General features: G+C 43.3%; 2 protein-coding genes and 1 long non-coding RNA gene across 4 annotated transcripts; 2 read left to right on the forward strand and 1 right to left on the reverse strand.

The window, feature by feature from the left end:
* The first annotated feature begins 5,121 nt into the window (after positions 1-5,121).
* Positions 5,122-18,045, forward strand: LOC121544987 (cytosolic 5'-nucleotidase 1A-like). Its single transcript, XM_041855286.2, has 6 exons — positions 5,122-5,674; positions 7,859-8,026; positions 9,962-10,091; positions 11,394-11,516; positions 16,877-17,064; positions 17,299-18,045. The coding sequence occupies exons 1-6, from the start codon at positions 5,546-5,548 to the stop codon at positions 17,683-17,685; spliced, it is 1,125 nt and encodes a 374-aa protein (XP_041711220.2). The 5' UTR covers positions 5,122-5,545; the 3' UTR covers positions 17,686-18,045.
* Positions 18,046-32,215: 14,170 nt separating this feature from the next.
* LOC121544988 (lysozyme g) lies at positions 32,216-48,437 on the forward strand. 2 transcript variants are annotated; one of them, XM_041855288.2, is made up of 8 exons: positions 32,216-32,500; positions 33,235-33,288; positions 33,406-33,605; positions 46,713-46,863; positions 46,957-47,097; positions 47,340-47,384; positions 47,544-47,705; positions 47,937-48,437. In XM_041855288.2, exons 1-8 carry the CDS (start codon positions 32,497-32,499, stop codon positions 48,032-48,034), a joined length of 855 nt encoding a protein of 284 aa, XP_041711222.1. In that variant the 5' UTR covers positions 32,216-32,496; the 3' UTR covers positions 48,035-48,437. The 2 variants fall into 2 exon arrangements, with proteins under 2 accessions (XP_041711222.1, XP_041711221.1); XM_041855287.2 differs by having other exon boundaries at positions 32,217-32,500; positions 33,205-33,288.
* LOC123482224 lies at positions 35,868-39,328 on the reverse strand. The gene is made up of 3 exons (XR_006657610.1): positions 38,963-39,328; positions 37,125-37,182; positions 35,868-35,912 (listed from the first exon to the last, which is right to left on the reverse strand). It is a non-coding gene; the product is annotated as an uncharacterized LOC123482224 (long non-coding RNA).
* Positions 48,438-72,089: the final 23,652 nt, after the last annotated feature.

Here is a 72,089-nt window from a genome sequence, read left to right on the forward strand (position 1 = left end):
CTGGGGGTAATACCCCTTAGCCACAGAGGAGGTGTAGTAGGACCCAAATGAAACACCCAAGGCAATACTCCAGGCCAGTAGATTTAATGTAAAAACAAAGGTTCTTCGCCATTCACAAATAGTCCAACAAAAGTTCTTCTCAGAAAGAGGTATGTTAACAAAACAGGAGGCAAAACAAAAATAACTCCACGAGGGGAGAAAAACAAACTAAAGATAACTTAGAAAACCTTACTTGGAAAGACACGGTGGAACAAAGCAGGAGACACATAGCCAGGACTCAATAACCAAGTGAGAAACAAGGGGAAAACACACAGCTAAAATACACAAGGGGAAACAAGGCACAGGTGACCTGGATCAAGCTAATTAGGACACACGAGGAAGAACTAAGGCAGAGGGGAACACAGATGACCTCTAGAGGCCCGGAGACAAACAGGAGGCAGGAAGCTGACAGGACCCCCTCCTCTAGGAACGACTCCTGACGTTCCTTCCAGAACACCCCGGCCCCCAGGGTGCGAAAATCTCGGATCAAACCTGGGTCCAGGATGTCCCTGGCTGGAACCCAGGAGCGCTCCTCTGGCCCGTAGCCCTCCCAGTCCACCAGATACTGCAGAGAGTTCTGGACCCTCCGGGAGTCCAGTATCCGGCGGACTGTGTAGGCTGGCTGGCCGTCAATGATCCTGGGAGGTGGCGGGGGTCTGCGTGGGGGGGCAAAAGGAGAAGACAAGACAGGTTTAAGGAGTGAAACATGGAAAGTGGGGTTAACTCTAAGGGAGCGAGGCAGAACCAAACGATACGAAACAGGGTTAACCTTTCTAGCAATGCGGAAAGGGCCGATGTATCTCTGGGAAAGCTTCTTGGATTCGACCCGGAGGGGCAGGTTCTTAGTGGCCAACCAAACTCTCTGACCAGCTCGGAAACTAGGGGCCGTCCGGCGGTGTCGATTAGCCTGACTTTGGTATCTCTGGGAGGTCCGAAGGAGGATACACCTGGCCTTCTTCCAGGTCCGCCTACAGCGTTGGACAAAGCGCTGGGCCGAGGGAACACCAACTTGCGCCTCTTCCTCTGGAAATAATGGAGGGTTGTAACCGGACTGGCATTTGAAGGGGGACAATCCGGTGGCTGAAGACTGGAGGGTGTTGTGGGCATATTCAGCCCAAATGATATAGGTGGCCCAAGACGTGGGATTACTGGCCGCCATACACCGCAGGGTGGTCTCCAGATCCTGATTAATCCGTTCCGTTTGGCCATTAGACTCTGGATGGAACCCTGACGATAGGCTGGCTGTGGCCCCAATAAGCCTGCAGAAGGCCCCCAAAACCGGGACGAGAATTGGGGACCTCGGTCAGAGACCACGTCCAGGGGGAATGCCAAATATCCGGAAGACATGGTTCATGAGGAGCTCAGCAGTCTCCTTAGCCGAGGGCAGCTTGGGCAGGGGAATAAACCGGGCAGCCTTAGAGAACCGGTCAACGATCACTAGGATGACGGTGTTGCCCTGGGATGGAGGAAGTCCCGTAACAAAGTCCAGAGAAAGGTGTGACCATGGCCTTCGAGGAATAGGTAAGGGATGGAGCAGTCCCTGGGGTCGCTGGCGCGTCGACTTTCCCTGGTTGCACACCGCTCAACATAGACCTGCACGTCCTTCTTGATGGACGGCCACCAAAACCGCCCGTCGGAGGAATTCCAGTGTGCGAGCACTGCCTGGATGGCATGTCAAGGGCGACTCATGACCCCACTGCAAGACGCGGGCCCCGAACAGAGAGAGGAACGTACAGGCGACCGGGCAGGACCACCGCCTGGATCGGGCTCATGGACAAGGGCTTCTCGTACCCCTCTTTCTAGTTCCCACTGAAGAGGTGCGACGATCCTAGACCTCGGAATAATCGATGCCAAGGGCTTCTCTTGTACCTCGGGAGAATAGGCTCGAGACAGGGCATCCGGCTTGACGTTCTTGGTGCCAGGTCGGTAAGACAGGAGGAACTGGAATCGATTAAAGAAAAGGGACCATCGTGCTTGCCGAGGGTTCATCCGCTTAGCCTGTTGGAGATATTCCAGGTTCTTGTGGTCTGTGAGAACCTGGAACGGGTGCTGAGCCCCCTCAAGCCAATGGCGCCACTCTTCCAAGGCCAGTTTTACTGCAAGCAACTCTAGATCCCCCACGTGGTAGTTGCGCTCGGCCTCAGACAGGCGGCGAGACATGAAGGCACAAGGGTGTAATCTCCCATCCTCACCCCTCTGTGACAGGACGGCTCCCACCCCCCACCTCTGAGGCGTCCACCTCCACCACGAAAGGTCTTTCTGGGTCAGGAGTCACCAGAATCGGAGCAGACGTGAAGCGGCGCTTGAGATCCTCGAAGGCCCCTGCTGCTTCCGGACCCCAGTGAACCTTGGTCCCTCCTCCCTTGGTAAGCGTCGTCAAGGGGGCTACCACTGAGCTGAAATTCTTGATGAACTTCCGATAGAAGTTAGAAAAGCCAATGAACCGTTGAACCTCCTTGACCGTGGCAGGTGTGGGCCAGCTGCGGACCGCTTCGACCTTCTTGGGATCCATCTCTAGGTGCCCGGGAGTGACAATAAACCCGAGAAACTGAGTCTGAGAAACATGAAATTCACACTTCTCAGGTTTAACATAGAGGTGATTGTCAAGGAGCCTCTGGAGAACCCGGCTAACATGCCCCTCATGCTCCTTCAGTGACCTCGAGAAGATGAGGATATCGTCCAGGTACACGAAGACGAACAGATTAAGCATATCCCGGAGAACATCATTAATCAGGGCTTGGAATACTGCGGGGGGCATTGGTGAGCCCGAACGGCATCACCCGATATTCATAGTGCCCCGTGGGCGTGTTGAACGCCGTCTTCCATTCGTCACCTTGCCGGATCCGCACGAGATGGTAAGCATTGCGGAGATCCAGTTTAGAAAAAATGGAAGCCCCTTGAAGCAGCTCAAAAGCAGTGGCCATGAGAGGAAGAGGATATCGATTCCGAACCGTGATCTTGTTGAGTCCCCGGTAATCAATACAAGGCCTAAGACCCCCGTCCTTCTTTTCAACAAAAAAGCCCGCCCCAGCCGGGGAAGTAGAGGCATGGATGAGGCCGGCTGCCAAGGACTCCTTAATGTAGGTGTCCATAGCTGCGTGCTCGGGGGAGGACAAGGAAAAGATCCGACCTCTAGGAGGGCAGCACCCAGGGAGTAGATCAATGGCACAGTCATACGTGCGATGAGGCGGTAAGGAAGTAGCCCGGGCCTTGCTGAACACAGCCTTGAACCGATGGTAAACACTGGGGACTAGGGAGACGTCAACAGACTCTTGAAACTGGGTACTAGGGGCTGAGGGACTCTGAAGCATGCAGGTGAGTTGGCAAGTGGGACCCCAGCTTAGAATGGTGCCAGTAGGCCAGTCGATCTGGGGATTATGTCTGCATAGCCAAGGGTGACCCAGGATAATAGGATACTCGGGAGAGTCAATGAGATAGAAGGTTTCCTCCTGCTGGTGTTGAGAGATGGTAAGTCGCAGGGACTGAGTCGCCTCTGTAACCTTACCTGGTTCCAGAGGTCTGCCATCTAAGGCTGTAACTGCCTGGGGATGAGGAAGTAGTTGGGTAGGGATCTCATCATTTCGGCCAGGAGTTGAGAATGTCTAGCCATCAGCTCCTCTTGTCGGCTGAGAACGGCTTCATGGCGCTGGAAAGAAGCCTCATGTCGAGTGATCACCGCCAACAGGTCCTGGGAACTGAGTGTTTCTGGGTCCATGATTGACTTGGTTATTCTGTCACAAGCCGTGCTAGAACTCCGGTCTCAGATGTGGAGAGCTGGGGGTAATACCCCTTAGCCACAGAGGAGGTGTAGTAGGACCCAAATGAAACACCCAAGGCAATACTCCAGGCCAGTAGATTTAATGTAAAAACAAAGGTTCTTCGCCATTCACAAATAGTCCAACAAAAGTTCTTCTCAGAAAGAGGTATGTTAACAAAACAGGAGGTAAAACAAAAATAACTCCACGAGGGGAGAAAAACAAACTAAAGATAACTTAGAAAACCTTACTTGGAAAGACACGGTGGAACAAAGCAGGAGACACATAGCCAGGACTCAATAACCAAGTGAGAAACAAGGGGAAAACACACAGCTAAAATACACAAGGGGAAACAAGGCACAGGTGACCTGGATCAAGCTAATTAGGACACACGAGGAAGAACTAAGGCAGAGGGGAACACAGATGACCTCTAGAGGCCCGGAGACAAACAGGAGGCAGGAAGCTGACAAACCAGAAGAATATTCAGCAGTAACAATTGTTGAAAATGTCTTGAATTGTTTCAAAGGCTTTTGTGCCTTAACAGTAACATTAAACAGCATCTTAGGAGGTGAAGCATTTGTTTGAAGTCAGGTTTAGAGCTATGATTTAGGAATGTGATTGGGTGTTTAGTCAGCTATTACTGAAGCATGACACTTTATATTCTCAAGAGAATAAAAAAAAGAGAGTGAATGTAGTTTTTAGTAAGTTTTTACGTTATTGGTTAAAGTTATAGCCAATACACTATTCCTTTTTTTTTTACCCACTTCATAATGTAACAATCAACGCATAATGTCATACATATTACATTATGCACAAAAGTGTTATTATGTTATGCATTCAGCATATTCATTACATTATTGGCAATTTATTACATTATCAGCATTTATTACATTACAGATGAAAAAGTTGTTATTATTAGCATCTATTAGATTATTGTAAGTTATTACATTATCAGTTGCTACACACCCTCAGAGATGTGGGGTCATAGCCAGGGTCAGCCATTATCAACGGCGACCCTGGAGCAATTAGGGTTAAGGGCCTTGCTCAAGGGCACATTGACAATGTTGGGGAAGCTACTCTGAACATATACACTAACGTTACCCTTAAGAAAAATATAGTTCACTACATCCAGACTACTTCATGAAAAATTATTATATGTAAATCTGAAATGTCATAAACTACAAATTGCAAGAACACACAGTTGTCACATGCATTAAATCAAATTAACGGAGTGATGCAGAATTCATATCCAGCAAAGGGTTAAGAAAGGGAGGAGGATGTAGGATGTCTAATAAAAACATTAGAGTGGGAGAGAGGGAGAGGGAGAGCACAACATCTATACGAATGATGCATGCCAAAAACAAGAAGGACAGTTTCAACAGCTAGCATTCTGCCTCTCTCCATCCATACAATATCTGTATTTTCTTCCTCCTCTGCTCTGAGCATTCAGCTGAGTGGTTGCACTGCCGGTCAGTCAGCTGCTCTCATCTCTGAGTGCACCGGGGATGATGGTGTAAATGAGTATAAGGCTACATGAGGACTCCGTAAGGACTGCCTGAGAGAGGGAGAGAGGTAAAGAGAAAGAGGGAGAGAAAGAGACAGCAAGAGAGGCAGTGAGGTACTCAGTGAGGACTGCCTGAGAGAGATAGAGGGAGAGAAAGAGACAGCAAGAGAGGCAGTAAGGTACTCAGTGAGGACTGCCTGAGAGAGATAGAGGGAAGAAGTGTGGGTGAAGCAATAAGAAAGGCAGAATGATGAGTGTAAACAATGGTGGGACGCTGACCGGCCAGGACACGGCACCCAACGGCACAGCAAGAGCATCCTGGGAAAGAACCAACACTCTGTCTAACCCATCCACCCCCACCAAGCATCTCAAATCGGTGAGTGTCAATGTGTCATGAGATGAGGAGAAAAATAATGAGAATCTCTCTCCCTCTCACACACACTTTCTCTATCTCTGTCTGTATTGTGAGGAGTTTGCATGCCTTGCTTTAGTGGGAAAAACTATTTAATATGCTAAGGGTACATGTTCAATGTTTGATATGTATCTGTTACCTGTCAATTAGTTCATTGAATGTAGGCTACTGTATATCCTTTCATGTGGCAATTACACTGACATTTAGAGCAAATAAGGAATCAGTTCCTTCATTTTTAAAACGTTTGTTAGATAATAGATAAGGATTTCATAATGCATTTGGGCAACTGTAGAAGAGAGTCCATCTGTTAACATGTCTGTCTGTAATGACACAAGTAGCCTACAGTCACCTGCTGCACTGAGTGATAGAAGACAGACACACTCATAACCTTATCTATGAGCCTGCCTGTGGGGGATGGGGGGGTTATTTCAAGCAGCCTAGCTGGCCAAATGATCAAATATGTCTCCATGTCCAATGGTTTGAAAGAATATATTGGTAGTAGAATTTAACTCTACATTTTGTCATAAAAGTGTACCAAAATAAAAGACAACAATTCCGTCTCTTTGAAGGGTCTGAGGGTTCAGTTGGTGGGGTCAGTTTTGCTTACCGTATGCTCGCTGTCAATGAAACAGGATGAAGTCTTTACAGACAAACACATTGTGACAACATCAAATGGGTCAACAAGGGACTGAATAATAGTTGAGTCCAGTTGTTCAGTATCGCAGACAGCACTCTGACAGGGTACCAGCAACGGCGGCGATATCTAACCTGCCAAATTTCAGAGAGGACAATGCATCGAAACGATACCGCTCCCACCACATGCAAGGGGCAGGGAGGGATCTTCTTTGTAAGTGAACTTATTTATTATCTCGAAAATCATTCAAAACTTTAGGTGACAGTAATTTAAAGAATATGTTTAACTCCACAATCTGCTTTCGGCCTTCTTGATATGAAGAAGTCTTTATTATTTTATCTCAGCGAAGTTGTCATAGGCTAGTAAATTGATTGATTATATGACAGATTATATCAGGTTACCACTTGGCTCTATCTGTCTTCAGGGCTGAGTTTTATAACAGAGACCTGTACAGAAGCTATTTGAAGCTGCAATAATGGCAATGTGCCTTATTGACTATAAAAGGCATGCTTACAAATTTGCCAGAGACAATTATTTTAGAAACTATTTAATAAAACAAGGCACAGAAATGTTAAACTGATGCAATACTAACACATCCATAAAACTGATTTTAGTGTTCAAATAAACTAAATGGAGAGAGAAAGTCAAGAACCAGTTAAAGGTGGTATTTTACTCGGGTTTGAACCACTAGAAAGGCAGTCAAAGGGTTAACAAGTGGCCGCCAATCTGGAATGTAGCTCTGCTTCATGTGTTATCAATATGGCTGGGGAATGTATGTAGTCATGTCACACTGTCACCTCAGCTCTTGTCACACAGCTCTCTCACTGTGACTGGTCTGAAACCAGTGTGGGGCGACTGACCAGCACGTTACAGTGGGACCTACCCATGAAATGAGTCTGTAATGTGCTCTTCAAATCTGCTTTGTACAGTTATGTTTACAGTAAACTAGATCTCTCCAGCCCACCACCATAGCCTTTGCCAGTGGTTGAGATACACCTACATGATATGTAAATACAGCAGGTTCTATCCTCGTAAACATGGTTGGTTCAACCACTGAGGTAAAGCATCTCCTTTGCTGTGAAATTTGATTTAATCAAAACTGAGCAAGCCAATACTGTCAAAGAGAACAAAAAAAGTATGTCCCTTCTTAGTTTATTCTCACAGCTTTCATGTTGCTTATATTAAATACCCTTTAATCAGCTGCTGTACAGTATTTCACTTTGAGACTGTCTACCACTCAGCTATAAAACAAGTAGAGCCGTGGACACCAGTAGACCTTTTGTCTCCCTCTGGCGCCACATTACCCTGTCCCTGTCTGTGGGCCACTAAACCTACGTACACTCCAACTCCATCATCACTACCAAGGAAGTCTCAGACTGTAGCAGACTGATCCACAAGGCTTCTTACCCACAATGTGACTTGTGTGTGTGTGTGTTTTGGAGTATTTTTGTGTGTTAACGTGTGTGTTGTATTGTGTGTTCAAATATGAAGCTTTGTTTCCCCTCATCCAACAGCCTAAGCCTCAGAATGCCATCACCATTGCGGTGTCATCGCGGGTCCTCTTCAACATGGATACGGAGCAGCAGATCTACCAACAGAAAGGCATGGAGGACTACCTCAAGTACCAGATAGAGCACGAGACAGAGCCCTTCGGCCCCGGTCCTGCTTTTCCTTTCGTTAAGGTCAGGGAAATGAAGGCAGACAGACAGACACACACACACACACACACACACACACACACACAGAGACATTGGTGGAGATTGGTGGTCATGTTCGTCACTGTACAGTTGAAGTCGGAAGTTTACATACACCTTAGCCAAATACATTTAAACTCAGTTTTTCACAATTCCTGACATTTAATCCTAGTAAAAATTCCCTGTCTTAGGTCAGTTAGGATCACCACTTTATTTTTAAAATGTGAAATGTCAGAATAATAGTAGAGAGAATGATTTATTTCAGCTTTTATTTCTTTCATCACATTTTACATTTTAGTCATTTAGCAGACGCGACTTACAGTTAGTGAGTGCATACATTTTTCATACTGGCCCCCCTGTGGGAAACAAACCCACAACCCTGGCGTTGCAAGCGCCATGCTCTACCAAGTGAGCTACAGGGGACCAGTGGGTCCATGACATTCCCAGTGGGTCAGAAGTTTACATACACTCAATTAGTATTTGGTAGCATTGCCTTTAAATTGTTTAACTTGGGTCAAACGTTTCGGGTAGCCTTCCACAAGCTTCCCACAATAAGTTGGGTGAATTTTGGCCCATTCCTCCTGACAGAGCTGGTGTAACTGAGTCAGGTTTGTAGGCCTCCTTGCTCGCACACCCTTTTTCAGTTCTGCCCACAAATGTTCTATAGGATTGAGGTCAGGGCTTTGTGATGGCCACTCCAATACCTTGACTTTGTTGTCCTTAAGCCATTTTGCTACAACTTTGGAAGTATGCTTGGGGTCATTGTCCATTTGGAAGACCCATTTGCGACCAAGCTTTAACTTCCTGACTGATGTCTTGAGATGTTGCTTCAATATATCCACATAATTTTCCTTCCTCATGATGTCATCTTTTTTGTGAAGTGCACCAGTCCCTCCTGCAGCAAAGCACTCCCACAACATGATGCTGCCACCCCCGTGCTTCATGGTTGGGATGGTGTTCTTCTGCTTGCAAGCACCCCCCTTTTTCCTCCAAACATAACAATGGTAATTATGGCCAAACAGTTCTATTTTTGTTTCATCAGACCAGAGGACCAAAAAGTACGATCTTTGTCCCCATGTGCAGTTGCAAACCGTAGTCTGGCTTTTTTATGGCGGTTTTGGAGAAGTGGCTTCTTCCTTGCTGAGCGGCCTTTCAGGTTATGTCGATATAGGACTCATTTTACTGTAGATACTTTTGTACCTGTTTCCTCCACCATATTCACAAGGTCCTTTGCTGTTGTTCTGGGATTGATTTGCACTTTTCGCACCAAAGTACGTTCATCTCTAGGAGACAGAACGCGTCTCCTTCCTGAGCGGTATGACGGCTGCGTGGTCCCATGGTGTTTATACTTGCGTACTATTGTTTGTACAGATGAATGTGGTACCTTCAGGCATTTGTAAATTGCTCCCAAGGATGAACCAGACTTGTGGAGGTCTACAATGTTTTTTCTGAGGTCTTGGCTGATTTCTTTTGATTTTCCCATGATGTCAAGCAAAGAGGCACTGAGTTTGAAGGTAGGCCTTGAAATACATCCACAGGTACACCTCCAATTGACTCAAATTATGTCAATTAGCCTATCAGAAGCTTCTAAAGCCATGACATCATTTTCTGTAATTTTCCAAGCTGTTTAAAGGCACAGTCAACTTATTGTATGTAAACATCTGACCCACTGGAATTGTGATACAGTGAATTATAAGTGAAATAATCTGTCTGTAAACAATTGTTGGTAAAATTACTTGTGTCATGCACAAAGTAGATGTCCTAACCGACTTGCCAAAACGATAGTTTGTTAACAAGAAATTTGCGGAGTGGTTGAAAAACTAGTTTTAATGACTCCAACCTAAGCGTATGTAAACTTCCGACTTCAACTGTATGTTGTATGATAGATTATATGTTAAGAGCTTCTGTTTGACATGACCCCAGGCTCTGGAGGCAGTGAATACTCGGCTGAGGGAGCTGTACCCTGAGAGTGAGGAGCTATTTGACGTTGTGCTCATGACTAATAACCACGCACACGTCGGCCTCCGACTCATCAACACCATCAACCACCACCGTGAGTGCCTAATCACACACACAGACACACACATAAACACATGCACACATGGGCACCACCTGGCTATTGTGCTGTGAATGAGGACACTTTTCATTCAGATTCAGTGTGATGTCCTGAGAGTGGTCTAAGTGCCCGGGGCTGGGTTTCTACTAAGCTAATATATGGAATTGTTTTAAGATGGTCATATCAAGGATCATTTAGCTATTTGATTTTGAATTTTAGGATATACTGTAAGAAAGCTCAGGAAATAATTATATATATATTTTTACCCATATTTACCCCCTTTTTTTAACACTAAAGTCCTTCCATATATACTTCCATTCAGTCCCACCTTTTGATGGTGGGGTCATATTATTATTATTAAACAGATGGATTTTATTTTGTATTATGCTAATTACATTTCAGTGCGGACATCGACTCTAGGGGGTTAAGGGCACCAGGAGAGGAGGCTGTTCTGATGCACTGATGATGACGGTGCTCTGGGTGCTCCACACAGCTGGTCCTCCCCTTTCCCACACAGTCTGTATGACCCTATGGCCCTGTGTCCCTCCTCAGAACACACACCTGCTCAAAACATCACAGAACAACTTCAGCTGTGTGGGTCCTTAAGTCCTTAAACTCAAATGTGTGTGTGTGTGTGTGTGTGTGTGTGTGAGCGAGCGAGCGAGCGAGCGAGCGAGAGAGAGAGAGAGAGAGAGAGAGAGAGAGAGAGAGAGAGAGAGAGAGAGAGAGAGAGAGAGAGAGAGAGAGAGAGAGAGAGAGAGAGAGAGAGAGAGAGAGAGGGTTGGGGAGGTTAAAGGCTAAATGTTGTTTAGTACGTTACATTCCCTTGTAAACTGTGGTTGTGTAAGCGTGTCATAATGCTTTAATAAAAGGACTTATAGATTACTATGAAATTAGGAAATAACTAGACACAGCTCTGGCCGCTGGTTGGACTAGGATGGTGTTGGGGCGATCTCTCTCACGCTCGACACTCCACACGTCCTTTGGGATGAGGGGAGTTGGGAGATTTGGTTCTGGGCCCTGGGGGTGTGGGGGTTTGGGTAATGAGGGGTTCAGTCCTACCCTCACTAAAATAGCCTGACCAAGTGGAAACATCTGTCCTGACTGAAACACTTTCTCAGGCTCTTTCCTTCCAGCTCACCCCTCAATCCACTATTTTCTCTCTTTACTCCTCTCTGGGCATTTTTCTCTCTTTGCATCTTTGGATCTCCCAAGCCATTGGTAACTGTTATCTAATCCCCTGAATTACAGTCAGGAATCAGTACATTGACTCTATGTCCTTCTCTCTTTCCTCTGCAGGGCTGTTCATTGAGCGTTTCTGTATGACGGGTGGGAACAGTCCCATTGGGTACCTGAAGGCTTACCACACTAACCTGTACTTGTCCGCTGACCCCATGAAGGTCCGAGAGGCCCTGGAGGAGGGTAAGTGGGGAGAGCCAGATCTGGCGCCAGGATAAAGTGACTAAGGGGGCTGTTGAAATCACAGAGGGGGCTACATTTTTTGGAGTTCTTGCATTGGAATTATATTGAATTCTGCTTATATAATCACGCTATACCATAATAAACAAAAAGTTCAAATGCTGAGACTCCGAGATCACTGAGTGCTTTTGAAATCTGTAGCCTATCTCTGCTGCACTGTATCAGCAAAATGGACAGCCCCCTACAGCAGATGGGCAATTACCGTATTATAAACAGCCTATGTAAATGCAACGTACACACAGCTGTCTTACCAAAATAATGCAGACTAAATGCTCAAAGTAGTAGCCTAGTTATTCATGCATGCAAACAAAAATGCTGAATAGCAGTTTGGCTTAGAATATTGACACAATATGTGAACGAATGTGAACAGAACAAAACAGTGGTAGTAGTAGGCCTAGTAAACAAAATATTCCATCGATAAAGGCATGAAACAATCCATATTTAGGCTAGTTACATTAACAGTAAACAAAAGCGAATGGAGATCCAAACAGCCTACAGCCTACTACAGTGAGATGCAGCCATGCACAGCTGTCTTGCCAAATAAATAGGCCTATACAGGCCCACTTCAAACATGGAAAATCATGCCACTCCCCTCATGAGTTCAGCAACACGTTGGGATATGGCACAATACACTTCTGTGAATCAAATTCGACTCACGTAATCAATTAAGCAATACCAGCCTACATAAACACATTTCCAATAAGTACAGTTCCATTTACAGCAATGAAAACCAACAGGCTACCAAGAAAACCATAATAGAATAATGCGTATCTATTTCTATGATGAAAAAATACTGATATGTAGCGTCATTTGGGTTCTTGCATTGGAATTATATTCAAAAAATGCTTTTCACCAAGAAGTGACAGGTTCAATGGCACGAAATCTTGCTGCGCTCTATCAGCTCCATGGACAGCACCCTATACAAAGGAAGATTTTGATAAAAACCAACCAGCTAGATTGTTTCAATCTTACCTTTTCAAAAGAGTTGCAGCTTCCTTGATGCTCTGTGAAATTTCCTGAGTAATCGATCATTCCATTCTCCCCGAAATCTTCTTGTAAGATCCCCCTCAAAATGCCAGTTGGATTAGTTCAGCTTTCTTCAGGTGTTGCATGCTTCTAATGTGCTGACTGAACATGTTTGTCAAAGTGGAAAATTTGTTCTCGTATGTTGCTGTGGATGCCACAAAAGGAACTCAATAATGTCCACAATCGCAGACAAATACAGTACCAGTCAAAAGTTTGGACACACCTACTCATTCAAGGGTTTTTCTTTATATTTACTATTTTCTACATTGTTGAATAATAGTGAAGACATCAAAACTATGAAATAACACATGTGGAATCATGTAGTAACCAAAAAAGTGTTAAACAAATCAAAATATGTTTTATATTTGACATTCTTCAAAGTAGCCACCCTTTGCCTTGATGACAGCTTTGCACAGTCTTGGCATTCTCTCAACCAGCTTCATGAGGAATGCTTTTCCAACAGTCTTGAAGGAGTTCCCACATATGCTGAGCACTTGTTGGCTGCTTTTCCTTCACTCTGTGGTCCAACTCATCCCAAACCATCTTAATTGGGTTGTGGTCGGTGATTGTGTTAGCCAGGTCATCTGATGCAGCACTCCATCACTCTCCTTCTTGGTCAAATAGCCTTTACACAGCCTGGAGGTGTGTTTTGGATCATTGTCCTGTTGAAAAATAAATTATAGTCCCACTAAGCACAAACCAGATGGGATGGCATATCGCTGCAGAATGCTGTGGTAGCCATGCTGGTTAAGTGTGCCTTGAATTCTAAATAAATCACAGACAGTGTCACAAGCAAAGCACCCCCACACCATCACACCTCCTCCATGCTTCATGGTGGGAACCACACATGTGGAGATCATCCGTTCACCTACTCTGCGTCTCACAAAGACTCATCCGTCCAGGAATGGCTAAAGGATTGCAATATTTACCTGGAGCTAACCTTGCAGATAGCATTACTGGGTGATCTGAAAAGTCATAGTCAATCAATCAATAATATAATAATACTTTTAGCAAAAATGTTTATTTTTAATTCACAATCTGTAGAAGCAATGAGAATAGAAAGGTTCAGAACTTTTGTAAAACATCACAGTACGGTTGAAATATATATGGCAAATAGAAATCCTATATGGATGGTGTTAAGAGATAGATGGGAGGTATTGAATAGAGTTGAAGGATGGGACTAATAACAAATAACAACAAATAATAACAAAGATAGCTAATAATGTAAGCATACTGTGTCCATAATAAGTATATAGGTTGTATGTTGGGAGCTTTTGGGAAAGAGCACAGTTAGAAAGATATGGCATATAGAAGCAAACCAGATGGACATCATGAAAATGATCGGAGAGGTTGAGAGTAGAAGAATATATATATATATAATATAATTATTGTAAAATTAACTCTGTCCATAAGGTGTAGATAGTAAGTATAGACCGGAAGTAGAGGCCTGGACATTGTTGTTCACTAATTTACTCCAAGTAGGGAAAGGATGGTGGGGTTGAAAAGTAATAAAGGGGAGTATATATATATTTTAAAAAAACATAATAATAATAATAATAATATGCCATTTAGCAGATGCTTTTATCCAAAGCGACTTACAGTCATGCATGGGGGATTGGAAGTGATGCAGACAATTACATTGATAGAAGATACAATCTATCTGCAATATTAAGCTGATCCATTCCCCCCCCCAATTAAAAAAATAAATAATAATAATAATAATAATAATAAATACAATTATTTTAAAAAATAAAATGAAAAAAATATAAATAAAGAAAATAAAATTACAAAATGAATAAAAATATTGAAAAAAACAAATAAAAAGACTCATCAGACCAAAGGACAGATTTCCACCGGTCTAATGTCCATTGCTCGTGTTTCTTGGCCCAAGCAAGTCTCTTCTTCTAATTGGTGTCCTTTAGTAGTGGTTTCTTTGCAGGAATTCGACCATGAAGGCCTGATTCACACAATCTCATCTGAACAGTTGATGTTGAGATGTGTCTGTTACTTGAACTCTGTGAAGCATTTATTTGGGCTGCAATCTGAGGTGCAGTTAACTCTAATTAATGTATTGTCTGCAGCAGAGGTAACTCTGGGTCTTCCTTTCCTGTGGCGGTCCTCATGAGAGCCAGTTTCATCATAGTGCTTGATGGTTTTTGCGACTGCACTTTAAGAAACTTTCAAAGTTCTTGAAATTTTCCGGATTGACTGACCTTCATGCCTTAAAGTAATGATGGACTGTCGTTTCTCTTTGCTTATCTAAGCTGTTCTTGCCATAATATGGACTTGGTCTTTTACCAAATAGGGCTATCTTCTGTATACCATCCCTACCTTGTCACAACACAACTGACTGGCTCAAACGCATTATGAAGGAAAGAAATTCCACAAATTAACTTTTAACAAGGCACACCTGTTAATTGAAATGCATTCCAGGTGACTACCTCATGAAGCTGGTTGAGAGAATGCCAAGAGTGTACAAAGCTGTCATCAAGGCAAAAGGTGGCTACTTTGAAGAATCTCAAATATAAAATATATTTTGATTTGTTTAACACTTTTTTGGTTACTACATGATTCCATATGTGTTATTTCATAGTTTTGATGTCATCACTATTATTCTACAATGTAGGAAATAGTAAAAATAAATAAAAACCCTGTAATGAGTAGGTGTGTCCAAACTTTTGACTGGTACTGTACATGCGATTTCTTGCCAGCTGCCCATCATTAACAAGTGTTGACACCGATGTTCCCATATCACTTCGAACTAGTTTGTTTTTGGTGCCATTATGACGACGCTTGTGGAAGGGTGGGTATGCTCTGCACACAGAGCTAGCTGGAGCTCGGGAGCATCATCACTGTTGGGCTTGGCGGTGGCCTCTGTGGTTTGATGCTGCTGCTGCTCATGGCTCTCCTTCTCCTTTGTTTGGATACTATTGGCGATGCCAATTTCTGATATCCATCGTGGCAGATTAGCTGGTTTGAGCTAGCTAAATCGGCTAAGGCTAATAACACTAACGCTTTTTACAGCTATAGCTAAGAGTGAAGCAACTTCAATGGTAAACTTGAACCCGCCCTTTTAAATAAAAATCAAATACTACAGGCGGAGGCATATCATTATTCACTTAGCCTACCAGAGATGAGAAGTGTTTTTTTCCTGCTTTTTATGGAAACCCAAAGGAGTCATACCTAACCGCCCAGTGGCTTTCCATAGCCCCCCTGCTGCAACCGGGTCTCAGAGCATTTAGTATTATTCTGTACGTAAATCCGAAATACTCCTTAGTAATATGTTACGTTTCATATGGTATATATTAATTAGAGAATGTCCATTATCAATGTTGGTATAATATGTAACGAATTACAATTCGTATGATATGTTCCGAATTTGCAAAACATATAATTTGTTACGAATTTGTAAAACGTACAATATGTTTTTACCTTAACACTGCAATATGTAACTTTTTGGGATAAATTCAAATAGATCCGTCAGTCTCATTGAAAGCAAGTCTAAGAAGTGGTATATATGTTCTATGTGCACTATTTCTATGCTTCCCGTTCTTAAGTTTAGTTTCTGCATCTTTTACTTTTGATTTTGTACACCAGCTTCAAACATCTGAAAATGCTATTTTTGATTATGGAAAATATATTTCACAGTGATTTAGATGGTACAATGATTCTCTGCACAAAGACTGCTTGTTTTGTCACATAAACTGAAATTAGGCAAAATAATTCTAATTTTAGCAACCAGGAAATGGTGGAGCGATTTCTGCATATTGCACCTTTAAGCAACCTTACCAAACATAACATATCATACTAATTTGAGTGTCCCGGATTTACTTTTACGATATTACGTATAGTCTATGAGACCAGGCTGCCTACCCACAGCAGCACAGTGCAGCAGATATACAGATATTTTGGCGCCAACCTGCCACTCAATCATTGTAACTTTTTTGCTATTTTTATACAGGGACATGAGGGGGCTGAAGTTTGAACTAAAGGAGCTAAGCCCCCTTTAGCGCCCTCGTGGCTCAGGGTCCAGCAAGAACATAGTCTTCTTAGTTACAGACACTGTTGACTGTGACATATCAGTCTTATCAATGGACACTTTGATCTGTCTCGTAACATTGTTATGTAGTTGTTTAATACAGTGAAATAAGCTTACCTTGAACAAGTGACGCTGAGTAATCTCTCTCTCTCTCTCTCTCTCTCTCTCTCTCTCTCTCTCTCTCTCTCTCTCTCTCTCTCTCTCTCTCTCTCTCTCTCTCTCTCTCTCTCTCTCTCAGGGATTGCGGCAGCCACCATGTTTAACCCACCAGAGAAGAGAACAGAAGTTTCAGAGACTCAGCTACGGGTGGCCTTCGATGGGGACGCAGTGCTCTTCTCTGACGAGTCAGAGCGCATCTTTAAGGCCCATGGACTGGACAAGTTCTTTGAGCATGAGAAGGAACACGAGAACACGCTTCTTGACCATGTATGTTCAGTACAAGTTAAATTCCGTAACACATTAAAACACAAATGGATATGCAGCTAAATCTAAATAGTTTGTAAATTGACAAATCAATATCCCTCTGTACGTCATATGGATGGTGAAATGTAGTGTGAGCAGAAGTGGTTTCATGTCTCTGTAGATTTACTGTAGATTTTGTGACATGTTCAGTGTTAGGGCCCATCGTGGAGCAACTCACTCTCTATCCTTTCCTCTCAGGGGCCACTGAAAGGGTTCCTGGAGTCACTGGGCAAGCTGCAGAAAAAGTTTTGCGCCAAGGGCCAGCGTATGGACTGCCCCATCCGCACCTACCTGGTGACGGCACGCAGCGCAGCCAGCTCAGGCACCCGGGCCCTGAAGACACTGCGATCCTGGGGCCTGGACACCGACGAGGCCCTCTTCCTTGCTGGGGCCCCTAAGGGGCCTATGCTGGAGAAGATCCGGCCTCACATATTCTTTGACGATCAGATGTTCCATGTGGAGGGGGCTGCGGAGCTGGGGACTGTGGCGGCTCATGTGCCCTATGGTGTGGCTCAGAAACGGCCCCAGAAGAAGCCTGCTAAGGAGAATGCTAAGACTCTAGCGCTGCCACCAAGTAGTCTGTAGCGCGCCCTCTTCCCTATCCCTGTGACAGCGAGGGACAATAAAACAGCATTGTGGATTTGAACGAGACAGTGGTACTGTCAGTCCTTTTCAGTCCCCTCTTAGTTGTCTGGGTAGTGAAGCCCATTGTACATGACAATGGGAGGGGCATAGAGTGAGAGCATGCCTTTTTCACCCGTGCAATGTGATCAAAGATTCCTCACAAGAGGAAGCACCAGTATACCTAAAACAAAAGCTTCAAATATCTTCATGCTTGCAGTAATGTTAGTACACTATCCTATCTGTATCATAGCATTAAAGGTCCAATAACTAACATCTTCATCTAAAAATCGACTTAAATACAGTATCTCACAAAAGTGAGTACACCCCTCACATTTTTGTAAATGTTTGAGTATATATTTTCATGTGACAACACTGAAGAAATGGCACTTTGCTACAATGCAAAGTAGTGAGTGTACAGCTTGTATAACAGTGTAAATTTGCTGTCCCCTCAAAATAACACAACACACAGCCATTCATGTCTAAAACGCTGGCAACAAAAGTGAGTACACCCCTAAGTGAAAATGTCCAAATTGTGCCCAATTAGCCATTTTCCCTCCCCGGTGTCATGTGACTCGTTAGTGTTACAAGGTCTCAGGTGTGAAGATAAACTTATTTGGTTCAGATGGTGTCAAGCGTGTGTGGCGGAAACCAGGTGAAGAGTACAAAGACAAGTGTGTCTTGCCTACAGTCAAGCATGGTGGTGGGAGTGTCATGGTCTGAGGCTGCATGAGTGTTGCCGGCACTGGGGAGCTACAGTTCATTGAGGGAACCATGAATGCCAACATGTACTGTGACATACTGAAGCAGAGCATGATCCCCTCCCTTCGGAGACTGGGTCGCAGGGCAGTATTCCAACATGATAACGACCCCAAACACACCTCCAAGACGACCACTGCCTTGCTAAAGAAGCTGAGGGTAAAGGTGATGGACTGGCCAAGCATGTCTCCAGACCTAAACCCTATTGAGCATCTGTGGGGCATCCTCAAATGGAAGGTGGAGGAGAGCAAGGTCTCTAACATCCTCCAGCTCCGTGATGTCGTCATGGAGGAGTGGAAGAGGACTCCAGTGGCAACCTGTGATGCTCTGGTGAACTCCATGCCCAAGAGGGTTAAGGCAGTGCTGGAAAATGATAGTGGCCACACAAAATATTGGCACTTTGGGCCCAATTTGGACATTTTCACTTAGGGGTGTACTCACTTTTGTTGCCAGCGGTTTAGACATTAATGGCTGTGTGTTGTGTTATTTTGAGGGGACAGCAAATGTACACTGTTATACAAGCTGTACACTCACTACTTTACATTGTAGCAAAGTGTAATTTCTTCAGTGTTGTCACATGAAAAGATATACTCAAATATTTACAAAAATGTGAGGGGTGTACTCACTTTTGTGAGATACTGTATATGCTACACAATATTTATAGAGTTTACAAATCTGTGACTTGTAGCAACAACATTAGATGTTATTCACACCTTCAAGTTAGATGAAACTCCAGAACCAAAACCTTTAAAAATGTTATAAATGTACAGTAGGCTATACCTGTATCATTTCAGCATATCACATTTATCTCAGATTGAAAACTTGTTTACTGAATATGTATTGTATATTATTGACGTCATTGTTTGCTCTAGTCTTTTGTTTCTAATTTAGATACCTTTTATGAACTGCATTTGGTGTACATTTGCATGGTCCTCATGCAAGTTACTGTATGTGCTGTAATGAGATGTCAACCTAAAGTGCTAATGGACAATCTCCTCTCTCCTTATCAACATGGACGCTGATCCATTCCGTAAAGACTTGGCTTCTTTGAGGAGATATTGGCATAATGTGTGTTAAGTTAATTATATGGCTTTTATGTTTCTGTCTATTGCCAATTTGCCTTTCAAAAATCCCATAGCCTGCACTGATTACCAATTGCACACGCACCCCAACTGATAATTGTCTTGTTAATCATTTTGGTGTTATCATTGCATGTTTTGTTTCACTCTGGCAGTCTGACTCAGGTGCACGTCATTTTACCTAATTAAGGAGAACATTTTTACCTGTGAAGTTGGTTGTCAAATGCCATATAAACTCCACAGAAGAAGAAGAAGAAGAAGAAGTGGAGGAGGAGGAGGAGGAGGAGGAGAAGTGCTGCTCTTACATGATTGCTTGCTAAAATGGATGATGAGGAGGAGACCTGGCTGACAACTGTGGCATGTTTTGGGAGCATGGAGAGGCCAAAGATAGCCAGACTAGTAAATTGAGCTAAGGAAAAAGAAGGTGGGTATTGGAGAAAGGCCAGCAGTGCGTGTTCTGCAAGCAGTACAGCGGATGAACGCGCGGCATGAGCGTGCTGAGCGGATAGACGTGGTTATGGACATCGAAGGAGAAGAGCCGAGTGCAGTGGGAAGATGTGTGTTGAAGAAGAATGGCGCCAAGTACAAATTGTATTCTGCTGTCTCTGATGGCTAAGAAATTGAACCTGACGAGAGTGAGTATGAATTACCTGTGGTGGCATGTGTGGTGAAGACCAAGTCCAAGCCTCACTCCGATGGTCATGCAAAGGATGATTCAGGCCCAGTGGGAGTGGAATGTTTGGAGAAAGTGGATCCCTGCCTTTTGCCTGAACCATATGTAGTCTCAGGCTGGGTAAAAAATAAGTTGGGTACTGTTAAATGGGTGAAGGTAGCTCGAATGATTTTCTGTGTTTCTCTCGTCCAGAGGTAGTGGGCGCTTCACGTCACGTGCCTAGGGATAAGACCTGTGACTTGCTTTGCTCTCCGGAGCTGGGAGTGATTACTTGGGTGGCGTTAAGTGTTGAGGTGGAGCAACTGAATTGGAAGATTCCCTGTGTCTGACGCCCGCCGTTTTGTGCGACGCGGACCCGGTGACGAGCGTGGTAAAACTGAGAAGACACTGTTTGTCCTTTTGACTTTCGAAGCAGAGGCTTTACCTGATAACGTCATGTTAGGATATGTCAGTTATCCTGTGAGAGCTTTTGTGCCGAACCCAGAAAGGTGTTTCAGATGCCAAGCTTATTTGTATTTGTATTTATTAAGGATCCCTGTTAGCTGCTGCCAAGGCAGCAGCTACTCTTCCTGGGGTCCAGCAACATTAAGGCAGTTATATACAATTAAAAATATTCCATGACATTACATTTCATAACACTTTTCACAACACATTAAGTGTGTTCCCTCAGGCCACTACTTTACTATCACATATCTACAATACAAAATCCATATTTACGTGTGTGTAGAGTGCATTTCTTATCATGTGTATGCGTGTCTGTGTCTGTGTGTGTGTCTCTTCACAGTCTCCGCTGTTTCATAAGGTGTATTTTGATCTGTTTTTAAAATCTGATTCTACTGCTTGCATCAGTTACCTGATGTCGAATAGAGTTCCATGTACCCATGGCTCTATGTAGTACTGTGCACCCCCATAGTCTGTTCTTGACTTGGGGATTGTGAAGAGACCTTTGGTGGCATGTCTTGTGGGGTATGCATGGGTGTCCGATCTGTGTTCTAGTAGTTTCAACAGACACCTCGGTGCATTCAGCATGTCAACAATTCTTACAAAAAAAGGTAGTGATGAAGTCAATCTCTCCTCCACTTTGAGCCATGAGAGATTTACATACATATTATTAATGTTAGCTCTCCGTGTACATTTAAGGGCCAGCCATGCTGCCCTGTTCTGAGCCAATTGTAATTTTCCGAGGTCCCTCTTTGTGGCACCTGACCACACGACGGAACAGTAGTCCAGGTGCGACAGAACTAGGGCCTGTAGGACCTGCCTTGTTGATAGTGTTGTTAAAAAGGTAGAGCAACGCTTTATTATGGACAGACTTCTCCCCATCTTAGCTACTGTTGTATCAACATGTTTTGACCATGACAGTTTAAAATCCAGGGTTACTCCAAGCAGTTTAGTCAACTGAACTTGCTCAATTTCCACATAATTTATTACAAGATTTTGTTGTGGTTTAGTGAATGATTTGTCCCAAATACAATGCTTTTAGTTTTTGAAATATTTAGGACTAACTTATTCCTTGCCACCCATTCTGAAACTAACTGCAGCTCTTTGTTAAGTGTTGCAGTGATTTCACTCGCTGTAATAGCTGACGTGTATAGTGTTGAGTCATCCGCATAGACACACTGGTTTTACTCAAAGCCAGTGGCATGTCATTAGTAAAGATTTTAAAAAGTAAGGGGCCTAGACAGCTTCCCTGGGCAATTCCTGATTCTACCTGGATTATGGTGGAGAGGCTTCCATTAAAGAACACCCTCTGCTCTGTTAAAACAAGTGTAACACCCTTGCTAAAACCAAGTATAGAGTTTTTTTGTTATAATTCATTGGTAGTTTAAGTTTCCCACGTATCTTGTTAAAGTTTTGACCAATGAGGTAGCTTGTTAGCTTGTTAAGTTGTGGCCAATGGGAGAGTGGACTGGTTGCTGGGAAAGAAAGGAGAGGGAAAGGTTGAAAGAAGAGAGAGGAGAGATGTTAGTGGTGTTGGTGAAGGGAAACGACTAAAGGAAACAATAAAGAGAGTTTTGAAGGGAAATTATGATTTTATTTCTATAACAGAGTGTTATTATTTTGTTAAGAAAGACCTAGTGGAGACTGAAGCTGCCTTCGCATTGTGGAGACATTCGACATCCTAGAGGTTAGCCTAGCGTTGTGCGAAACTGGGAGAGAATTGCTTGTGACGATCAACGAGTTCAGGTTTCCACGGGATGTCTGTTGCTGCTACGGAGTACTGGCTGCATTGATAGCTGTGTTTGCTGTGGATCTTATGAGGACACCTGCACGGAACTGCTATACTTTGCTGAGGCATTATCTACGAGTAGTGAGTAACTACAAATATGGGGTGGACTCAGTGTTGCCAACTTAGCAACTTTATCGCTATATTTAGCGAGTATTCAGACCCCTCTAGCGACACATTTTCAAAAAAGCGACTAGCGACAAATCTAGCGACTTTTTCTGGTGTTATTGGAGACTTTTGTAGACTCTGACGTGAAAGCACGTATCGTTCTTACTCTTCTCAACGAGCAGCCGGTGCTGCCGTGGGCCCCGTCCCAAAGCACTCACAGGCGGCCCAGTCCTCGCGCAGCAGTCCCTCCCAGCTGCAGTCAGAGCAGGAGATGTTCACCCCTCCGCGTCCAGACTGCAAATAAATCACGCATGCGGGAAGCCACCGCTGGCTGATCCCGCCCTGGCTTACATTCAGTGTGTAGAGGTCTGTAATTTTTATCATAGGTACACTTCAACTGTGAGAGACGGAATCTAAAACAAAAATCCAGAAAATCACATTGTATGATTTTTAAGTAATTGATTTAAATTTTATTGCATGACATAAGTATTTGATACATCAGAAAAGCAGAACTTAATATTTGGTACAGAAACCTTTGTTTGCAATTACAGAGATCATACGTTTCCTGTAGGTCTTGACCAGGTTTGCACACACTGCAGCAGGGATTTTGGCCCACTCCTCCATACAGACCTTCTCCAGGTCCTTCAGGTTTCGGGGCTGTTGCTGGGCAATACGGACTTTCAGCTCCCTCCAAAGATGTTCTATTGGGTTCAGGTCTGGAGACTGGCTAGGCCAATCCAGGACCTTGAGATGCTTCTTACGGAGCCACTCCTTAGTTGCCCTGGCTGTGTGTTTCGGGTCATTGTCATGCTGGAAGACCCAGCCACGACCCATCTTCAATGCTCTTACGGAGGGAAGGTGGTTGTTGGCCAAGATCTCGCGATACATGGCCCCATCCATCCTCCCCTCAATACGGTGCAGTCGTCCTGTCCCCTTTGCAGAAAAGTTTCCCCAAAGAATGATGTTTCCACCTCCATGTTTCACGGTTGGGATGGTGTTCTTGGGGTTGTACTCATCCTTCTTCTTCCTCCAAACACGGAGAGTGGAGTTTAGACCAAAAAGCTATATTTTTGTCTCATCAGACCACATGACCTTCTCCCATTCCTCCTCTGGATCATCCAGATAGTCATTGGCAAACTTCAGACGGGCCTGGACATGCGCTGGCTTGAGCAGGGGGACCTTGCGTGCGCTGCAGGATTTTAATCCATGACGGCGTAGTGTGTTACTAATGGTTTTCTTTGAGACTGTGGTCCCAGCTCTCTTCAGGTCTTTGACCAGGTCCTGCCGTGTAGTTCTGGGCTGATCCCTCACCTTCCTCATGATCAGTGATGCCCCACGAGGTGAGATCTTGCATGGAGCCCCAGACTGAGGGTGATTGACCGTCATCTTGAACTTCTTCCATTTTCTAATAATTGCGCCAACAGTTGCGCCAACAGTTGTTGCCAGTTCTCACCAAGCTGCTTGCCTATTGTCCTGTAACCCATCCCAGCCTGATGTCCTTACACAGCTCTATGGTCTTGGCCATTGTGGAGAGGTTGGAGTCTGTTTGATTGAGTGTGTGGACAGGTGTCTTTTATACAGATAACGAGTTCAAACAGGTGCAGTTAATACAGGTAATGAGTGGAGATCAGGAGTGCTTCTTAAAGAAAAACTAACAGGTCTGTGAGAGCCGGAATTCTTACTGGTTGGTAGGTGATCAAATACTAATGTCATTTAATAAAATGCAAATTAATTACTTAAAAATCATACAATGTGATTTTCTGGATTTTTGTTTTAGATTCCGTCTCTCACAGTTTAAGTGTACCTATGATAAAAAGTACAGACCTCTACATGCTTTGTAAGTAGGAAAACCTGCAAAATCGGCAGTGTATCAAATACTTGTTCTCCCCACTGTAGATCTTGAACCTCATGTCTGTTGTATTGGTGGAGTCATTTACTGTTTCAGTTTCATTTAATGCATGGGAAAGCATATCCTTATAATAATAACCAAGTCTATAATCATTTTATCTGAAGTAAATACAGTGGGGAAAAAAAGTATTTAGTCAGCCACCAATTGTGCAAGTTCTCCCACTTAAAAAGATGAGAGAGGCCTGTAATTTTCATCATAGGTACACGTCAACTATGACAGACAAAATGAGAAAAATAAATCCAGAAAATCCCATTGTAGGATTTTTTATGAATTTATTTGCAAATTATGGTGGAAAATAAGTATTTGGTCAATAACAAAAGTTTTGTCAATGCTTTGTTATATACCCTTTGTTGGCAATGACACAGGTCAAACGTTTTCTGTAAGTCTTCACAAGGTTTTCACACACTGTTGCTGGTATTTTGTCCCATTCCTCCATGCAGATCTCCTCTAGAGCAGTGATGTTTTGGGGCTGTCGCTGGGCAACACAGACTTTCAACTCCCTCCAAAGATTTTCTATGGGGTTGAGATCTGGAGACTGGCTAGGCCACTCCAGGACCTGAAATGCTTCTTACGAAGCCACTCCTTCGTTGCCCGGGCGGTGTGTTTGGGATCATTGTCATGCTGAAAGACCCAGCCACGTTTCATCTTCAATGCCCTTGCTGATGGAAGGAGGTTTTCACTCAAAATCTCACGATACATGGCCCCATTCATTCTTTCCTTTACACGGATCAGTCGTCCTGGTCCCTTTGCAGAGAAACAGCCCCAAAGCATGATGTTTCCACCCCCATGCTTCACAGTAGGTATGGTGTTCTTTGGATGCAACTCAGCATTCTTTGTCCTCCAAACACGACTGAGTTGAGTTTTTACCAAAAAGTTATATTTTGGTTTCATCTGTCCATATGACATTCTCCCAATCCTCTTCTGGATCATCCAAATGCACTCTAGCAAACTTCAGACGGGCCTGGACATGTACTGGCTTAAGCAGGGGGACACGTCTTGCACTGCAGGATTTGAGTCCCTGGCGGCGTAGTGTGTTACTGATGGTAGGCTTTGTTACTTTGGTCCCAGCTCTCTGCAGGTCATTCACTAGGTCCCCCTGTGTGGTTCTGGGATTTTTGCTCACCGTTCTTGTGATCATTTTGACCCACGGGGTGAGATCTTCGTGGAGCCCCAGATCGAGGGAGATTATCAGTGGTCTTGTATGTCTTCCATTTCCTAATAATTGCTCCCACAGTTGATTTCTTCAAACCAAGCTTCTTACCTATTGCATATTCAGTCTTCCCAGCCTGGTGCAGGTCTACAATTTTGTTTCTGGTGTCCTTTGACAGCTCTTTGGTCTTGGCCATAGTGGAGTTTGGAGTGTGACTGTTTGAGGTTGTGGACAGGTGTCTTTTATACTGATAACAAGTTCAAACAGGTGCCATTAATACAGGTAACGAGTGGAGGACAGAGGAGCCTCTTAAAGAAGAAGTTACAGGTCTGTGAGAGCCAGAATTCTTGCTTGTTTCTAGGTGACCAAATACTTATTTTCCACCATAATTTGCAAATAAATTCATAAAAAATCCTACAATGTGATTTTCAGGAAAATTCTTTCTCAATTTGTCTGTCATAGTTGACGTGTACCTATGATGAAAATTACAGGCCTCTCTCATCTTTTTAAGTGGGAGAACTTGCACAATTGGTGGCTGACTAAATACTTTTTTTCCCCACTGTACCCTAATTGTCATTCACCCTAGCGAGTTTACAATAGGGATTCTTATTGGAGATGTCCTTCTCACCTAATATCCCATGCTGTTCAGATATTCTAAGTAAGGTAATATCGTGAGAGTCAAATTCGAGCCTGGTGAGAGGGTTAAACAGGTAACTCTATATCCACAATATAGCAGAGGGTGTAAAGCCATAACCCATGTTTTTCCATAAGCAGACTATGATCGATAATGTCAAAAGCCGCAGTGAAGTCTAACAAAACAGCTCTCACATTCTTTTTTTCATCAATTTCTCTCAGCCAATCATCAGTAATTTGTGTTAGTGCCGTGCTTGTTGAATGTCCTTCCCTAGAAGCGTGCTGAAAATCTGTTGTCAATTTGTTTACTGTAAAATAGCATTTTATCTGGTCAAGCACCATTTTTTCCCAAAAAGTTTACTAAGGGTTGGTAACAGGCTGATTGGTCGGCTATTTGAGACAGTAAAGGGGGCTTTACTATTCTTGGGTAGTGGAATAACTTTTGCTTCCCTCCAGGCTTGAGGGCACACACTTGTAGTAGTCTTAGATTGAAGATATGGCAAATAGGAGTGGAAATATCGTCTGCTATTATCCTCAGTAATTTTCCATCCAAGTTGTCAAACCTCGGTGGCTTGTCATTGGTAATAGACAACCATTTTTTCACCTCTTCCTCACTCACTTTACGGAATTCAAAATTACAATGCTTGTCTTTCATAATTTGATCACTTATACTTGGATGTGTAGTGTCAACGTTTGTTGCTGGCATGTCATGCCTAAGTTTGCAATTCTTGCCAATGAAAACAATGATTAAAGTAATTGTCAATATCAGTGGGTTTTGTGATGAATGAGCCATCTGATTCAATGAATGATGGAGCTGAGTTTGCCTTTTTGCCCAAAATTTCATTTAAGGTGCTCCAAAGCGTTTTATTATCATTCTTTACATCATTTATCTTTGTTTCATAGTATAGTTTCTTCTTGTTTTTATTCAGTTTAGTCACATGATTTCTCAATGTGGAGTACGTTTGCCAATCGGTTGTGCAGCCAGACTTATTTGCCATTCCTTTTGCCTCATCCCTCTCAACCATACATTTTTTAAATTCCTCATCAAACCACAGGGATGTAACAGTTTTTACATTCATTTTCTTAATGGGTACATGCTTATTAGTAACTGGAATAAGCAATTTCATAAATATGTAAAGTGCAGCGTCTGGTTGCTCCTCATTATGGTGATGTTGCAGCAGTGTGTAGGAGGGAGATTCCAAGATGTGAGAAGTGTGCAGGAGTGCATGGAGCAAAGGAATGTGTAGTATCGGTGGAAAAAACGGTGTCAATTGTGGGGGTGCCCATGTTGCTAGGGTTATCAGAAGTGCCCGGTGCGAGAGAGACAGGTTGAGGTTGCCAGGGTCAGAGTAGAACAGAAGTTGTGATATGCTGAGGCAGTGAAGAGAGTAGAGGATGATGGGTCAAGGGTGAGTAGTTGGCCTAGGCCAATACAGTGATAAGAATATGTGCTCCAGTAATGTTGGCTTCTTAGCATTCATTGCCATGGTTATCAACTGTACCGCAGAAATGGAACGTAAATCACAGAAAATAGTAGGCCTGGTGTAGGATCAGTTAGGGTCAAAGTAGAGGATTGAGGTGGTGATTTAAAAATGTTATGAAATAGTGGTATATAGGTGTAGGGTTAGTAAACATAATCTGACCAATTACGCAAGGTGATGAGCAATGATCAAATGCTCAAATACATTTACAGAATCTCTGATAATTTTCTTGCCTTAGTACCTGACTTGAAAATCCTAGAACACCTTTTTGCATTAAATACAAATGCCATCAATGAATAAAAAATTCCCTGTTAAGAGTTCTGTTCACAGAATATAACACATTGTTTTCATCAGAAGATAAATGTGTGCAACTGCACAAAATTCAAAATCACCCCATCAGTGTCCTACCATGTACAATATATGGAAACATCTAGGCAATGGGGACTGTCTATTATTTTTATTTTTTATTTTTACAATATTGCGGACATGCAGAAATGAAAAGAATGAAGTTGGGTTACTTGTAAGTAACTTTGGACTACTCCTAAATCCTCATCTTCGACATATTCCATTATACAGTAGCTTGCGAAAGTATTCACCCCTCTTGGCATTTTTTCTATTTTGTTGCTTTACAACCTGGAATTACATTTCATTTTTTGGGGGTTTGTATCATTTGATTTACACAACATGCAAAATTGAAGATGCAAAATATTTTGTCTTGTGAAGAAAAAAAAAAAATGAAACCTTGAGCGTGCATAACTATTCACCCCCCCCAAAGTCAATACTTTGTAGAGCCACCTTTTGCAGCAATTACAGCTGCAAGTCTCTTGGGGTATGTCTCTATAAGCTTGGCACATCCAGCCACTGCGATTTTTGCCCATTCTTCAAGGCAAATCTGCTCCAGCTCCTTCATGTTGGATGGGTTCCGCTGGTGTACAGCAATCTTTAAGTCATACCACAGATTCTCAATTGGATTGAGGTCTGGGCTTTGACTAGGCCATTCCAAGACATGTAAATGTTTCCCCTTAAACCACTCAAGTGTTGCTTTAGCAGTATGCTTAGGGTCATTGTCCTGCTGGAAGGTGAACCTCCGTCCCAGTCTCAAATCTCTGGAAGACTGAAACAGGTTTCCTCAAGAATTTCCCTGTATTTAGCGTCATCCATCATTCCTTCAATTCTGACCAGTTTCCCAGTCCCTGCTGATGGAAAAACATCCCCACAGCATGATGCTGCCACCACCATGCTTCACTGTGGGAATGGTGTTCTCGGGGTGATGAGAGGTGTTGGGTTTGTGCCAGACATAGCGTTTTCCTTGATGGCCAAAAAGCTCAATTTTAGTCTCATCTGACCAGAGTACCTTCTTCCATATGTTTGGGGAGTCTCCCACATGCCTTTTGGCGAACACCAAACGTGTATGCTTATTTATTTCTCTGAGCAATGGCTTTACTCTTCCGTAAAGCCCAGCTCTGTGGAGTGTACCGCTTAAAAATGGACAGATACTCCAAACTCCGCTGTGGAGCTTTGCAGCTCCTTCAGGGTTATCTTTGGTCTCTTTGTTGCCTCTCTGATTAATGCCCTCCTTGCCTGGTCTGTGAGTTTTGGTGGGCGGCCCTCTCTTGGCAGTTTTGTTGTGGTGCCATATTCTTTCATTTTTTAAATAATGGATTTAATGGTGCTCCGTGGGATGATAAAAGTTTCTGATATTTTTTTATAACCCAACCCTGATCTGTACTTCTCTACAACTTTGTCCCTGACCTGTTTGGAAAGCTCCTTGGTCTTCATGGTGCCAATTGCTTGGTGGTGCCCCTTGCTTAGTGGTGTTGCAGACTCTGGGGCCTTTCAGAAAAGGTGTATATATACTGAGATCATGTGACAGATCATGTGACACTTAGATTGCACAGGTGGACTTTATTTAACTAATTACAGTGGGGAAAAAAGTATTTAGTCAGCCACCAATTGTGCAAGTTCTCCCACTTAAAAAGATGAGAGAGGCCTGTAATTTTCATCATATGTACACGTCAACTATGACAGACAAATTGAGGAAAAAAAATCCAGAAAATCACATTGTAGGATTTTTAATGAATTTAACTGCAAATTATGGTGGAAAATAAGTATTTGGTCACCTACAAACAAGCAAGATTTCTGGCTCTCACAGACCTGTAATTTATTCTTTAAGAGGCTCCTCTGTCCTCCACTCGTTACCTGTATTAATGGCACCTGTTTGAACTTGTTATCAGTATAAAATACACCTGTCCACAACCTCAAACAGTCACACTCCAAACTCCACTATGGCCAAGACCAAAGAGCTGTCAAAGGACACCAGAAACAAAATTGTAGACCTGCACCAGGCTGGGAAGACTGAATCTGCAATAGGTAAGCAGCTTGGTTTGAAGAAATCAACTGTGGGAGCAATTATTAGGAAATGGAAGACATACAAGACCACTGATAATCTCCCTCGATCTGGGGCTCCACGCAAGATCTCACCCCGTGGGGTCAAAATGATCACAAGAACGGTGAGCAAAAATCCCAGAACCACACGGGGGGACCTAGTGAATGACCTGCAGAGAGCTGGGACCAAAGTAACAAAGCCTACCATCAGTAACACACTACGCCGCCAGGGACTCAAATCCTGCAGTGCCAGACGTGTCCCCCTGCTTAAGCCAGTACATGTCCAGGCCCGTCTGAAGTTTGCTAGAGTGCATTTGGATGATCCAGAAGAGGATTGGGAGAATGTCATATGGTCAGATGAAACCAAAATAGAACTTTTTGGTAAAAACTCAACTCGTCGTGTTTGGAGGACAAAGAATGCTGAGTTGCATCCAAAGAACACCATACCTACTGTGAAGCATGGGGGTGGAAACATCATGCTTTGGGGCTGTTTTTCTGCAAAGGGACCAGGACGACTGATCCATGTAAAGGAAAGAATGAATGGGGCCATGTATCGTGAGATTTTGAGTGAAAACCTCCTTCCATCAGCAAGGGCATTGAAGATGAAACGTGGCTGGGTCCGTGGCAATGATCCCAAACACACCGCCCGGGCAACGAAGGAGTGGCTTCGTAAGAAGCATTTCTAGATCCTGGAGTGGCCTAGCCAGTCTCCAGATCTCAACCCCATAGAAAATCTTTGGAGGGAGTTTAAAGTCCGTGTTGCCCAGCGACAGCCCCAAAACATCACTGCTCTAGAGGAGATCTGCATGGAGGAATGGGCCATAAATACCAGCAACAGTGTGTGAAAACCTTGTGAAGACTTACAGAAAACGTTTGACCTGTGTCATTGCCAACAAAGGGTATATAACAAAGTATTGAGAAACTTTTGTTATTGACCAAATACTTATTTTCCACCATAATTTGCAAATAAATTCATAAAAAATTCATAGCAAAGGGCGTGAATAAATATGCACGCACCACTTTTCCGTTATTTATTTTTTTGAATTTTTTGAAACAAGTTACTTTTTTCACTTCACCAATTTGGACTATTTTGTGTATGTCCTTTACATGAAATCCAAATAAAAATCCATTTAAATTACAGGTTGTAATGCAACAAAATAGGAATAACGCCAAGGGGGATGAATACTTTTGCAAGGCACTGTAGTTTTGCTTTGGTGTGGATTGAGGCCTATACATTCATATCAGTCGTGCTTCTCTATTGTATTCACCTTTCCTTATGTATATTGTGGGTAGTGTTTCTGTGCACCAATGGAAAGTCTACAAAACAATGAGGGTTTAAATTAAGCTGGGATCTCATTGTAGTTATGGTTACTTTGATTTATCATTGATTATACTGAATATTTGGCCTTGTCACATACTGTATGTGCTGTAGTATATAAAAGTTGACTATAGCACACAGTGTTATGAAGTGGTTGAATGTTCTCATTGATTTCTGAGATGCTTCATTTGACTGAAAACAGGATGTGTTGACGTTGATGAATGTGAAAAGATCTGAGTATTGCAATGCATTCCCTTGCTATGAAGACTGAAGAAAATATATTTTCAACTTGTCAATGAGGTTGTGGGTCATTGGTCAATTCTATTTTAATTATGTCAATTTAGGAGATTACTACAAATTCTATTACATTTTATGAAGTGAAAATGCATGAAAAAATAAAGCATTTGTCTGTATAAAATGGCATTTGTGGTTGCAGATTTATAGGCTATAAATATAATGGTGTGCCTATAACCAGTGCTTGACTTGGACTGAAATAAGTGAAAATGCTAAATCTTTGACAGTGGCTTAGTAAACCAACCAAAGCGTGGATTGCACTCTGTCGGCAAACAGGCCTGCATTTTGTAAATTGTGTGGACTACAATGAAAGTTAGACTCAGCGAAATGAAGTTCCCAAGACCAGCAACGCAGATATTGAGATGAGCGAGATGAAAGACTTCGCTCTTACTGTCACCCACAATATTTGCGCATGGTGCACGGGCTCGCTTAACAATGTTCACAGCGTTGTACCCAGGGCACCAATACAGCGGACAAGTTGAGCCTCGCGCTTCAACGCTCTTAGTTGTTACGGAAATAGACTATGCTGTTTAGTTTCTCCATTTACGTCGGGAATACGCCTCGCGAATTTGGGAAGCAAAATCGAAAGTGAACGGAGTGTTAGAACGGTTGAGATCCGCTGTGTTGTATTTTTCAACGTCAACAGATCTTTCAGAAGTCGACAGGGAGAAAGTAGCAAGTCGTCTGAAATCATATTTCTGGGTTTGTGTTTGACTGAGGATCCTCCAGTTTCAAGAACTTCAAAGTGACAACATCAACATGGGTGCACTTTATTTATCAATTACTCTGCATAATATTGGGACTTGTTTGCAGAAATACTTTAAGTCATTTCTTAAAGTATTTCTAGTATTTGGCATATTGTTAGCTAGTAGCCCTTCTCCGTACATGGCATTGGGTTCTCGAGAGCTAATTCTTAGCCAACTGCATTAACCTTACCAAAATGTGCATCTCTGCTCTCATTGGTTGCCCTGGACAGAATCAATATTTTGTATTTAACTAGGCAAAACTGTTCTATCCGGGGCTAGGAGTCTCTATGCATTACTCATGTTTTGGCACATTGACAGCCTACAACAGGGCTTGTACAAAAATGTAGTAGCCAACACTTCAGCTTTCATGTTGTGGGACACTGCATTGTGACTGAGTCTGACCCCAGATTAACCATGGTGTTTGTGTGCATATGTTTCGGGTTCCGTGTTGGTGGTCACTAGCTTCCACAGCCACAAAGTCATAAACGCCTATTTCTACAATGTATCTTCTTAAAATGTGATTTTAAACCTAACCTTAATGCTAACCTTATGCCTAACCACATTTTTGTTTTCATGAATTTTTACAATATAGACAATTTTCACTTTGGCTGTGGAATCTAGTGGAAACCCTGTGTTGGGGGTTGCAGAAGATGAATTTCCATGATCTGAAAAAAAAGTGGACACAAGTATAGGCTACTTATTCTTCTTGATTGTCATTTAGCCTCTCCTTATGGAAACATTATGAAGGTAGAAACAAGTGGTGCTTCCTGGAGGACAGCAATCGCTGATTGGAAACATTTCAACGGTATGTGCTTTCAGGCTATTCACTCACAAATATTCAAAACAATATCCAGTATTAATCAAATTCATATAATCAATCAAAAAGCTATCATTTATAATTTTCTTTACTGTTTTCCTAAAGGGGTGCCTGCATCTCACAAAATGGCAGAGCATGACCTTGCTGCCATGAACAAGTACAAGGGTCTCATAATGAAGGTGGCAGAGAGGAATGCAGTGGACCCAGCTGTCATCTGTGGCATCATTTCAAGAGAGTCCCGGGCTGGGAAAGGACTGGACAAGCATGGCAGGGGGGACTATGGCAAGGCCTTCGGGCTTATGCAGGTAGGCACATGTTTGACAGAATAATGAGTAGCTTCATATTTAATTGAAATTGTATCTTATTTATTCACTTCCTTAGGTCAAATGTTGATATTATATTTGATAATTGTTCAATAAAGCTAAAATTGAGCTCCTCATTATTTTCCAGATTATCCATTCTTGTTTCGCCACATTTACTAAGTGAATTTCATTTTACTGTACAATGTAAGTAGTGTCTAGGGCTGTTGCGGTGACCGTATTACCGCCACACCGGCGGTCACGAGTCATGAAGGCAGTCAAATTCCACGTGACCGATTAGTCACGTTAATTAGGCTTCTCCAAGCTGTGATGCTGCTGATGGTCATTAGTAGCCTACCAAACTTGCTAACTGCCTGGTACTCAGCACTCTATTGTCCCTCTAATCACTCCGACATCAATGCAAATGTTATTGAAAATCGAATCAAACACTTCATGAGAGCCCATGAGCTCATGTTGTGCAACATTTATATAGGCTGTGCAACATTTATATAGGCTATGCAATTGCGCGAGAAAACAGAGTGATGGCCTCTACTAAAAAGAGGAGGATCCCATCAGCTTTCTATAGGCTAGGCCTACTATATTTATTTCTCAACTTTCCTAATATTAAGCACATTGTTTATCTTTACAACAGGAGTATAGCCTACCTGGCTGGCATGAAAATGAACCACGGGAAAAGCGTCCTCCATTCGCTTTAAGTGCAGAGATTATATGTATTCCTTCCCGCTGCCCCTGTTTTGAGACAGGTGCATGATAATGGTCCATTCTAAATCAAAACAAATTTCACACATATATTATTTAGTATATCCAGAGGTGGGTAGAGTAGCCAAAAATTGTACTCAAGTAAAAGTACTGTTACTTCAGAATAATATGACTCAAGTAAAAGTAAAAAGTAGTCATCCAAATAATTACTTGAGTAAGAGTAAAAAAGTACTTGGTGAAAAAACTACTCAAGTACTGAGTAACTGTTGAGTAACGTCTGATTTATTTTTTAACACAAGACAACAATCAGACAGACAAAAATACAAAATAATCATCTTTAATGAATTACAAAATAGCTTAAATTAAAATAATTCAGGTAAATTCAAGTATTAAAAAATAAAATAATAATAAATAAAAAATAAATAAGCACAAGTAACACAAATTTCCAAACCTTTATACTTTTTTTTACCAGGCAGAACTAGAACGAGGCAGCCCATAAACTCTCATAAACTGTGTGTGTGTCTCCACAGTGACAGAACAACAGAAGGAAACACACAAACATTTCATACCAGGCATGCTGAACAGAAAACTGCACACCAGTGGTCCTCTGTGGTCCTCTGTAGCTCAGCTGGTAGAGCACGGCGCTTGTAACGCCAAGGTAGTGGGTTCGATCCCCGGGACCACCCATATACAAAAATGTATGCACGCATGACTGTAAGTCGCTTTGGATAAAAGCGTCTGCTAAATGGCATATTATTATTATATTATATTACACCAGAAGGAAGCGGTCAACGTAAAATAATCAATAGGTGTTGATTAGGCCTACTCAGTACCTTTGTATTGCATGGCAAGCAACAGCCCTTTTTCTGTGTGCCTAGAAATGAATACTCTGATCTGTGATTAGGCCACACTGCACATCTCACTGAGCAGAGGAAAAGAGCAGCAGTACACATCAACTGAAAAAGCACCAGTCCATGATAGATGGCCAAATAAAACAATATTGCAGGCCTAGTATCCCAGAACACAAATTAAGCTGAATGCATGTTCTCTAAAAGGCATTAGAGGAGAGTGATGTAGTTGTAGATCGGGCATTATGTTTACTTCCAGTTCCAATATCTAACAAGAAAAGTCAGCAAAAAAAAGTCACACTAACTATATTGCCACCCTGTGGTTTGTCACTGACACACTATAATCCTAAATGACAGTAACATTATACAGAGTTATATAGGTCAATGTCTACTGGTTCACATTTGAATTGATAAACAAGTATATTTACCAGCATTTAAGATGTTCTCCTCTGTGGTCCAGGATGTTCTGAATCTTGGTAGGAGTATTGCTGCTGCAATCAGCTCAGGCTCTTTCATGACGTCTCCAAAACGTTTCTGGATCCCTTGCTGCAGGGCGTGAACAAGAGGTGTACACATTTTGCAAGTTGACTCCAACTTCTTCAGCTTGTCCCGCAACTGGTAAAGTGTTGGCAGCAGGAGGCCCATATGCACAGATGATTCCCCTTGGAGGATATTAAGGGCCATGGCAACAGGCTTCATCACAGCAGCATACTCGACCAAAAACCCATTTTCAGCTGGATTGAACCTATAAAAGATGTAACGATAAAACAATTACTTATAGCTATTTCTGGTACAATGTCTTTATTATGCATTGTACATGTTAAATATAAAAAAATATATATATATATATTTCATTCAAGTCATCCACAATTGTCACACCACCATGCAAAGAAAACTTAGTTACTTGAGACAAGTGGATTCACCCATTAATCAGCAAGGCTTATTTACTTTTATTATTCTTTAAAAACAAAATATACATTTTGTCAACTTACATCTTTATCTTTAATGCTGTGCAGACATTGCGAATTGCTTGTTCTCCTTGCTCTCGGTGAATGCGCACAATCCTTTCTACAGCGAGGAACAGGGAGCTCCAGCGTGTCTGATTGGGTCGGAGAAACTGCAGCTTGCATTCACGTTCCACTGTTTCATGAGCCATGGTTGACCTGCTGGCTTTATTCCAAAGAGCATGACATTTTGCAAAAGCAGACCGAGACAGCCTCTTGTAGGTTTCGTTTGCAGCTCCTCCTGCAGCAGTGGCATCAACTGTGGATATAAGATTGAGGAGATGGCATGCACACTTTTGGTGCCTTGGAAGTTGGTACTCAAGGCCTGTGTTGTCATCCAGAATTGCAGACATCTTGATACTCCACCTCTGACTCACTCTGATCTTCTGTTGCATCATCAAGGGTGGAGTCACTCTCCTCTTGTACATTGATGGCTTCCTCCTCTTTCTCCTCACCATATAATCGAAAGGAAGTTTGAGCCACTGTCTGTTGTCGTCCTGGTCACTTTTTCCCTGATGTGGTACTCAGAATGTATTTCCTCTAATGCAGCAGCAAGGACATCAAACGTGTGCGAGCCTTTGACAGGTCTACAAGCCAATGTGGAGTGCCTCTCCAGTGAGGTGTTGTCTATCCAGTGACAGGTGACACCTAAGTAGCTACGTTAGCAACATAGTTCACAGCACTCAGCTTTTTGATGATTATGCTCTTCTTGTGTTTTGCAGCTTCTTGTATTCTTGTGCATAACGCTTTCCTTGTCATTACTGTATGAGGTTGCAAGGTTTCTATCAAAGTATTGAAGGATGGCGTCTCAACCACAGAAAATGGTTGGTTGGCCTCACATACAAAATTTAGCATCAGCTTGTCAAGCGTTGCTTGTGTTACCCGCCCTGGGGCAGCAAAGGCTGTGATTTTTGCATTTTTCACAAGAGTATCACTGGAAGAGGAGGACTTACGCTTTCTGTGGTTCTCTAGTAAGTCTGTGTACTTTGCCAGTTTGTTGGGGTGAATCCTCTGTGGACAAAAAAAAACATCTGTGAGGCTACAGGGAGATCAATACATTAAAAGAGACGTATTATCACATCAAATGTGGATATACAGTGGGGAAAAAAAGTATTTAGTCAGCCACCAATTGTGCAAGTTCTCCCACTTAAAAAGATGAGAGAGGCCTGTAATTTTCATCATAGGTACACGTCAACTATGACAGACAAAATGAGGAAAAAAAATCCAGAAAATCACATTGTAGGATTTTTAATGAATTTATTTGCAAATTATGGTGGAAAATAAGTATTTGGTCAATAATAAAAGTTTCTCAATACTTTGTTATATACCCTTTGTTGGCAATGACACAGGTCAAACGTTTTCTGTAAGTCTTCACAAGGTTTTCACACACTGTTGCTGGTATTTTGGCCCATTCCTCCATGCAGATCTCCTCTAGAGCAGTGATGTTTTGGGGCTGTCGCTGGGCAACACAGACTTTCAACTCCCTCCAATGATTTTCTATGGGGTTGAGATCTGGAGACTGGCTAGGCCACTCCAGGACCTTGAAATGCTTCTAACGAAGCCACTCCTTCGTTGCCCGGGCGGTGTGTTTGGGATCATTGTCATGCTGAAAGACCCAGCCACGTTTCATCTTCAATGCCCTTGCTGATGGAAGGAGGTTTTCACTCAAAATCTCACGATACATGGCCCCATTCATTCTTTCCTTTACACGGATCCGTCGTCCTGGTCCCTTTGCAGAAAAACAGCCCCAAAGCATGATGTTTCCACCCCAATGCTTCACAGTAGGTATGGTGTTCTTTGGATGCAACTCAGCATTCTTTGTCCTCCAAACACGACGAGTTGAGTTTTTACCAAAAAGTTCTATTTTGGTTTCATCTGACCATATGACATTCTCCCAACCCTCTTCTGGATCATCCAAATGCACTCTAGCAAACTTCAGACGGGCCTGGACATGTACTGGCTTAAGCAGGGGGATACGTCTCGCACTGCAGGATTTGAGTCCCTGGCGGCGTAGTGTGTTACTGATGGTAGGCTTTGTTACTTTGGTCCCAGCTCTCTGCAGGTCATTCACTAGGTCCCCCCGTGTGGTTCTGGGATTTTTGCTCACCGTTCTTGTGATCATTTTGACCCCACGGGGTGAGATCTTGCGTGGAGCCCCACATCGAGGGAGATTATCAGTAGTCTTGTATGTCTTCCATTTCCTAATAATTGCTCCCACAGTTGATTTCTTCAAACCAAGCTGCTTACCTATTGCAGATTCAGTCTTCCCAACCTTGTGCAGGTCTACAATTTTGTTTCTGGTGTCCTTTGACAGCTCTTTGGTCTTGGCCATAGTGGAGTTTGGAGTGTGACTGTTTGAGGTTGTGGACAGGTGTATTTTATACTGATAACAAGTTCAAACAGGTGCCATTAATACAGGTAACGAGTGGAGGACAGAGGAGCCTCCTTAAAGAAGAAGTTACAAGTCTGTGAGAGCCAGAAATCTTGCTTGTTTGTAGGTGACCAAATACTTATTTTCCACCATAATTTGCAAATAAATTCATTAAAAATCCTACAATGTGATTTTCTGGATTTTTTTTCCTCAATTTGTCTGTCATACTTGCATGTACCTATGATGAAAATTACAGGCCTCTCTCATCTTTTTAAGTGGGAGAACTTGCACAATTGGTGGCTGACTAAATACTTTTTTCCCCCACTGTATATATATATAGAAAATGTTTAAAACATATGTAACCTAAAAGACAAACATTCGCCTATCCACAGCAAAAAAAAACGAATTTAGGAAACTTACCGCTACATGTTTCCTCAAGTTAGATGTTGAGTTCTTGAATGCTGAAATGTCTGTTTGTTTTGGTAGACACAGAAGACACCGCATAATGTAGCTGTTCTTTCGCACTTTTACTAAGGTAAACATGCTTTCAATATGAGGCCAGGGGTGCGGGTGTTCCTCCTCGTCTGTGTCTGCATTGCCGACGGCTAATTCTGACATTTCTGTGTTGCTATGACTGTAAAGCCAACCCGTCCCGCCACTGAGATTGAGTATGGTAAAGTGACGAGACTGCACAACTACGTTTGATTGGTGAAACACAGTCACGTGGTAGAGCCTTAGCGGAAGTCTCTCTCTCTCTGTCAAAATAAAACATTAAAATAAGGCATATGCGGGGGATAAAGACAATGACGCGTAGAATACCAAAGAGGTAAAAAGAAAAGTAACGACCTCATTGTAGCCTAATGTAGCGGAGTAAGAGTACAGTTTCTTCTTCACAAATCTACTCAAGTAAAAGTAAAAAGTATAGTGATTTAAAACTACTCCTAGAAGTATAATTTTTTCAAAAACTTACTCAAGTAAATGTAACGGAGTAAATGTAACTCGTTACTACCCACCTCTGAGTATATGTAAAGACAAAATTAAATCAAGAATAGTCTGATGGGTAACAATATTAGCCTATCACTTGTGAATGATATTATCACTTGTGAATGATGCCCAGCATAAGAAACTGGCTTTTTTTTGCGACTTTTTCGAATCATAGTCCACACACCTAATGTAGCCTAGCCCATAGGCCTATATGTTTTGATAAAGTTTGTATCATAACTAAAGTGGCCAAATAACTTCTTAAAATGAAGCACATTAATCCACTTTACAATGGGTTTAGAGCCTAACTGGCATACTTAAGCAGCGCGTGAGTTTCAAGTTTGGGGAAGATAATTTTCACCATAAAAATGCACTTTTATAATAAAAGCATTACATGCATAATCGCATTTGCGGTCACTTTTGATAATGGTGTTTTCCCACTAATGGAACATTTGTGCTTATAGCCTACTGCCATGTGCGCATTGCTGCGCTTATGATGTGAAGAAATAGCCTAATAGTTTATCAAAATTTTAAGCTAAATGTTCTGATCTGTTGCATAGAAAATGGCGCCGGTGGAAATGGCTGCCGTTTTACGGCCCCCTAACCAATTGTACTATTATGGGTGTTTTTTTCTGTACATAATGTTTCTGCCACTGTCTCTTATGACCAAAAATAGCTTCTGTATATCAGGACAGCGATTACTCACCTCGTATTGGACGAAGATTTTTTCTTCAACGAGTCGGACGTGAAGGATATTGTACAGACACCCGACAAGGCCCAAATCCCCGTCATTCGCATGAGAAAGAGACAGAGATATTGTGGACGTAGGTCAGGGTACCTTGTAAGGATCCGACGGCGATCGAGTAATCTGCCTCTTCCATCAGTCCTATGGAAAACAAAATAGACAACCTACTATCACGGATATCCTACCAACGGGACATTTCACCTTTATTTAACCAGGTAAGCCAGTTGAGAACAAGTTCTCATTTACAACTGCAACCTGGCCAAAATAAAGCAAAGCAGTGCGATAAAAACAACAACACATAGTTACATATGGGGTAAACAAAACATAAAGTCAAAAATACAACAGAAAATATATATATATATATATACAGTGTGTGCGAATTTAGTAAATTATGGAGGTAAGGCAATAAATAGGCCATAGTGCAAAATAGTTAAAATTTTGTATTAACACTGGAATGATAGATATGCAAAAGATGAGGAGCAAATAGAGATACTGAGGTGCAAATTAGCAAAATAAATAACAATATGGGGATGAGGTAGTTGGATGGGCTAATTTCAGAATGGCTGTGTGCAGGTGCAGTGATTGGTAAGCTGCTCTGACAACTGACGCTTAAAGTTAGTGAGGGAGATAAGAGTCTCCAGCTTCAGAGATTTTTGCAGTTCGTTCCAGTCATTGGCAGCAGAGAACTGGAAGGAATGGCGGCCAAAGGAGGTGTTGGCTTTAGGGATGACCAGTGAGATATACCTGCTGGAGCGCAGACTACGGGTGGGTGTTGCTATGGTGACCAGTGAGCTAAGATAAGACAGGGATTTGCCTAGCAGTGGGGAAAAAAAGTATTTAGTCAGCCACCAATTGTGCAAGTTCTCCCACTTAAATAGATGAGAGAGGCCTGTAATTTTCATCATAGGTACACGTCAACTATGACAGACAAATTGAGGGAAAAAAAATCCAGAAAATCACATTGTAGGATTTTTAATGAATTTATTTGCAAATTATGGTGGAAAATAAGTATTTGGTCACCTACAAACAAGCAAGATTTCTGGCTCTCACAGACCTGTAACTTCTTCTTTAAGAGGCTCCTCTGTCCTCCACTCGTTACCTGTATTAATGGCACCTGTTTGAACTTGTTATCAGTATAAAAGACACCTGTCCACAACCTCAAACAGTCACACTCCAAACTCCACTATGGCCAAGACCAAAGAGCTGTCAAAGGACACCAGAAACAAAATTGTAGACCTGCACCAGGCTGGGAAGACTGAATCTGCAATAGGTAAGCAGCTTGGTTTGAAGAAATCAACTGTGGGAGCAATTATTAGGAAATGGAAGACATACAAGACCACTGATAATCTCCCTCGATCTGGGGCTCCACGCAAGATCTCACCCCGTGGGGTCAAAATGATCACAAGAACGGTGAGCAAAAATCCCAGAACCACACAGGGGGACGTAGTGAATGACCTGCAGAGAGCTGGGACCCAAGTAACAAAGCCTACCATCAGTAACACACTACGCCGCCAGGGACTCAAATCCTGCAGTGCCAGACGTGTCCCCCTGCTTAAGCCAGTACATGTCCAGGCCCGTCTGAAGTTTGCTAGAGTGCATTTGGATGATCCAGAAGAGGATTGGGAGAATATCATATGGTCAGATGAAACCAAAATAGAACTTTCTGGTAAAAACTCAACTCGTCGTGTTTGGAGGACAAAGAATGCTGAGTTGCATCCAAAGAACACCATACCTACTGTGAAGCATTGGGGTGGAAACATCATGCTTTGGGGCTGTTTTTCTGCAAAGGGACCAGGACGACTGATCCGTGTAAAGGAAAGAATGAATGGGGCCATGTATCGTGAGATTTTGAGTGAAAACCTCCTTCCATCAGCAAGGGCATTGAAGATGAAACGTGGCTGGGTCTTTCAGCATGACAATGATCCCAAACACACCACCCGGGCAACGAAGGAGTGGCTTCGTAAGAAGCATTTCAAGGTCCTGGAGTGGCCTAGCCAGTCTCCAGATCTCAACCCCATAGAAAATCTTTGGAGGGAGTTGAAAGTCCGTGTTGCCCAGCGACAGCCCAAAAACATCACTGCTCTAGAGGAGATCTGCATGGAGGAATGGGCCAAAATACCAGCAACAGTGTGTGAAAACCTTGTGAAGACTTACAGAAAACGTTTGACCTGTGTCATTGCCAACAAAGGGTGTATAACAAAGTATTGAGAAACTTTTGTTATTGACCAAATACTTATTTTCCACCATAATTTGCAAATAAATTCATTAAAAATCCTACAATGTGATTTTCTGGAAAGAAAAATCTCATTTTGTCTGTCATAGTTGACGTGTACCTATGATGAAAATTATAGGCCTCTCTCATCTTTTTAAGTGGGAGAACATGCACAATTGGTGGCTGACTAAATACTTTTTTTCCCCACTGTAGATGACCTGGAGCCAGTGGGTTTGGCGAGTAGTGGCTGAACGACGACACGGATAACATACAGTTGGCGGGGTAGAATGGCTGACTCCGTTAAGACAAGGGGTGGCGTTCTGTGTATATTTTTAAACAACAGCTGGTGCACGAAATCTAATATTAAGGAAGGTTTTGCTCGCCTGAGGTAGAGTGTCTCATGATAAGCTGTAGACAACACTATTTACAAAGAGAGTTTTCATCTATATTTATCATAGCTGTCTATTTACCACCACAAACCGATGCTGGCACTAAGACTGCACTCAATGAGCTGTATAAGGCCATAAGCAATCAGGAAAATGCTCATCCAGAGGCAGCGCTCCTAGTGGCCGGGGACTTTAATGCAGGGAAACTTAAATCCGTTCTACCTAATTTCTACCAGCATGTTAAATGTGCAACCAGAGGGAAAACACCTCTAGACCATCTTTACTACACACACAGAGACGCATACAAATCTCTCCCTCACCTTCCATTTGGCAAATCTGACCATAATTCTATCCTCCTGATTCCTGCTTATAAGCAAAAACTAAAGCAGGAAGTACCAGTTACTCGGTTAATAAGGAAGTGGTCAGATGACACAGATGCTAAGCTACAGGACTGTTTTGCTAGCACAGACTGGAATATATTCCGGGATTCTTCCGATGTCATTGAGGCGTACACCACATCAGTCACTGGCTTCATCAATAAGTGCATCGATGATGTCGTCCCCACAGTGACCGTATGTACATACCCCAACCAGAAGCCATGGATTACAGGCAACATCCGCACTGAGCTAAAGGGTAGAGCTGCCGCTTTCAAGGAGCGGGACTCTAACCCGGACGCTTATAAGAAATCCCGCTATGTCCTCCGACAAACCATCAAACAGGCAAAGAGTCAACACAGGACTAAGATTGAATCGTACTACACCGGCTCCGACGCTTGTCGGATGTGGCAGGGCTTGCAAACTATTACAGACTACAAAGGGAAGCACAGCCGCGAGCTGCCCAGTGACACAAGCCTACCAGATGAGCTAAATCACTTCTGTGCTCGCTTCAAGGCAAGCAACGCTTTAGCATACATGAGAGCATCAGCTGTTCCGGATGACTGTGATCACGCTCTCCGTAGCCGATGTGAGTAAGACTTTTAAGCAGGTCAACATTCACAAGGCTGTAGGGCCAGACGGATTACCAAGACGCGTACTCCGAGCATGCGCTGACCAACTGGCAAGTGTCTTCACTGACATTTTCAACATGTCCCTGACTGAGTCTGTAATACCAACATGTTTCAAGCAGACCACTGTAGTCCCTGTGCCCAAGAACACTAAGATAACCTGCCTAAATGACCACCGACCCGTAGCACTCACGTCTGTAGCCATGAAGTGCTTTGAAAGGCAGGTCATGGCTCACATCAACACCATTATCCCAGAAACCCTAGACCAATTCCAATTTGCATACCGCCCCAATAGATCCACAGATGATGCAATCTCTATTGCACTCCACACTGCCCTTTCCCACCTGGACAAGAGGAACACCTACGTGAGAATACTATTAATTGACTACAGCTCAGCATTCAACACCATAGTGCCCTCAAAGCTCATCACTAAGCTAAGGACGCTGGGACTAAACACCTCCCTCTGCAACTGGATCCTGGACTTCCTGACAGCCGCCCCCAGGTGGTAAGGGTAGGTAACAACACATCTACCACTCTGATTCTCAACACAGGGGCCCCTCAGGGGTGCGTGCTCAGTCCCCTCCTGTACTCCCTGTTCACCCATGACTACATGGCCAGGCATGACTCCAACACAATCATTAAGTTTGCCGACGACACAACAGTGGTAGGCCTGAACACCGACAACAATGAGACAGCCTATAGGGAGGAAGTCAGAGACCTGGCCGTGTGGTGCCAGGATAACAACCTCTCCCTCAACGTGATCAAGACAAAGGAGATGATTTTGGACTACAGGGAAAAAAAGAGGGCTGAACACGCCCCCATTCTCATCGACGGGGCTGTGAGCTTCAAGTTCCTTGGTGTCCACATCACCAACCAACTATCATGGTCCAAACACACCAAGACAGTCGAGAAGAGGGCATGACAAAGCCTATTCCCCCTCAGGAGACTGATAAGATTTGGCATGGGTCCTCAGATCCTCAAAAAGTTATACAGCTGCACCATCGAGAGCATACTGACTGGTTGCATCACTGCCTGGTATGGCAACTGCTCGGCCTCCGACCGCAAGGCACTACAGAGGGTAGTGCCTACGGCCCAGTACATCACCAAGCTTCCTGCCATCCAGGACCTCTATACCAGGCGGTGTCAGAGGAAGGCCCTAAAAATTATCATAGACCGTTCTCTCTGCTACCGCACGGCAAGCGGTACCGGAGTGCCAAGTCTAGGTCCAAAAGGCTTCTTAACAGCTTCTACCCCCAAGCCATAAGACTCCTGAACAGCTAATCATGGCTACCCGGACTATTTGCATTGTCCCCCTCACCCCACCCCCTCTTTTATGCTGCTGCTACTCTCTATTTATTATCTATGCATAGTCACTTTAACTCTACCCACGTGTACATATTACCTCAATTACCTCAACTAACCAGTGCCCCCGCACATTGACTCTGTACCGGTACCCCCTGTATATAGCCTCCCTACTGTTATTTTATTTTACTGCTGCTCTTTAATTATTTGTATTTTTTACTCATCAATTTTTTACTTAACACTTATTTTTCTTAAAACTGCTTTGTTGGTTAAGGGCTTGTAAGTAAGCATTTCACTGTAAGGTCTACACCTGTTGTATTCGGCGCATGTGGCAGATAACATTTTATTTTATTTGATCAGCCACATTGCGTAAAATGTTTTGTTGATGCGAGTGGTTGTATTGCATCCCACAACTGTCCCAGACTATGTTTGGAATATTTATTTCTCGCACAGACTAGAATGTCAACTTTTGTAAAATGGGGGATAGTAGATTGACATAGGCTAGTGCTTTTGCTGTTCGTTAGGCCTACTCATCTTGTTGGCTGACGAAAAGTAAATGTGGACAGTTCTTCCAATATCTTCAATATGCACCTCGGAATTGGATAAGGACGTGCGCAGTTGCGTCCCCGATGTGTCTGTCTTCACTTGTAGCCTGTGAGAAAGACCCAATCACGTGATGGAGAGCCATGTGAGTGAGAGGTACTTAGGAGTGCGCAGCACTCAGGGAGAAGGGCACAACGCAGCACTCCGGGCCAAGGGCACAACGGCCATTGGCCGCAAAAGGCATGGATGTTTTTCAAATCAAATCTATTACGGCCACAAAGGGGATTATCATGTGCTTGTCAAATTGTGAATGAGAGACTAATGAAGTGTGTACAGCCTGCGCAAAAAACAAAGCAGAGATCATGCCTTTCAAGCAACTTTTTTCAAATAATCATTAGTCGCATCATGCAGCCTTACAATGTATTACAAATCAACGTTTGTAGAACAACTAAAGTTACATGAATAACTCTAAATTAAGCAAATAGGAGTACCTATTTCTTTGTTATCCGCTCAACACAGAATAGCCGCATGTGCGCATTCCCTCAAATCGTTTGGAGAAAATATGTATATTTTATTCAGCTTTGTTCAATTGTATTCTTCATACTATAAAATAATATAAAATAATGCCACGGAATTCTAAGCAAATCTTGTCTGCTAAATGAACTAGTGTAGCCCACAGCCATTTGGCATAGCCAGATCAGGACCTAACATAAGGACAACTCAGAGTATGCTATTCTGTTATTCTGACGTAGACTACATTTTCTTCATATCATGCTTCTTTAGACCTGTCTAAAATAAATAATGGATTTATTGTGAAGGTGTAGGCTATATTACATGGATTTATTCACATTTTTAAAATGTAGATGTTCCAAAGGTCTGCATCAGTGGCTTGTAGGCTATATGTGGAAGCCAGGAGATGCTAAATGTGTTTATCACCGGCTGACTAAAAGCCCTAGTGGTGTCCATTGATTTCTATAAAATATCACACATTTTTACAGATTGACACTACCCCAAGCGGTGGCGGCCACACTCCAAAGGGGGAATGGGACAGTGAGGAGCATCTCCAACAAGGCACTGAAATTCTGATTGAGTTCATCAAAAGAATCCAGAAAAAATTCCATTCATGGACCTACGAGCAGCAACTGAAAGGTAATCATGTTTTTTTTCTGAGAGTTTTATAGAAATAATGAATACACCTATTTCAATTGAATATGCAACTATTGCAATATGTTGTTTACCCAGGGGGAATAGCAGCCTACAATAAGGGAGAAGACTGTGTAGAGTCATATCAGGAAGTGGACGCTAAGACCAATGGAGTGGACTACTCCAATGATGTTGTTGCCAGAGCTCAGTGGTTCTACAGACATGGTTACGGTGAAAAAAGTAAATAACTGTTATAAACCGTTATACACATGTTAAAAATGATAAATACACCAAATAATAATTACATTGTGTGGTTCAACTTCAAACAGTCTCATCCAAGTTTCTTGTGGAGTTGAATCTTTCAGCAAACTCTTATGGTTGATGCCAAACATATTCACAAACAACATAGTCAGTTTAAAAAATGCTGATGCTATAATGTACTGAAAATCAAAAATGGTTGTTCTATTTTCTTCCCTATTTAGGAAACGGTGGCATTATAGTAGCAGCAACAGCTGTAGTGGGAGCAGGTATCATCATTTTATCAGCATTAACATTGTACTTTATCAAATAACTTTTGATAACTTTTCACAATTATATAAATGTAAAAGTATCATAGGAATGCCACATTGTCAAACTCTTAATGAGGTTGGCTGAGTATTAAAATGTTTGTATGCTTGGCCTCACAGTTTGTGCTGTTGCCCTGGCACCACTAGCCCTGACAGCGATCGGGTTTGGTGCTGGCGGGATTGTAGCTGGATCAACAGCAGCAAGCATGATGTCTGCCGCGGCCGTAGCCAATGGAGGTGGGGTAGCAGCAGGGAGTCTTGTTGCTGTTCTACAGTCAGCAGGTAAAGATCAAACCAAAGATAAACAAAGATACAATATTTCAATGCCAATGAGTTATGAGTAAAACCATTAAAAGCTAAGATAATGGCGGGGTTTCTAACTGTTACAAACTCATATGACTGAACAGAATGGATCATAGATTGTTTTTTGCTTTGTTTACTTTCATGTATTGGATATTTGTAGATCTCAGATGTGAGAGAGACCGTGACAGACATTGTGTGGTCTTCCTCCAGGTGCTGTAGGGCTCTCGTGGATGGCCACAGCGATTGTGGGAAGTGTGGGAGCAGCTGTTGGAGGATCTGTGGGATGGCTGGAAAGAACGTTTTTTTAAATGTTCCATAGAGGCGTTGAAGAACACATGTCAGTACTGCAATACACCCTAACACTGTTGATACTGCGTGCTTAAAGTATTCTACTTGTCAACTGAATTTTTTAAATTCCATTGCAATTCTGCCGTTATGAAAAACAGGTTTTCTGTAGGAAAGTCTAAAGTTCTCTGTGAGGATTGTTCCTAATTTTGTTGAAATGAGCTCAGTGGTTCTACAGCCATGGTTATGGTGAAAAAAAGTAAACAACTTATTAACCTTTATAGACATGTTGAAAATGATGAATACACCAAATAATAATTACATTGTGTTGTTCAACTTCAAACAGTCTCATCCAAGTTTCTTCTGTAGTTGAGTCTTTAAGCAACTTGTCATTGCGCAATATAATTAAATATTTGTCTTATTTTAGAACTTTGGGATTGGATGTGTTGTTTTAGTTGACTGTCTTGGTGGGACTATGCCTGGTCTATAATACATTAGCATAGCGTGGCCAGTGGTATGCCAGCTCAGTGGTATGCCAGTTTTACTATGCATAGCTCATTTGTCCCCCTCAAGGTAATGATCACAATGGATCTCTGTAATTCACCATTACACAGACCTAACACCATAGAGATCATATTATATTCTTCAAGTATTCTCATTTCTAATTTTATGCTTAACACACCAATTTATCACAGTGAGGATGGTGGAGCTGTGCTTTATGGAGCCAATAGTACATTTAGTCTATGAGCAGCTCAGAGTTTGTTTTGGTCTTTAATTGGAATGTGAAGCTCTTTAATGTTCTCTTTAGCAGCTACAGCATGGGGCACACCCCTCTGTACATGGGGAGATGTTATGAACTACACTGAATTTAGAAAACACTGACACGGTCAGATGGCTTATTACAGCAGTATTTTATGATGGTGGTTGTATTATGTTTTTAGTATACTTAGATATGTGTGCCGTTTTTACACTGCTGCAACTGAATTACTCAGCAATGGGCAATAAAGAATGTTTGAATAACTGCTTGACCTGGGCCGCAGCGCCTTGACGGCACCTCAATTTTGGGGGTGAATTGTGTACCGGCTCCTCTATAAAACAAAGAAGCCTAATGCCGGCCCAGATTCAAACACTGAGGCAAAAAAGGTTGATCAAAGCGGAATGAAGGAGGGATCTGCAATGGAGAGTGGGCATTCATTTCCTGATTCCACTTTGCTAATCTTTATTTGCTGCTAGTCTATGGCCTTGTTCGAGAGCATCAAAACGACTGCAGGCGACTGCCGACTGACGGATCTACAAATCACCTTTCATCATAAATAACGACTTATTATTTGTAGATCAGTAAGTCAGTCACAATTTACCCATGATACATTGCGGTTTGGATCTTCTCGAACACGGCCTGTGAATCTGTGCGTGACACTACACTACCGGTCAAAAGTTTTAGAACACCTACTCATTCAAGGGTTTTTCTTTATTTTTACTATTTTCTACATTGTAGAAATCTACATATCATCTGAATGACCCTGCAGTGTGTGTCTGTGTGTGCTGCGTGTATGCCATTGCGAGTGGGCCAATGGCCAAGGAGAGAGCGCAACATTTCAGCAGCAGGTATAAAATACTAAGTGTCAACATTTTACTATGTGAAAGTGGTTTTACTGTACTGTTCTTTCTTAAATCAGGGTGTGCCTTTATTCTGTGGCCATTATCAAACAAAGGAGAGCAACACCACTAAAGTAAAGGGCATTCTACAGAGAGGCAGTCGATTAGAACACCATACACATTCTAAACCAGTGCATGATGTACAGTGGGGAAAAAAAGTATTTAGTCAGCCACCAATTGTGCATGTTCTCCCACTTAAAAAGATGAGAGAGGCCTATAATTTTCATCATAGGTACACGTCAACTATGACAGACAAAAAGAGATTTTTCTTTCCAGAAAATAACATTGTAGGATTTTTAATGAATTTATTTGCAAATTATGGTGGAAAATAAGTATTTGGTCAATAACAAAAGTTTCTCGATACTTTGTTATATACCCTTTGTTGGCAATGACACAGGTCAAACGTTTTCTGTAAGTCTTCACAAGGTTTTCACACACTGTTGCTGGTATTTTGGCCCATTCCTCCATGCAGATCTCCTCTAGAGCAGTGATGTTTTGGGGCTGTCGCTGGGCAACACAGACTTTCAACTCCCTCCAATGATTTTCTATGGGGTTGAGATCTGGAGACTGGCTAGGCCACTCCAGGACCTTGAAATGCTTCTTACGAAGCCACTCCTTCGTTGCCCGGGCGGTGTGTTTGGGATCATTGTCATGCTGAAAGACCCAGCCACGTTTCATCTTCAATGCCCTTGCTGATGGAAGGAGGTTTTCACTCAAAATCTCACGATACATGGCCCCATTCATTCTTTCCTTTACACAGATCAGTCGTCCTGGTCCCTTTGCAGAAAAACAGCCCCAAAGCATGATGTTTCCACCCCCATGCTTCACAGTAGGTATGGTGTTATTTGGATGCAACTCAGCATTCTTTGTCCTCCAAACACGACGAGTTGAGCTTTTACCAAAAAGTTATATTTTGGTTTCATCTGACCATATGACATTCTCCCAATCCTCTTCTGGATCATCCAAATGCACTCTAGCAAACTTCAGACGGGCCTGGACATGTACTGGCTTAAGCAGGGGGACACGTCTGGCACTGCAGGATTTGAGTCCCTGGCGGCGTAGTGTGTTACTGATGGTAGGCTTTGTTACTTTGGTCCCAGCTCTCTGCAGGTCATTCACTAGGTCCCCCCGTGTGGTTCTGGGATTTTTGCTCACCGTTCTTGTGATCATTTTGACCCCACGGGGTGAGATCTTGCGTGGAGCCCCAGATCGAGGGAGATTATCAGTGGTCTTGTATGTCTTCCATTTCCTAATAATTGCTCCCACAGTTGATTTCTTCAAACCAAGCTGCTTACCTATTGCAGATTCAGTCTTCCCAGCCTGGTGCAGGTCTACAATTTTGTTTCTGGTGTCCTTTGACAGCTCTTTGGTCTTGGCCATAGTGGAGTTTGGAGTGTGACTGTTTGAGGTTGTGGACAGGTGTCTTTTATACTGATAACAAGTTCAAACAGGTGCCATTAATACAGGTAACGAGTGGAGGACAGAGGAGCCTCTTAAAGAAGAAGTTACAGGTCTGTGAGAGCCAGAAATCTTGCTTGTTTGTAGGTGACCAAATACTTATTTTCCACCATAATTTGCAAATAAATTCATAAAAAATCCTACAATGTGATTTTCTGGATTTTTTTCCCTCAATTTGTCTGTCATAGTTGACGTGTACCTATGATGAAAATTACAGGCCTCTCTCATCTATTTAAGTGGGAGAACTTGCACAATTGGTGGCTGACTAAATACTTTTTTTCCCCACTGCTAGGCAAATCCCTGCCTTATCTTAGCTCACTGGTCACCATAGCAACACCCACCCGTAGTCTGCGCTCCAGCAGGTATATCTCACTGGTCATCCCCAAAGCCAACACCTCCTTTGGCCACCATTCCTTCCAGTTCTCTGCTGCCAATGACTGGAACGAACTGCAAAAATCTCTGAAGCTGGAGACTCTTATCTCCCTCACTAACTTTAAGCGTTAGTTGTCAGAGCAGCTTACCAATCACTGCACCTGCACACAGCCATTCTGAAATTAGCCCATCCAACTACCTCATCCCCATATTGTTATTTACTAAATACTTTTTTCCCCACTGTATGTGCATTGCTGTAGGTGAGGCACCACTAGGGGAAAACTGGAATAACCCAATGAATTCCAGGATTGTCACATTAAGCAATGACAGCGGGTGGTGATTTCTAAAACATTTTGTTATGTTGTGCACATGGCTCTGGGCAGTTCCTGGTCTTCCCATTTACTTTTTGTTATAAACAGTAGAAAAAGAGGAAACATTAAAACACATCCGATAAGACATACAGTGAGGGAAAAAAGTATTTGATGCCCTGCTGATTTTGTACGTTTGCCCACTGACAAAGAAATTATCAGTCTATAATTTTAATGGTAGGTTTATTTGAACAGTGAGAGACAGAATAACAACAAAAGAATCCAGAAAAACGCATGTCAAAAATGTTATAAATTGATTTGCATTTTAATGAGGGAAATAAGTATTTGACCCCCTATCAATCAGAAAGATTTCTGGCTCCCAGGTGTCTTTTATACAGGTAACAAGCTGAGATTAGGAGCACACTCTTAAAGGGAGTGCTCCTAATCTCAGTTTGTTACCTGTATAATAGACACCTGTCCACAGAAGCAATCAATCAATCAGATTCCAAACTCTCCACCATTGCCAAGACCAAAGAGCTCTCCAAGGATGTCAGGGACAAGATTGTAGACCTACACAAGGCTGGAATGGGCTACAAGACCATCGCCAAGCAGCTTGGAGAGAAGGTGGCAACAGTTGGTGCGATTATTCGCAAATGGAAGAAACACAAAATAACTGTTAATCTCCCTCGGCCTGGGGCTCCATGCAAAATCTCACCTCGTGGAGTTGCAATAATCATGAGAACGGTGAGGAATCAGCCCAGAACTACACGGTAGGATCTTGTCAATGATCTCAAGGCAGCTGGGACCATAGTCACCAAGAAAACAATTGGTAACACACTACGCCGTGAAGGACTGAAATCCTGCAGCGCTCGCAAGGTCCCCCTGCTCAAGAAAGCACATATACAGGGCCGTCTGAAGTTTGCCAATGAACATCTTAATGATTCAGAGGAAAACTGGTGAAAGTGTTGTGGTCAGATGAGACCAAAATGGAGCTCTTTAGCATCAACTCAACTCGCCGTGTTTGGAGGAGGAGGAATGCTGCCTATGACCCCAAGAACACCATCCCCAACGTCAAACATGGAGGTGGAAACATTATGCTTTGGGGGTGTTTTTCTGCTAAGGGGACAGGACAACTTCACCGCATCAAAGGGACGATGGATGGGGCCATGTACCGTCAAACTCAGCCAGGGCATTGAAAATGGGTCGTGGGTGGGTATTCCAGCATGACAATGACCCAAAATACACGGCCAAGGCAACAAAGGAGTGTTTCAAGAAGAAGCACATTAAGGTCCTGGAGTGGCCTAGCCAGTCTCCAGTCCTTAATCCCATAGAAAATCTGTGGAGGGAGCTGAATGTTCGAGTTGCCAGTCGTCAGCCTTGAAACCTTAATGACTTGGAGAAGATATGCAAAGAGGAGTGGAACAAAATCTCTCCTGAGATGTGTGCAAACCTGGTGGCCAACTACAAGAAACGTCTGACCTCTATGATTTCCAACAAGGGTTTTGCCACCAAGTACTAAGTCATATTTTGCAGAGGGGTCAAATACTTCTTTCCCTCATTAAAATGCAAATCAATTTATAACATTTTTTACATGTGTTTTTCTGGATTTTTGTTGTTGTTATTCTGTCTCTCACTGTTCAAATAAACCTACCATTAAAATTATAGACTGATCATGTCTTTGTCAGTGGGCAAACGTACAAAATCAACAGGGGATCAAATACTTTTTTCCGTCACTGTAAAGGGCCTTCAATACAGTCAGTGAGGTTGAACGCCAGCATTAAAATAATATATAGCTACGCATTTTTCTTGAGAGGAAATCCCTTTATGTTTTTTTTTGCTATTATAAAGGATATATGGATCAGGATATTGATAAAAATGCAACACTGCAACACAACAGTACATGCCAATACTGACATACATAAAGAGTGAGATTTTACACAACTGAAATGAGGTCAGTCGACAGTGAATCAGGGTCATTGTTATTTAATTATTTATTTATTTTGGCCATAACTTTGTTTTACATTTTTGTTTTCACAGCTTTTTTTAATACATATGGGCAATTCCACGTCAATGGAATTGTGCTGAGACTCAGATTTTTCACTTTAAATGTATGCCAAACAAAAACCATTGATTTCAAAGTTTAACCAACTCTATTCACAAGGACTACTTTTAACAATTTACACTGAACATTTTACAAAAACACATTTACTGGAAGAACTGTTCAGATGCAAAGTTTGTTAACAGAATTTCTGTAAAATATCCCAAAGAACTTAATCATTTTGGTGTTATCATTGGATGTTTTGTTTCACTCGGGAAGTCTGACTCAGGTGCACCTGTGAAATTGGTTGCCAAACGCCATATAAACTCAACAGAAGAAGAAGATGAAGAAGGGAGGGGTGGAGCATGGCGTCTTCAGCGAAAAGACGAGCAGTTGGAAAGGGAGTAGGTCCCGATGATAGTGATGATAACAGCTCGGATGAGGGTTCGGAAGACGATGGTGATTCAGGAGAGGAGGACAGCGGATCAGAAGAGGAGAGCAAAGAGGATAGAATAGACGCCGGAAGGGAAAGGAGGGGGAAAATGCAGTATTATCATAAGGAGATGTATACTTGGATGAATGAGGAATGGAGGGAAAAGGAGAGGCAGAGGAGGTCTAAGAGATGGAGGAAGATTGAGTTTGAGTCAGTTAAAAATGGCGGGGAGAAGGTTTGTTAAAGAAGAGTGGTAGGAAATGTAAGCAAAGTGAGCTGAAGACAGGAGTAGAAATGGAAGTGAATGAGGGTGAAGTATCGGAGGTGGAAGGTGTGGTGAAGTGCTCGGAGCCCGAGGATTGCACAGCGGGTCAGGATAAAGATGAGTCTGTGACAGTAGGAGTGAAGTTTGTGGAAAAATGGATCCTTGCCTTTTGGCTGATCCAATTGTGGTTTCAAGATGGGTGAAAAGAGCGTTGGGTAAAGTGGAATCGGTGAGGGTAACCAGAAGTGGTCTAGTGATAATTGTTTGTGTTTCTATTGGGCAGAGGGAGAAGGCGCTCAGAGTTAAACAAATGAGGGAAAGAATTGTGAATTGTTTCGCTCTTAAGAAAAGGGCGCCATTGAGAGGAGTGATTACTGGAGTAGCACTGAATGTAAAAGTTGACCAACTGAAGGAGATGATTCCCGGTGTGTGTGATGCTCGTCGTTTGGTGCAACGTAAACAGGGTGGCGAGAGTGGGGAAACAGAAGAGTCATTGTCTGTTCTTTTGAGTTCTGAAGTTGAGTCTTTGCCTGAGAAAGTGAGGTTAGGATATATAAGTTATCCAGTGCGAGCATATGTGCCGAATATCTTAAGATGTTACAGGTGTCACTTATGGGCATGTGGCAGCAGTGTGTAGGAGGGAGATTCCAAGGTGTGAGAAGTGTGCAGAAGGGCATGAGACAAAAGAGTGTGAAGCAGTGGGGAAAGTGGTGGTGTGTGCTAATTGTAGGGGTGGCCATGGGGCTGGGGATCAGACATGTCCAGTGAGAGAGAAGCAGGTTGAGGTATCCAGGGCAGGGGCGGTGTGTTCAATAGGGCGATATGGGCGACGCACTGCCAAACGGGAAAAGGAAGGGATTTTTTTTCTAATCAATTATATCACGGCAACAGTAGTTATCATTGTTGTAATGTCCAATCAGGCTAAAGTCGTGCTTCAAATGGCTCCCCCCCCTTTTGGGGCGATTTCAGTCAGGTTGAAAATCGCCCAGAAGTCTGTCATAGACTCCCATGTAAAATCTATTTTTTCAAATTTCAGAGCTTTCAATACAATCTCTATGGGTGTCTGAGGGCTTGCACTTACGCGCTTTCGTCATACGTAACGTAACCATGAACGTAACTAAGAAAAGAGCGGATTGTGTCTTTGAAAGAAGTTCCTTTTGTCGGCGAACAAATGAAGATAAATTGGCAACGAAACAATTAGGACCTCCCAGACCAAATTTTATAATTCAACAGGTTTCTACTAAAGGCGGAAAGTCCTACACCCGAGGATTTTCCAAAAATTGGTACGAACGAAAAAAGACATTGCCACTCAACTGGATGAGGGATACAGGCTAGCTGTCCGCCGCCACAACGATGAGGTTAGTGTTGATAATCACAAGTTTACTGGAGAACTGAGACCAAGTAGAGACTTTGGACAGGGGTGGATATGGTATAATAAAGGCAGTTTATTCAGAGGTAAAGATATCTGGAATCGCGTGCACGGACCCGTTCGTCAAACTCTTAGGGAGCTATACATTAAGCCCCATTACTTACCATATCAGATAAGAGAAATTGCTGCAGCTACATATATTTTACATCCTGGCCCTACATAGTTCACTATTTGCATCACTTACCAAAATATTACATGTGGTCATATATGCTTGGAAAGTGGAGATGCCATAGAACGTCAAAAAGTAAACATTGCTGGAGACACATTGCCGTTTTGGAGAAGACATCGCGTTTGCTAGCGAAGAGATTTGTTGTGGCAAATGAACTTGGCCTGGGAATTGCCAGGAACCTCACGATAAGATATATGCATTGCGAAGTCTCACTGATTCTATACGTGATTGCGATTCGATACTGTGATTTTATTGCGCACCATATGTCTGTTGCAGAGGGATCAGAAAGCCATGAGAACGAGTTTTGATCAGTCATGGAAATAAAAGTGCTGAAAACAAATTGGCTCCCAATGTGAAAAGATTGAGAACAAGCTATGAAGGAACAATAATGGTGTTTTGGTGCAGGTACAGCCAACTAGCGCCTAAAATATTGCGATATTGTCAATACAGTATATCGTAAGTATCACTATGTAACTCGATTTCTTTCACCCCAATCCCTCAAATTAACGGTAAATAACTGAATTGTTTGCCCCACATTTAGCTAAGATGATTAGCTAGCCAGCTAAAATGTTTTATTTAGTTAGCAGTCGCATCTACAATAGTTTACTGTCAATAACATGTCTCCAAAAATGACGTGGTGTCTCCAATTGTGTTGACATTTTACAATTGCGATGCGCATCCACTGAGTATCCACTTTCTGTAGCTCAGCTGGTAGAGCACTGCGCTTGTAACGCCAAGGTAGTGGGTTCGATCCCGGGACCACCCATACACAAAAATGTATGCACGCATGACTGTAAGTCGCTTTGGATAAAAGCGTCTGCTAAATGGCATATTATTATTATTATTTATTATTATTATTATTATTATTATCTGAAGAGAGCCCCTGAAACATTGTGTGCAGACATTTTATGCAATAAATGAAGTAGGTTGAATCTAGTAGTTCTGATCTTCTGATTGGTCCTGATGAGTTGGGCGAGGTCCCCTCCAGGCTAGTGTCACTGTTGCATTGGCTCTGAGTCGGGTTCTCTGTCTTCAAATGTTCAGCCTAAGAGAGGGGATTTGTGTGTGTGTGTGTGTGTGTGTGTGTTTAACAGTGATGATGTGTGTGTGTGTGTGTGTGTGTGTGTGTGTGTGTGTGTGTGTTTAACAGTGATGATGTGTTTGTGTGTGTGTGTGTGTGTGTCCTCAGAGCAAGAACTCGTGAGTTGGAAGAACTGAGAGGCCTATGGCGTGGGTGTTGTCCTTGGCCACCTGCTGACAAGGCTGACAAGATAGGACCCTTTTGTCCATTGTTATTGGATAGGAACAGAACTTATAACCAGCTCCTGACCTAAATAGATCTTAGCACAACATTTTACTCAACATATCATATTCCATATTCACTATAACAAATATATTTACTACGACATTAGCAAGAACCGCCACATCCTCAGCCGGCTAATCCAGTGTGTGAAGTTTTGCGGAGTGTTTGAGTTAGCTTTGCGAGGCAAAGATGAAACTGAGGGCTCCACCAACCCTGGTAAGCCAACACTTTTGAGATCAGTCAATAAATGCTTCTGGTATTGACTTATATGCTGCCCCTGTCTTCATGTTGTTGCTGGACATATCTTTTTTTAAATGTGTGTAGGTCACCTAAATCATCAGAAAAATTGCCCCCCCTGAGAATTTTTTCAGGAGCCGCCACTGATCCAGGGTACGAGTAAGAAGAAGTTGTCATATGCGGAGGCAGGGAAGAAAGTAGAGGAAGATGGGTCAAGGGGGAGGGATCCTGAGAGAAATGGTGTGAGTAGTAGAGATGTACCAGTACAGAGGGATTAACCAAAAAGTTATATATGGTTCAGCAAGATTGGATTTTTAGCATTTATAGCAATGGTTATTAATTGTACTGCAGGGATGGAACGCAAATCGAAGAAAATTGAGGTGGTGGTGGCAGCTGCAGAGAGTTATTTGGGTGTGCGAGACTTGACAGCAGAAGAGTTACAGGGAGTGTTAAGTGGTGATGTCCCATCAATTCAGGTTGAGGGCATGAGGTAGGAGTGAGTATATTTAAACAGTGGAGAAGGGTGGGGTTAATTATTAGTTAGAGTGTTGAAGGTGTAAGTGTAGTGTTAGATGGTAGGATATTTCTTTGCTTTGGTTTATTTTATTTTTCAAGGAAAGATAAGGGAGTTGAACTCCAGTCTAGTAGGTGGTGGTAATGCAACAAATTGGATGCCAACCGCCGTTAAACCTCATTGAAGAAGAAAGAAGAAGAAAGAAGAAGATGAAGAGAAGTACTGCACTTACATGATTGTTTGCTAAAATGGGTGACGAGGAGCAGACCTGGCTGATGACTGTGGGACTTTTTAGGAGCATGGATAGGCCAGAGATAGCCTAACTAGTAAATTGAGCTATGGAACAGAAGGTGGGTATTGGAGAAAGGCCATCAGTGCACGGCATGAGCAAGGTGAACGGATAGACGTGGTCATGCGCATAGACGTCATTATGGACAGCGAAGGAGAAGAGCCGAGTGCAGTGGGAAGATGTGTGTTGAGGAAGAATGGCGGCAAGTACAAAATGTATTCTGCTGTCTCGGATGGCAAAGAAATTGAACCTGACGAGAGTGAGTATGAATTACCTGTGGTGGCATGTGTCAATTGTGGGGGTGCCCATGTTGCTGGGGATCAGAAGTGCCCGGTGCGAGAGGGACAGGTTGAGGTTGCCAGGATCAGAGTAGAACAGAAGGTGTAGTATGCTGAGGCAGTGAAGAGAGTGGAGGTTGATGGGTCAATGGTGAGTAGTTGGCCTAGGCCAATACAGTGACACGAATTTGTGCTTCAGTAAGGTTGGCTTCTTAGCATTCATTGCCATTGTTATCAACTGTACCGCTGAAATGGAACATAAATCACAGAAAATATATGTTGTGGTGGCAGCTTCAGAGAAGTACTTGGGTTTAGTAGGTTTCCCTGCAGAAGAGTTACAAGGTGTGTTGAACGAAAGAGTCCCATCCGCCCAGGCCGTAGGCCTGGTGTAGGATCAGTTAGGGTCAAAGCAGTGGAATGAGGTGGTGATTTAAAAAATATATATTTATTTTTATGAAATAGTGGTATATAGGTGGAGGGTTAGTTGGTGGTGCATTTCCCCCCGCCCCTTTTCCCCTTCCTTCTTAATTTTTGTATCACAATGTGTACGTGATCGACCACCCACTACCGAACAGTAGGTGGCGGCATTCACAAACAAAATGTGCAAACGCCATGATACAGAAGAAAAACAAATGTTGTTTGCGGTAGAGTAATGGTTACATCTTTTTGCATGCAGTCTTGTTTTTTTGATGAATCTATTTGCAATTTTGACTGTATAATATCGTTTTCATTAATGTATTTATGATTTGAGAAGGCAACTTCATTTTGAAAAAGCATTTACTGTTTTGCAAAAGGCTATACAGTTCTGTGTCTTATGTCATTTCCATAATTGATATATTCTGTTGAAATGATGTCTGCTATGTTGTGTTAGCACTGTGTCAGCTGTTCCCTTCTGAGTGAGAATCCTGTCAGATCTTTTGTCAGTAACAACAACACTAACAACTGAATCTGTATTGAATCTCCTTTTAGCTTTTTGAATCCAAGGAAATGGTAGCTGGTGAGTATAGTTCATTGTTTGGAGTTAGTTTTGGCAATGTGACTGCTTTGTCTGAGAAAAATATTGCTTTAGTTATAACAATAATGATGATGACCCATGTATGCTTGCTTCTCTATTTAGTCTCTTTGATTGCCATGGCAGTTGGAACTGGCAAAGTAGCCTATCCTTTTTCTAATTTTTGTATTACAATATTTATTTCTAAGAATTAATATCCTACTAAAACACATACCTGACTCCTGATTTTCTTATTCGTTCCTACAAAACTCCATTGTCCAAACAAATATTTTGTCACTTTGTTGTTACAAGTGGCGCCGGAGAAGATGGCTGCCGTTTTACAGCCCTCTAACCAATTGTACAATTATGTGTGTTTTTCCGCGTTATTTGTCATTTATTTTGTACATAATGTTTCTGCCATCGTCTCTTATAACCAAAAAGAGCTTCTGGATATCAGTACAGCGATTACTCACCTCGTATTGGACGAAGATTTTTTCTTCAATGAGGCGGCCGCGAAGGATATCCTACAGACACCCGACAAGGCCCAAATCCCCGTCATTCGCATGAGGAAGAGACGGAGATATCGTGGACGTAGGTCGGGGTGCCTTGTAAGGATCCGACGGCGAGCGAGTAAACTGCCCCTCCCATCAATCCTATTAGCCAATCTTCAATCATTTGAGAATAAATGGGATGACCTAAGATTATGGTTATCCTACCAACGGGACATTAAAAACTGTAATATCTTATGTTTCACCGAGTCTTGGCTGAACGACGACATGGACAACATACAGCTAGCGGGATATACGCTACATCGGCAGGATAGAATGGCTGACTCCGGTAAGACAAGGGGTGGCGGTCTGTGTATATTTGTAAACAACAGCTGGTGCACCAAAATCAAATACTAAGGAAGTCTCAACGTTTTGCTCGCCTGAGGTAGAGTATCTTATGATAAGCTGTAGACCACACTATTTACCAAGAGAGTTTTCATCTATATTTTTCATAGCTGTCTATTTACCAACACAAACCAATGCTGGCATTAAGATTGCACTGAATGAGCTGTATAAGGCCATAAGTCAACAGGAAAACGCTCATCCAGAGGCAGCGCTCCTAGTGGCCGGGGACTTTAATGCAGGGAAACTTAAATCCGTTCTACCTAATTTCTACCAGCATGTTAAATGTGCAACCAGAGGAAAAAAACTCTAGACCACCTTTACTCCACACAGAGAGCGCATACAAAGCTCTCCCTCGCCCTACATTTGGCAAATCTGACCATAACTCTATCCTCCTGATTCCTGCTTATAAGCAAAAACTAATGCAGGAAGCACCAGTGACTCGGTTAATAAAAAAGTGGTCAGATGACGCAGATGCTAAGCTACAGGACTGTTTTGCTAGCACAGACTGGAACATGTTCCGGGATTCTTCAGATAGCATTGAGGAGTACACCACATCAGTCACTGGCTTCATCAATAAGTGCATCGATGATGTCGTCCCCACAGTGACCGTACGTACATACTCCAACCAGAAGCCATGGATTACAGGAAACATCTACACTGAGCTAAAGGGTAGAGCTGCCGCTTTCAAGGAGCAGGACTCTAACCCGGACGTTTATAAGAAATCCCGCTATGCCCTCCGACGAACCATCAAACAGGCAAAGAGTCAATACAGGCCTAAGATTGAATCGTACTACACCGGCTCTGACACTCGTCGGATGTGGCAGGGCTTGAAAACTATTACAGACTACAAAGGGAAGCACAGCCGGAAGCTGCCCAGTGACATAAGACTTCCAGACGAGCTAAACCACTTCTATGCTCTGTGATGTCACGAGAGGCTGTGTCCTGGAGGGACGTTACATCCCCCTGAGGTGGCTGCAAACCCAGACAGCTATGGCTCCATCTGCTGGTATGGTCGGGAACTCCACCCCTCTATGGCCAATCTTCCCACGCAGCTGAAACAAATGAGGAGCTGATGAGCTGAAGGTTTGGGAAGGGAAGAGACACAGTCTCCAACCTGGGCTCTCTGGAGGACAAGAGTGCTGCACGTCCACTTCCATGAGGAATATAAGGATTTGGAGATACTTACCTTTGGGAAATACTCACCTTTGGATATATGCACCTGTGGAAATACGTGTGGGACATTTGGAAGGACGTTTTGCTGGGTTGGCCACTAGCTGCAACGTGGAATACAGTAAGACTGGGGAAAAGTTATTTGAGCGAGGGAGAGTTATGATTTTGGATGTGGAAGAGACATCCCTGAACTGTTAACCCTTAAAGAGCCACCAGAGAACAGAATTGTGTTATACTTTCGTTAGTTTCCCAAGACCTTTAATAAAATCCTTGTTTTGGTTGAACCTGGTCTCCTTGCACTACTTGAGCAATCCCGCTGAAAGCTGTGTAGCCTCTCGTGACATCACAGATGGTGGAGAATACAGGCACGCCTAAGCGTTAATAGTGCATGTCAGAGGAGGATACCGAAGGTTTGATCACCCAGTTTTCCAAGTTGGCCGTAGGCTCCCGCCGACTGAAATGGAGGACATATTGAAAGCCCTTGTTGCTGGCCAGCAAGCCCAGATGCAAGCAAACGTGGCTCTCTTGGAGGAGCAAAAGAAAGCCAACCTTCTGAAGGCAGAGGAATTGCAGTTGCAGAGACAGAGGGTGGTCCAAAATACCCGCCCAATAAAGGCAAGTGACTTTATATCTAAGATGGGAGCTACCGATGACATTGAGGCATACCTGCATGCATTTGAGGCCACGGCCACTAGGGAAGCCTGGCCCAAGCAACAGTGGGTTGGTCTGTTAGCCCCCTTTCTAACCGGGGAATCGCTGAATGCTGTCCGGGACCTGGGCCCTGACCAGGTTACTGACTATGATGCCCTGAAGTCTGAGATCCTCAGCAGATATGGACTCACAAAGTTTGGTATGGCCCAGCGCTTTCACAGCTGGACCTTCCAACCAGACCAACCTCCTCGGGCGCAGATGCATGAACTTGTCCCGAATCGCAAGGAAATGGCTGGATCCGCAGAGGAATACAGCAGCGGCGGTGGTGGAGGCCGTTGTGGTGGATCGTTACCTACGCGCCCTGCCTTATGAGGCAAAACGGGTCATCAGTCAACAGGCCTTGACCACGGCTGATCTGACCGTGGAAGCTGTGGAAAAGTACCAGGCCACAGCGGAGATGCTGAATGCTTCCGAAAGACCCCAGGAGTGCGGCCCCACCACAAATGGGAAGAACCCGTCCAAAGGACCCCAAGGTCTCGAACCCAGCCACGTCAGGACTTATCCCGGCTCCAGGGGGAGCCAGAAACCAGGCGGGTCCAAGAAGAGTACACCAGGAGGGGGAAACTCGACAGTGTTACCGGTGTGGGGAGATGGGACATATCTCCTGGCAGTGTGGGAAACCAGCCGATGAACCTATGCCCACTGCGGAGTCCTCCAGCTCAGCACCCACACACCGTTTTGCCTCGCTCTTGGGAGTCGTAGATGGCGGCCCAGATCGACCCCCCACCTGCCCGGTAACTGTGAATCACCATGATGTGGAGGCCTTACTGGATTCTGGTAGCCGGGCCACCCTGGTGCGTAAGGATTTGGTGGGCCCAACGTGTCTGACCCCGGGGAAAGTCCTCCCAGTTTCCTGTGTCCATGCGGGACACCAGAGAATACCCCATTACTGAACTTACAATGACCAGCACACGGGGAACCATACACACGACGGCGGGGGTGGTTGATTCCCTCCCCCGTCCCCTGTCCTAATTGGACGAGACTGCCCAGCCTTTTACCCACTCTGGAGAGAGTCTCAGAGAGGATAACCCGAGTACCTCGGAAACGGAGAGGCAAGACTCATCCTGGGAAGGCTCCGTGCAATCCTCCGAATTACTCACTCCCGCCCCGGGCTCTGATAGGGATGGCAGGTGCCCAGACCGACACAGAGACGGAGCTACAGAATCTGGACAAAGAACTGTCTGGTCTGAAGGGGACCGCTGAGAGGTATCGTTTGTTAAAGCAACAGTTAGACATGAAGACAGAGAGTTAGATATCCTCCAGGCTAAACTCCAACAGAGCTCCTTCCATAAGCAACAGGAGGAGCTGGAGAGGCTGCGCAGGACCATCGAGGAGTGTGAGGAGACCCTGCGCAGTAGTAAGGAGGTCCAGAAGAAGGCAGAGGAGAAGTACAAGGTGTTGGAGAACAAGATGAAGAATGCGGAGGCAGAGAGAGAGAAGGAACTGAAAGCTGCTCAACAGAAGCTAAACTCTGCTAAAACCAAGGCTGATGCGTTCAGTAAGAAACTCAAGGAGAGACAACAGGAGGCTGAGTCCCTGGTCCTAGAGGTGGAGGAGTTGAAGAGAGAGCAGTCTGGCAAGCACCACGGCAATGCGGACGCCCTCTCCCGGCGTGATGCCTTCTTCGCTGCCTTTACCCCGACGAGGACGTCGGTCCCGAGGAGGGGGAATGTGTGATGTCACGAGAGGCTGTGTCCTGGAGGGACGTTCACATCCCCTGAGGTGGCTGCAAACCCAGACAGCTATGGCTCCATCTGCTGGTATGGTCGGGAACTCCACCCCTCTATGGCCAATCTTCCCACGCAGCTGAAACAAATGAGGAGCTGATGAGCTGAAGGTTTGGGAAGGGAAGAGACACAGTCTCCAACCTGGGCTCTCTGGAGGACAAGAGTGCTGCACGTCCACTTCCATGAGGAATATAAGGATTTGGAGATACTTACCTTTGGGAAATACTCACCTTTGGATATATGCACCTGTGGAAATACGTGTGGGACATTTGGAAGGACGTTTTGCTGGGTTGGCCACTAGCTGCAACGTGGAATACAGTAAGACTGGGGAAAAGTTATTTGAGCGAGGGAGAGTTATGATTTTGGATGTGGAAGAGACGTCCCTGAACTGTTAACCCTTAAAGAGCCACCAGAGAACAGAATTGTGTTATACTTTCGTTAGTTTCCCAAGACCTTTAATAAAATCCTTGTTTTGGTTGAACCTGGTCTCCTTGCACTACTTGAGCAATCCCGCTGAAAGCTGTGTAGCCTCTCGTGACATCACAGCTCGCTTTGAGGCAAGCAACACTGAAGCATGCATGAGAGCACCAGCTGTTCCAGATGACTATGTGATCACGCTCTCCGTAGCCGATGTGAATAAGACTTTTAAGCAGGTCAACATTCACAAGGCAGCAGGGCCAGACGGATTACCAGGACGTGTACTCTGAGCATGTGCTGACCAACTAGCAAGTGTCTTCACTGACATTTTCAACATGTCCCTGACTGAGTCTGTAATACCAACATGTTTCAAGCAGACCACCATAGTCCCCGTGCCCAAGGACACTAAGATAACCTGCCTAAATGACTACCGACCAGTAGCACTGACGTCTGTAGCCATGAAGTGCTTTGAAAGGCTGGTCATGGCTCACATCAACACCATTATCCCAGAAACCCTAGACCCACTCCAATTTGCATACCGCCCCAACAGATCCACAGATGATGCAATCTCTATTGCACTCCACACTGCCCTTTCCCACCTGGACAAGAGGAACACCTACGTGAGAATGCTATTCATTGACTACAGCTCAGCATTCAACACCATAGTGCCCTCAAAGCTCATCACTAAGCTAAGGATCCTGGGACTAAACACCTCCCTCTGCAACTGGATCCTGGACTTCCTGACGGGCCACCCCCAGGTGGTAAGGGTAGGTAACAACACATCTGCCACACTGATCCTCAACACAGGGGCTCTTCAGGGGTGCGTTCTCAGTCCCCTCCTGTACTCCCTGTTCACCCATGACTGCATGGCCAAGCACAACTCCAACACCATCATTAAGTTTGCCGACGACACAACAGTAGTAGGCTTGATCACCGACAACGATGAGACAGCCTATATGGAGGAGGTCAGAGACCTGGCCGTGTGGTGCCAGGATAACAACCTCTCCCTTAACGTGACCAAGACAAAGGAGATGATTGTGGACTACAGGAAAAAAAAGAGGACTGAGCACGCCCCCATTCTCATCGACGGGGCTGTAGTGGAACAGGTTGAGAGCTTCAAGTTCCTTGGTGTCCACATCACCAACGAACTATCATGGTCCAAACATACCAAGACAGTCGTGAAGAGGGCACGACAAAGCCTATTCCTCCTCAGGAGACTGAAAAGATTTGGCATGGGTCCTCAGATCCTCAAAAAATTCTACAGCTGCACCATCGAGAGCATCCTGACTTGTTGCATCACCGCCTGGTAAGGCAACTGCTTGGCCTCCGACCGCAAGGCACTACAGAGGGTAGTGCGTACGGCCCAGTACATCACTGGGGCCAAGCTTCCTGCCATCCAGGACCTCTATACCAGGTGGTGTCAGAGGAAGGCCCTCAAAATTGTCAAGGACTCTAGCCACCCTAGTCATAGACTGTTCTCTCTGCTACCGCACGGCAAGCGGTACCGGAGTGCCAAGTCTTGGTCCAAAAGACTTCTCAACAGCTTCTACCCCCAAGCCATAAGACTCCTGAACAGCTAATCATGGCTACCCGGACTATTTGCACTGCCCCCCACCCCCACCCCCCACCCCATCTTTTTACGCTGCTGCTACTCTACCCACATGTACATATTACTTCAACTACCTCAATTAGCCGGTGCCCCCGCACATTGACTCTGCACCGGTACCCCCCTGTATATATAGCCTCCCTACTGTTATTTTATTTTACTTCTGCTCTTTTTTTTTCTCAACACTTTTTTGTTGTTGTTTTATGTTACTTATTTTATTACAAATAAATGCACTGTTGGCATAGATGTGGTCTTTCTCTCTGAGAAGGCTGTCAAACTGACGGTGATTCAGGCTTCTGGATCGGATGAAATTAACAGTTTGGATGACCACCTTCATGACGTTATCCATCTTTAATGACTTGCAACACAAAGCCTCCTGGTGCAAAATACAGTGAAAAGTCAAAAAATCACGTCCTCCATTTGCAGATTGCACTTTCTCTCTGAACTTAGTCACAACGCCTGCTTTTTTCCCGATCATTGAGGGCGCACCATCTGTAGCCAGGCTGACAGCGCGGGACCAGTCCACTCCGACCCTGTCCAGCGCGCCGACGAGTGCGGTAAAAATATCAGCTGCTGTCGTTGTATCTGTCATCGGCACCAACTCCACGAACTCCTCGGTGATGGTCAATGTGTCATCAACTCCGCGGATGAAAAAATGGCCAGTTGTGCAACATCTGTAATGTCCGTGCTTTCATCAATTGCAACCGAAAACGCAATAAATGACTAACTTTTGCTTCAACTTGGCTGTCCAAATCCACTGAAAGATCGGAAATCCTGTCTGCAACTGTGTTTCTTGTCAGGCTGATATTTGCAAAAGCCTGCCGCTTTTCAGGGCACACAATCTCCGCTGCCTTCATCATGCATGTTTTTACAAATTCACCCTCACTAAATGGTTTTGAAGCCACTGCGATTTCATTAGCAATGAGGTAGCTAGCTTTCACTGCAGCGTCACTGATGTCTCGGCTGTGAGTAAACACAGACTGCTGTTTCTTCAGACCCGCCAACAGTTCATTCACCTTCTCTCATCTCCGCTGTCCTTGAAAGTTGTCATATTTGTCGGCATGAAGACTCACATAGTGGCGATACGAAGGTTATATTCTTTCAGCACTGCAACATGCTCTGAACACACCAAACATACAGCTTTCCCATTCAATTCCGTGATTAAATAGGATGACAATTTTTCTTGGAACACTCTGCACTCTGCGTCCACTTTTCTCTTTTTTGACAGAGACATATTGGGGCAATGAGGGTGCCAAAGCACATAATGTTAAAAGTAGAAGCCGTAATAAATATCGTGGGCAAAACAAAGTAGCTCATTGGCTGCACGTGCTTGACCTACTTGCTCTGCCCCGGTATAAACAGTTTGCTTGCTTAACACAATTGCTATTACGCCATCCAGTGGACGCAATTGGAACAGCAGTTTATTTTATAGAAAAATTGCAGCGCATTTTTATACTTAATTATTTTTATTTTTTATTTTTTATTTTTGAAATCATCTCACGGGCCGGATTAAACCCGTTTGCGGGCCTGATCCGGCCCGCGGGCCGTACGTTTGACACCCCTGTCTTAGAATAAAGTGTCTGTTTCTCTCTTTTTGTTCTACGTAGAGACCTATAGTAGCTACAATATGTGACTGCGTCGCCTTGCATTTCTGTGTGCAAATGTTTTCACCACAGCCTGTAGGTCCAGGTTGCGGGCCGACTGTTTTCTATACTGAGTATTGTCAACCCAGACATTCTTTCCTGAGACATTGTGCATTATATGTGCATTGCTCTGCACACAATTTAAACTTAGTCTTGAATGATGCATGCCAAGATATACCAGAGATAAGGGACTGTTGGTATTGGAACCACACAACTCAAACGCCGGTTCACCAGTATTAATGAAATTGCAAACCACTTTTTTTGTTCAAGCCCTCAAGAACGGTTGTCCGCAAAATATGATAATCTGTTTGCATCTGCCAATTTATTGGCTGTCCAGTATCAAGAGGACCTGTTCCCAGAGCTTCCTATCCGGTAATCTCTTTCCATAAAGTGTTGAGGCCGGCAATTAAGGAGATTGAGAGGTGCAATTAAAGATCCTACAGAACTGCTGTATTTGGAACACTACTCCCTTCTGCCCAGTTTCCTTGATGTTGCTATGGCAATCAAGCTGTTTTTACCATCTCTGTAACTGTCGCTTCTGCAGATAAATCGTTTTCTTAGTTAAAACTCATAAAAAGCTATAGAAGCATTAGGCTTTCGGTCTGATATGTGCTTTTGAACACATAGTAAGCTAGACTCATTGCACTGGCGCCATCATAGTTTAATTTGTTATTTTTCAAGGCCTGAGGAACTTTTTCAGTCACATTCCTGAAGCCCAAGAAACAAACACTTAGTTTCTTAGTACATATGGAAATTAAAAAGGTTTATGAATGACTTTTTGGAGGCTTACTGTGTGCCAGTGAATTGAAGTTGAACACATTGCCAAATGTGTCAGTTTAATTAGGTCTAAATGTGCAATAAAAAGTATTGTGCCTATAGCTTATTTAATGAAACCCTAGCTGTTGATGTCGTAGACAATAGATCACAAAGCAGGGCATCCCCGATACCCCACTGAGCTAAACTTTTTGGAAATGGCAAGTTCACTTTCTCATCCATAAATGCATCTCAAGTGCAAATACTGTTCAACAGCTCAAATCAGCAGGATGGGGGAAATTTTTATTAGGAGGGACGTCTGCCATGGATCGCTAAAATAATGATTATGATCACACTTTCTCAATTTAAGTATTATTGGGACACCTATACATTTTGCAGTAAAGCACGAGTGCAGCCTATCATCTAGACCAGTGGTTCTCAAACCTCTCCTCGGGTTCCCCCAGAAGTTTCACAATGTTGTTGTAGCCCTAAACTAATTCACCTGATTAACCTAGTCAAGGGCTTGATGATTAGTTGACAAGTTGAATCAGGTGTGCTAGCTCTGGAATAGATAAAATACATGGAACGGCTGGGGGGCCCAGAGGAGAGGTTTGAGAACCACTGGTCTAGACATGATGTTGAAATATCTTTACGCCTAGACTAAAAACCTCCACTCCAGGCGTCCATCATAAGAGTAAATTGAATGGAAAAAAATTCTGACGGCCATTTGGAAAATATAATCCCGGGAAAATTGTCCTCTGGAATAACACCCATGCTTGGATAATAATTACATAACCAACGACTCTAGTAATACTTGTCCTGTCCGAATAGGGCTATATAACACAACAAATAATAGCCTTATTGGCGTATGCCTATAGCTTTGGGACACAACATCGGGAGTCTGTGTATTGGTTGCACTACCTGAGTTGTGTATTGTTCTGGTGGGTGGCGATGGAAAATAACCCTACCACGATATAGCCGGCGTTCTCTGACTCATGATGTTGTGTCCCGAAGTAGTCAGCAGATCTGACCCACTTGCTCAAAGCTGCACTAGGGTCAGACAGCATAACTGTGTAGATCAGGGTTCTTCAATTCCGGTCCTGGAGGGCTGAAACATCTCTGTTTTTCATCCTCTCCTTCTAATCAGGGGCTAATTCAGACCTGAGACACCAGGTGAGTGCAATTAACTACCAGGTAGAAATAAAAAACAGACGTGTTTCGGCCCTCCAGGACCGGAATTGAAGAACCCTGGTGTAGATTAAGACACTGCAGAGCCGGCGCGGGATATGGCTTGTAAAACATACCTCAATCCAGGGATGAGAAATATGTACTCAAAATTGTCCCATTAGCCCAACTGTTACACAGATAATTTTGCATTTATTTTATTTAACCAGGCAAGTCAATTAAGAACAAATTCTTATTTACAATGACAGCCTAGCAAAAGGCCTCCTGTGGGGACAGGGGCTGGGATTAAAAATAAACTAATAAAAAGTATATTTTCTTTGAATATAGAAGGTGATGTGTAGGAACTAGAATATTTCAGTGATATTTCTGCTGTGCGCAGCCTTGACAGATCCATGGGATGATGCAGCACAATCTCTACACCGATTGGGCAGCATCATGCCAGTCCTCTCTAGCTCAATTGATAGAGCATGGCGCTTGTAACGCCAGGGTAGTGGGTTCGATCCCCGGGACCACCCATACGTAAAAATGTATGCACACATGACTGTAAGTCGCTTTGGATAAAAGCGTCTGCTAAATGGCATATTATTATTATGCAAAATGTGTCTTCCTAGTAGGACTCTGTTTCAGCATGTATTGGGAGTCGAGCAAGAGTTGACTCCTTTGACTCCAACCACAGGAGTCAGAGTCGACTCCAAAAATCATGGAGTTCACCCCTGTGCCCTTGGTAGCTTCTTCCCAGTAATCTCAGTGTGTTGTTACATAGCAACAACTTTGTCACAACCAATGTTCCCTCTAAAGCTTACTACAAGCTCAGCGCAGCGTGTTGCAATGTTGTTTTTCATCACAAAAGGGGCAGCTCCTTGTAATACGCTCTGGCTTTCAACATACTTTTTTACTACCTGAAAATGTAGACACACCATATCATTCCTTCTGCAGCTGTGGGGGCAGTGCTGTCACTTGGTTCCTTGATCGGATCTATAGGCTATATAGGCTATTCATCAAAGTAGCCTATTTTGCATTGATAACCAAATATAATCTCAGCGACTGTTCAAACAGTAAACCAAACAACAAGAATCCACCCAAAATTGTATTTTGTTTAGAAGTAATAACTAGCGATTACAGGCTATTGTGAAATGGTAAAACCTGCTGTAGCTAACTAGCTAGCCATGTGCTTTTTTCTCGGTGACCAAAACATGATGAAATTCTATTTATCTGCAATATTACTGTTTGTCGCTCTTGAGACACCGTAGCCAGTCTTCTGTATTTAACCCAAGCTCTCTGAATCAGCGAGGTGCAGGGGGCTGCCTTAATCGACATCCATGTCATCGGCGCCCAGGGAGCAGTTGTTGTTGGGGTTTAATTGCCTTGCTCAAGGGCAGAATGGCAAATTTGTCAACCTTGCCGGGTTGGAGATTCAATCCTGCGACCTCTCGGTTACGCTCTTAACCACTAGGCTACCCAAAGATGGATGTCATATTGTACAATTTCTTTCTCCCGTTTTCATAGGCCTAGATTAGATGGTTGCATTCAAGACAAGGTCGTTTTTATTGATATGTTTGTCTGTGTCAGCAGAGTAGGCCTAGGCTACCCTGTGATTTGTCATATTAAAAAAAAAAATTCTAATGTTTCCAGTCATATGAAGTGTAGTAGAATTGCATGAAATGTGTTTATCAAAGGCCACATTTTTCCCGTGCAAAGGAAAGAAAAGAAACGTCTTGAGTTATATGTATTAATTGCCTAAATTATGACTATCGAATTTACTCATCACATTAGGAATAGTAGGCTTACATTAGTCTGCACATGCGACAATAGATGCATATAATGCTTTATTAAAATGGTGAATTCTTATGGTGAAAAATTGCTTCCCCAAAACGTTTAACTCACACCCAGCCTATGAAAGAGACACATGCTAATAGCTAGACTACAAGCTATCTAGCTAGCTAATGTTGGCTAACTTAGTGTTCTTTTTTCACCTGGTTAGCATTACAGCTAACAGCTAAACTAAACTCGAAATCGATCTTACCAGTGATTAAATGATCAGAGCAGACCCTGTACTGACTACTGTCTGGGTTTAGGTCTTGATGCGTTTCTTCACTTTTCTGACAGTTATTTTTATGACAGTAGTTAGGGTCAGCGAAAGTATATGGCAAAGCAATAAGACAATAATTATTCTGGGTATATAAATTAATAAAGGTTGCTGTAGAGGAAAGTGTTTATTTGAGCTGTTCTTGCC

Source organism: Coregonus clupeaformis, chromosome 29, assembly GCF_020615455.1.
Source record: "Coregonus clupeaformis isolate EN_2021a chromosome 29, ASM2061545v1, whole genome shotgun sequence".
Lineage (NCBI taxonomy): Eukaryota > Metazoa > Chordata > Actinopteri > Salmoniformes > Salmonidae > Coregonus > Coregonus clupeaformis.

Excerpts from the sequence above, each read along its gene's own strand:
- LOC121544987 (XM_041855286.2), top strand. The coding sequence starts at position 5,546 with ATGATGAGTGTAAACAATGGTGGGACGCTGACCGGCCAGGACACGGCA. Across the intron at positions 5,675-7,858 it reads CCACCAAGCATCTCAAATCG|CCTAAGCCTCAGAATGCCAT; the intron begins GTGAGTGTCAAT and ends CTCATCCAACAG. Across the intron at positions 17,065-17,298 it reads AGAACACGCTTCTTGACCAT|GGGCCACTGAAAGGGTTCCT; the intron begins GTATGTTCAGTA and ends CTTTCCTCTCAG.
- LOC121544988 (XM_041855287.2), top strand. Across the intron at positions 33,606-46,712 it reads AGGCCTTCGGGCTTATGCAG|ATTGACACTACCCCAAGCGG; the intron begins GTAGGCACATGT and ends ACATTTTTACAG. Across the intron at positions 46,864-46,956 it reads CTACGAGCAGCAACTGAAAG|GGGGAATAGCAGCCTACAAT; the intron begins GTAATCATGTTT and ends TTGTTTACCCAG.